We start from the raw sequence: 69,748 nt of genomic DNA on the forward strand, positions 1-69,748 counted from the left end.
TGAAGTTAAACACTCAATGAAATAAAACAATGATTTATTCAGCAAATGCCAAAATTGTCTGAGGTTGTCAATAGCTAAAGGAGAAAAAAACAGAACATCATCGTGTTGGGGAAAACAAAACAAAACAAAAACCCAAAAAACAGTGTGAGCAAAGAAAATCAATTTAAAAGGCATATTGTAAATTCTCTTCTTACCTGTCAAAGCATACCTTGAATATTTTATGAGTATTCAAGAGCAGGGTTTCCATGAATTTCTTCTCTATAACTGTTTATATCTGTTTATTGTTCATGGTTGAAATCACATTTATGGATTACTTTCTTCTTACAGACTCAGAATATTTACAAACAAAGTCATGGAGAATATAACCATGCTTACAGGAGAGTTAATAAGCAATTTGTGTGGAAGTAAGTGAGTCAAAACTATGAAGTACCAGTGCACATCTGTAAATTATTAGAACTTGGAAAAAGAAGGGAAGACTGAGTATATTATTGCTGCTTCCCTGGGGGCAGGGCTGCTAGTAGAGCCTCCAGAGAATAATTTATTTTAAAAATTCCAATTAAGATAAATGTTAAAATATCCTATATTATAAAAGTTAAACACAACTCTAAATAAACCAAACTTCCATAAAAAATACATCAAGCCAAAAAAAAAAAACTCCCAAAACAGAAAAATCATTAGTGTTACTTTGATCAAAAATCAATCACTTGAAAAAAGCAATATATTAATTGTGTATAATGTCATTTATAGGCATCCAGTCTTGAGAAAGGCTTTGATTTTTATCGACAGCAGCAGTAGGATAATAACCACCTACATTTACTGAATATTTACAATGTACTTAGTACCCTTTTAAAAACTGCTCAGATATCATTTTAATCTTAGAAAAACTGTAAGAGATAGACTGTATTATTACATTGACTTTTAACTATTTCACATAATTAATACATAAAGCATGGAGGTCAGACAACCATAAAATATAAAATTATATATATAATATACCTAATACATATATAATTATGTGTGTATATATATATATGTATATGTATAATTTGTGCTTGTATATATAACTTTTATAATATGGGATATTTTAAAATTTATTTTAATTGGAATTTTTTAAATAAATTATTCTCTGGAGGCTCTACTAGAAGCCCTGCCTCCGGTAAGCAGCAATAATATACATGCATATACATCTATACATATATACACACAGACCAGAAAGTAATCGCATGACAGATTCAAAGTGATTAAAGATAAAACTGTCAGCCAAGAAAACACTTCCCATAAAGTCTCTTATTCAGATAAGAATGAGAAATCTAAAAATTTACAGAAAACCAAAGCTAAAGTAATTCAGAAGCACTAAACCAGCTCTATAACTCAAATACTAATGGAACTTCTCCAGGTTTAAATAAAAAGCAAAAAAAAAAAAAACAAACAAAAAAAAACAAAAAGCATTCCACAATTAGAAACAATATGATTACAAATGGGAAAGCTCACCAGTTAAATGCAAATATAAAATAAAAGTAGGAAATCATCCACAGACAAATCTGATATCAAAACCAGTAATTATGAGAAGAGAGAACAAAATTAGAATTGAAAATGCTTTTGAAATTAAGAGACTAGCAACCTAAAATAATTTTTTATATACATAAATGCTACATCAAAATATCATGGGAACCCCAAAATAAAAAACTACAGTAGACTCAGAAAAAGCAGTCTCTTCTCCTGCATCATCCTAAACATATTTTACCACTCCCTTCTGGCTTGTAGGGTTTCTGCTGAAAAGTCAGCTGATATCTTTATTATTTTTTTTTGGATGTTATTTGTTGGTTTCCCCTCATGGCTTTTAATGTTTTTTTTTTTGCATTTATTTTTTGTCACTGTGATTACTATACATTTTGGTGTGTTTCTCCTTGGGTTTATCATGTGCATAATTCTCTGTGCTTCCTCAACTTGAGTGTGTGCTTTCTTTCCCATATTATAGAGTTTGGGGCTATAATCTCTTCAAATATTTTCTGACCATTTCCCTCTCTCTTCTCTTTCTGGGACCCCCATAATGGGAATTTTTGTAGGTTTAATATTGTCCCAGAAGCCTCAGAGATGGTACTCAAGTCTTTTCATTCTTTTATGTTTCTTTTCCATTGCAGTGATTTATACCACTCTGCATTTCACCTCACTGGTTCATTTTTTTTTGCCTCAGTTACCCTGCTATTGATTCCTTCTAAGTGAATTTTTCACTTCAGATGTTATGTCATTCATCTTTGTTTTCTTGCTATTTAAATGTTCCAGCTATCTTTTAAACATTCCTTGTAACTTCTTGATCTGTACATCCATTCTTTTTTTGAAATCTTGGATCATCCTTACTATTATTAATCTGAATTATTTTTCATGTAGATTGCCTATCTCCTCTTAATTCAGCTGTTTTTGTGGGGTTTTGTCTTCTTCCTTTGTCTGAAACATATTTCTCTGTTGTCTAGTATTGTCTTCCTTTTATATTTGTGGTCCTCTTGAGAGCAGACATGACTGGTGCCTTGGTCCTGGTGTTCTCAGGGATGGTAGCAGCTCACATGCACCCATAGCACATGACTACAGCAACAATAATAACTCACTATCTATCCTCTTACAGGTGGATGCTAGGGATGAGATCCATGATGCAGGTAGCAGCAGTTATGGGACAACTCCTGAAGCAGGGGGATGGCAGTGACTCACATGACCCCTCCATTTGCCAGGTGACTTGCACAACCATTCCCTATAGTTATGGTGGTGGCTATTGCCAGGCAGCAGGTGCTCATACTAGGGCTCCTGAACCTGGTGTAGAGGTTGTTCTGCCACTTGAGAGTGTTCACAGGGAAATAGTCTGCATTGGTTGATCCCACCTTTTCCATCCAGAAATAGTAAGAATATTCCAGGAAGAGGGAATTTTAAATAAATCAACTCTAATTTGAAAAATAGCGTAGCCATAAAGAGTAAAATCCAATAAAGCTGCCATGTGGAAAATAAGTAAAAGAAGACAGGGAATGTGGCATAATACAGGGGGAAAAGACAGAAAAGATAAAATTCAGTAAAAAGATTATGGGGGTCTAAGTCCATAACCTTAGACCCACAAGGTTACCTCACTTCCATCTCAGATGCCAATCACGAGTAGTGTAAATTCTTAGATTACCCACACTTCTGTTTTACTTGGGTAAATTTAGGGATAATTTTTACCGCCTCTTTAGGTAGGCTTGATAATTTGTTAGAATGGTTCACAGTACTCAGGAAAGCACTTTACTTACTATTATTCATATTACAAATAATATTTTAAAGGATACAAATACAGATGAAGAGATACATAAGATGAGGTCTAGAAGTGTCCTGAGTACAGTGGCTTCTGTCCCCAGAGTTTGGGATGTGCCACTCTCTCAGCACATGGATATATTCATATTCATCAACCTAGAAATTTTCCAGACTGCTTTAAGGATTTATTTATGGAGACTTCATTAGGTGGGCATGAAATACTTAATCATTGGCCATTGATTATTAATTCAGCCTTGAGCCCTCCTCCATAGGAAGGTTTGAGTGTGGCCTAAAATTTCCAACTTTTTCGTCATAAGGATGATTCCCCCAGCAACTAGGACCTATCCTGTTGTTATCTAGGAGCCTTCCACAAATTACTCCATTAACAAAAACTCACATATAGTTGAAAGGGAATTGTTAAGAAAAACGAAATGTATTCTTTCACTTTCACAGATCTTATCACTTAGGAAGTTCCAAGTATTTTAGGAGCTTTGTTTCAGAGACTGGTATAAAAAATACATGTCTTAATATAAATCACAATATCACAAATGTTGAAGAGGATATAATTATAAATCCCACCCTAAATACAACACTAAAGAGAAATAGAGATAATTAGTAGTGCTATTTATGCTAATATCAATGAGAAATTTTAAAGATTCACAATCAATCATGGAGTTGGATAAGGTTTTTTTTTGGAGGGGTATCTATTGAATCATATTTAAAAAATCAATTTATCTTTTCAGTTTGCTATAAATCTATATCATCTTAAACATAAAAATATTAAATATTTGTATTAATCTTTGGTAATTTTCATTTATTTCCTTTTCTTCTTAATTTCAGAAGTTATCATGAGTTAATTCTAGTTTTAAAAGTACTAGAGATTTCTAGTTTCTGGTTCTGAATGTAAGGCATTTGGGAGTTGCTGTTCCCAAGTAAAAAGCTAAACAGACTGAGTTTTTTTTTTTTTTTTTTAATTATCCGTGTTCTATAAAAGAGGGGAGAATGCAGGACAAGATTTGAGTTATACACAACTGAATAGAAGAAGTTACAATAAGAACAAAGTAGAAGATTCTCACTTCCTGATTCCAATATATAAAGCTACGGAATTAAAAGGGAATGGAAAGTGGCATAATGGTAGGCATTACACACCTATGGAATAGGATAAAGATCCCAGAAATAAACCCTCATGTATATGGTCACATTATATTCAACAATGGTGCTAAGACCACTCAATGGAGTCTCTTCAATGGGTTATATTGGTAAAATTGAAAAGCCAAACACAAAAGAAATTAGAAAACTTTTCTATGCACACACGCATGCACACACACACACACACACACACACACACACCACAAAATGAACTAAAGACCTAAACTGAAGATAGAAGACGATAAAACTCCTAGAAGAAAACATAGGGGAAAAGCTTTATGACATTGTATTCATCATGGATTTCTTGGAGATCACATAAAAAAAAAAAAAACAGAACAAAAGCAAAAATAAACAAGTCAGACCCCATCAAACTAAAATTTATCTTTACAGTAAAGAAATGTTTGTCTTCATGTAAGGAAAATACCTAGGGTGCACTATCAAAAGGTAAAAAATAATGTTTGAAAAGCATATATCTGATAAGGAGATAATATAAACAATATATAAAAGACATATAAATTAACAACTAAAAATATTTACTTGAATAAAAAAACTGACAGCAACAAATTTTGAGCACTAACACTACTCAACTTCAAGACATACTTTAAAGCTACCTTATCCAAACAGTCTTGTATTGGTTAAAAAAAAAATCAATGGATGAGAATAGAGAGTCCAGAAATAAGTCCAAAAGCTTTTTTTACAAAGGAACAAAGACAATACCATGGAGAAAATACATTTCTTCAACAAATGGTTATGTAACAACTGAAAATCCACAGGTCCAAAACAAAACAAACAAAAAACATAGATTTTACACACTTCACAAAAATTAGCTTAAATTTGGCCATAGACCTAAATTTGACCTGAATATATTTTAGTCTTAATTTTCTCACTTTTAATCCTGGCATTCATCACCATACTCTGCATATCTAAATGAAGCATAACATTGAGGCCCCTGAGCCAATGTCTCTTCTGAATTCTAGTATCAGACCTAATAGAACACCCTTTCATTATCATCATACATCTAGCATCTATTTTATATTTTCTTCTTATCCTAGGTCTAATGCCAGTAGTTAGCATCATTGAAAATAGTTTTTTGAAACAAAGACACTTTGTAGTATACTAAATACTTTGGTCTTGTAAATGAAGAAAGAACAAATATCTCTCTAAGACTCAAGGAAGGAGCCTAACACCACCATCAGCACCCAGAGCTGAAATTCTAATTAAACTATTTCCTGGCTATAAATGCAACAAATCCTATTAATATTACATCAAAAACACCACTCATTATAAACACCTTGTATTATAGTTTAACCAAAACACCAAGGGCTTTCCCACAATCTCCACAGCTAAATAAAAACTCTCATCCACACAACATACAAACCACTCGCATAAAACTCAAAGCACGTCAACATATTTGGAAACAAAATGGACACCCAGCTTGCTTTAATATTGTATTAATCCTAATGACATGCAATATAGGCTACCTGTAATTATACACTAATTGTTCATCCCCATGCTGATAAGCATGTACATACTATCCTTGATATTACATAGTACATATAGTTATTTATTGTTCATAGTATATTTATGTCAAATCATTTCCAGACAACACGTTTATCACTGCCAATAGATCAAGAGCTTAATCACCGTGTCATATGAAATCATCAAACTGCTCAGCAGGTATCTCTCTTCTTGCCCCATGCTCATTGATTTTGAGGCCTTTTATTCATGAATTTTATCAGACATCTGGTTTGTACTTCATGGCCATCTCATTCTTTTAAATAAGGCATCTCAATGTACTAATGACTAACCAGCCAATTAAACCTCCTAGAAAACATCATCAGGCGAAAATCAAGACGAACTTGAGTATGACAACGACATTTTAAATATTTCAAAGTCATGATCTGTGAAATAAATAAGATGCTGGACTTCATTAAAATTTCCTTAATTTTCTACACACTTCTTTCTTCACTTGGATAATTTTTGGCCAAACAATATATATTATTTTCAAATATGTTCTCTGTTTCTTTCTCTCCTCTTTTAATTTTTAGATTCCCATAATTTATACATTGATCTATTTGGTAGTGTCCCATACATCATTTATGCTCTCATGATTCTTCTTTTTTTTTCTTCTTTTTCTTTTTCTGACTCAATTATTTCAAATAACCTGTCTTCATGGGAATTATTCAGTTTAGTTTTTATATTTTCAACTTCAGAATTAATTTGATTCTTTTTTATGGTTTCTTTTTGTTCATATTCTCGTTTTGCTCAGGTAATGTTTTCCTGTTGTGTTTAGTTGCTTGGGCTTTCTTTTAGCTCATCAAATCTCTTTATGACAGTTATTTTAAATACATAGTCAGACAGCTTTTAGATAGATGTGCTTTTCCATAGAATTAGTGTCTGTAGTTTTATTTTGCTCCTTTGAGTGTGACTTTTCCCCCGTTCCTTTTACGTTTTGTGATTTTTTTATGAAATTTGAGCATTTGAGAAAAAAGTACTACTTCCATATTTTTCATTGCACAATGGCTTTATGCAATTGAAGACCTTTACCATTCATACCAGTGAGAAGTTATAAAACCTCAGAAACTTTTCTGATCTCTCTTCTGCCTTGGTACCTGATTCCAGAACTGCTGTTAGCTGTAAAGTGTCATGGTACTGACCTCTGTTTTCAGTTGATTCCAAACTCTACCACAGGTAAAACATTAGGTTTAAGGGAAATGCAAATTAAAAACAGTGAAATACCTTTGCTGATCAAGTAGAGTGGCAAAAATAAGAAAGTGAAATACCAAGTATAGTGTAAATGCATAGAAAACTGGACTCACAAATATTTCTTAATGCAATGTAAAATATTTCATCCTCCCCAACTGTTTCTTAAACTGATGAAGCAATTTCACTACTTGCTGTTTATCCCAAAGGGAAAAAAAATATTCACACAAAAACCTATACATAAATGTTTAAAGATGCTTCATTTGTAACAATCCAATTACTGAAAGAAAACCAATTCTGTTTCAACAAATTAAATGTTAAACAAATGTGTTAGTATATAATATGTAATACTATTAAGCAACAAAAATAAATAAAATATTGATACAAATAATAATTTGAGTCTTATGGAGATTTTGATGACTGAAAAAATTCATTCCCAAATGGTTACACACTGTATGAATCCATAAATGAATAAGAATTTCTAAATGACATTTTAGAAATGGGAATTAAATTAGTGATTGGTAGGACTTAGTGATTATGTCAGGATGGTGTTATATAGGTGTGATTATAAAAGAGAAATGCAAAAGATTCTTCTGTGGGTAACACTGTTCAGTGCAGTGTCTTGTCTATGGTAAGACTACATATGTGAAAAAAATTATATAGAACTTAACATATGTAAAAACTGTTTAAATTTGAGTGATATTGGTGCATTTAATTAATGTCAATATTCTGATTGTGTTATTATACTGAGGTATTTCAAAAGGAAAACTAGGGGATACTGGACAATGTGTACAAGGGATCACTAGGCATTTTTTCTTTAAAAATTATCTCAATAACTTATTATTAGAAGTATTGGTATTAGTATTACTTCAGTTTAAAATTGGGTACTACTATAAAAACTACTCTATAATGTTAAAAATCTAGATAGATGTTACTTTTGGAGAGTAGGTAAAGTTTTACATAAGGATACAAAATGAGGGCTGTTCTTTATTTGGAAGGATTCGTTAGAAAAACTTACTAAATTATATGGTTGCGTGAGCATGGATGTGTGTATGTGTGTGTTTGTATACATGCACACATGTGACTTCAACAAAATGCTATTTAAAAAAAATCTCAGGAACCTTATAATTGGAGTTGAATTTCTCAGATTTTCCAGTAAGAGTGGCATAGGAAACTTCAAATATGAAAAGTATCTACAGGTAACTTCTACAAATATTTTTAAAGAGTTCATTTTGGGGTATAGACCGAGAAACCTCCAGAAAGTGCTATGCTCCATATTCTTTAGCCTTAGGGCCTAGTGGAGAAAAGTATCTCTTTATCATTTCCAAAAGTTACTTCTATTTAATGGCAAAAGCTTTATATGTCCAACAAAACAGATTCTCACATGCACCTTCTTCCTTTAACCTCCTTTAATTTGAATCAATTAGAAATGATGTAAGATTCTTTTCCCAATATTCTACTGCCCATATTAGCCAGGTCTCCATAGAAGAGCAGATGAAAGGCCAAGCAATAAAATCTGAGGTATCATTCATTCACTGCTGAAAAAAAATTAAACTTGCCAAATATGATATAAGTTTATTAGAGAGGAGACACACCCAAGCATCCCATTTTGAAATGAGAAAAATACTTGTTGTTTAATTTATACTTTTTCAACAGTCTTCTAAAAAGAACTGTTTGCTATGTTTATTAGGAAAGATTTTTGTATATAAAAAACTAAATTAAAATGCTATTTTAAGCTCCAAGTATTAACTGAGAATCTTACTTCTGGTTTTCAGTTCTGCATATGTGAGGAGCATTGAAAGTCATCCTTATTTCCTACAACAAGTAAAACAGACTGAAAAGTCAAGAAAAGTCTTGGCTCCATAAAAGAGGTGAAAGCATAGGGCAAAACACTGCCCATAAAGAATGGAGAGACAAAGAGACAAATACATCAAATCCTGGACTATCAGAGCAGAAATTCAAAGATGGAGACTACCATGGGAACCAGTGTTAGGTAGGAAATCCTGAACTCTAATTGGCTAAATTCTGCAGATACTTCAGATTTTCAGAGTAACATAGTATTTTAGTGATCCTTAAAATACTATGTCCTTTTAATTACAGGACCATATAATTCTTCCCCTTCTCCCACATCTCACCATATCTTTATTGAAGACATATTTACAGCAATTTATTTTATCCAGCATATGATGTTTGCCCACCAAGAAATGTTTAAAGTTATCAAAATGGCAAAAACATGATTCAAAGAGACCAAAAAAAATAAATAAATAAAGAACAGACATATAAAAGGTGTCAAAATTATCAGACTAGGGATTTAAAAGAAATATGAATAATATTCTCAAGTCTCTAGCAGATAATTTAGACAATATTCAATAACAAATGATCAATATGAACAGAGAGGAATTGAAATTATTTCACTGACTTCCGAGAAAGACCCAAAAACATATACTGTAATTAAAAAAAAGGGAATGATGTCAACATCATTGTAGCACTTGTCATCCCTTTATTCTTTCCCCTTGACTTACAAATAAATTGAACATCCATAAACCATCAAAAGTTACTCTGCACATCACACCAGTACACCGAATAAATCTGTTCATCATGTGCATTTGAAAATAGGTTGATTTGGGAGTTCCTGTCATGGCTCAGTGGAAATTAATCTAACTAGTATCCATGAGGATACTGGTTCAAGCATTTTCCTGCTCAGTGGGTTAAGGCTCTGGCACTGCATTGAGCTGTGGTGCAGGTCACAGATGTGGCTTAGATCCTGAATTGATGTGGCTATGGCATAGACTGGCAGCTATAGATCTGATTCCACCCCTAGCCTGGCAACTTCCATATATGCCATGGTGTGGCCCTAAAAAGCATATATATGTGTATATATATATATATATATATATATATATATATATATATGTGTGTGTATATATATATATATATATATTGCACCTCAATGAAAGCTATGGAATCTAGGGAGTGGTGATGGCAGAAGGGTGGTGGTGGTGGTGGCAGTGACAGCAGCACCAGAGGTAGTGGCACAACTGGTGGAGGCAGCAGTGGATGATGAGACAGTTGCAACTACCAGGGAACCACTCTAGCAAAGTAGGAGAGTAAAAAGTATGAGAGAAAATTGGCCTGGTGGCATGGGCTGCACCTGGAAGCTCCTTTTCTTCAGCAACACCCATATTTCTGAAGAGAGAGAGTGTGGCAAGGGAGAGGGAAAGGAAAGGGAAGAAATAAGGGAAGAGAGCTGAAAGAATACATTTGCTGCTACTGCCCTGGGATTTCAAGAAGATGTCAATGGACCTTTGGGAATTTCCCACTTGAGGATCCCTCCATCAGGCCACTGACATACCCAAAGAAAACTCCCAAGTGCTAAGCACATACTTCCTTCCACTCTGCCACTACCTTTCTTTTTTTTTTTAACATTAGTTTTTTTTTCTTTTTTTGTATGTGTACATTCCCAACTTTAACAGCTAATTATCTCAGTAAGAGAAAAAACAAACAAACAAACAACAACAAACACTTATGCTTTATCTCCAGCTTCTGGAAAAATAGACTTTTAATTGCCAATATATTGAATTTTTAGACTCAGGTAAATAAAGTTTGATCTAAATATGAAAGTTTCATTCTACTTCTAATGAAGCATCAGAGGCATATTTCATCAAGCAATATGAAAATATGCACAGTGATATTACAGTCATATGATATCAAAAAAGAAAAAAATACACTTTTCTAGCAACTGAACTCAAAGACATGGAATATTATGTTATGATAAATAATTCATAATAGCTGTTATATAGAAATTAAATGACCTACAAGAAAATTCATAAATGTAATTCAGTGAACTCAAGAATAAAATTAAGGAACAGAAGAAGTACTTTATTGAAGATACTGAAATTCTAAAAAGGAACCAAACAGAAAATCTGAGCTGAAGAACTCAATAAATTAGGCAAAAAATGCATTAAAAAACAATGGATATAAAGTAGATAAGATGGAAAAGATAATAAGCAATATAGAAAGCAGGAAGATAAAAATGATTTAATTAGAAGAGACAACTAAGACATTTGAAAAAATGAAGAAATACTGCAAGAATAATCAACCCCCCTTAGAAGAGCCAACATAAGAATATAAGTATCCAGAAAGAAGAAGAGAGAGAGAAGGGGGCATTTATTTAAAGAAATTGTATCTGATAACTTCTCACATTGGGGGAAAACTGGAATGAAGTTGGTCCATGAAGCTAGTAGAACACCTCATTAACTCAAAGAAAAAAGCCCTTCTCCAAGACACATTATAATAAAATATTCAAAAGTCAATGATAAATAAATAATTTTAAATAGAATCAAGGAAAAAAGAAAGTAACATACAAAGGAGCCACCATTGGACTACCAGCAGATTTCCCAACATAAACTCTGTAGGCCTGGAGAAAAAGGAATGACATATTCAAAGTACCGAAAGGCAAAACTTTCCCACCAAGAATACCATATCTGGAAAAGTTTTTGATCTGATATTAAGATGAAATAAAGGCTTTCTTAGATGAATAAAAACTGAAGTGGTTTACCAGCACTAGATTAGCTGTAAAAAATATGTTGAAAGGAGCACTTGAAGCTGAGATGGAAAGACAAAAGGATGCAAGCTTAGATTAATATCTAAATAGTAAGAATTGGAAAACTGTATTTTATAATGTTATGTTAAACACTTCATAATATAAAAGTTAAAGGAAAACAGCATTCAAATAAATATTTCTTACAATTTGGTAAGAAAATGTCAACATAACAAGAAGTAATGTGTGACATCAAAATATATGAGAAAGATAAAAAATATGAAATTTTTATAAGTGAATGATAATAAGGTGCTAACAGCAGAAAAAAATGGCTATTTATACATGAGTTGTTTTGTGTGGATCTCATGGTAAACACAAAGTAAAAATACAGAGGTGGGACATGAAACACAAAAAGAAGGGGGAACTGAACAAATCAACATAAAACAAAACAAAACAGGGAGTTCCCATCTTGGTGCAGCAGAAACCACAAGGTTGTGGGTTTGATCCCTGGCCTCGCTCAGTGGGTTAAGGATCTGGCATTGCCGTGAGCTATGGTGTAGGTCGCGGATGTGGCTTGGATCTGGTGTTGCTGTGCCTCTGGCCTAAGCTGGCAGCAATAGCTCTGATTAGACCCTTAGCCTGGGAACCTCCACATGCCACAGGTGCAGCACTAAAAAGACCAAGCAAACAAATAAAAAACAGAAGGAAAAAGAAGTATTGGCAATGAAAAGTAGCCAGAAGGTAAAATATACAATGGCAGTAGTAAGTTATTAAATATCAATAATTACCTTAAATATAAGTGAATTTAACTCACCAATAAAAAGGCACTGATTGGCTAGATGGATCTTATCTATGTGATGTCTACTCAAGATTCGTTTCAGCGCTAAAGAATTAACATAAGCTTAAAGTGAAAAGATAGAGGATATTTCAAGGAAGTGGAAACCAAAAGAAAGCAGATGGAACCTTACACCAGTTAAAAAAATCTTCAAGCCAAAACATGGTAACAGGGAATAAAAGGTCATTTTTTTTTATTTTAAAGAGGTCAATACAACAATAACATTTATTTATACTATCACACCTGAATACTAAAGTGTATTAAGCAAATACTGACACATTTTAAGGAAGAAATGGGCAATAATACAATAATATGGAAAATCAATCCTGCACTATTAGAAATTGGGAGGTCATTCAGAGAGAAATTCAATAAGAAAATGTTGGAATTAAACCAGGAGTTCCTGTCATGGCTCAGTGGTAACAAATACAACTAGTATCCATGAGGTTCAATCCCTGGCCTTGCTCAGTTGGCTAAGGATCCAGTGTTGCCATGAGCTGTGTTGTAGGTTGAAGATGTGCCTCAGATCAAGCATTGCTGTGTCTATAGCCAGCATCTACAGCTCTGATTAGACCCCTAGCCTGGGAACCTCCATATGCTGCTGGTGGGACCCTAAAAAGACAAAAAAAAAAGGAAATAAACTATATGTAAGAATATAGACTTAGACATATATAGCACACTCCATCTAACAACAACAGAATACACATTCTTCTCTAATGCACATAGAACATTTCCCAAAGTGGATCATATGGCAGGAAATAAAGCAAAACTTAGCAAATGTAAAAATACCGAAAAAATACCAATTATAATTTCTGATCACATGTTAGGGAATTAGAGATGATCAACAGAAGGAGAGTGGGAAATTCTAGAAATATGTGGAAAATAAGAATACATTCAAACAACAAATGGGTCAAAGAATTCAAAGGGAAATAAAAAAAATCATGTCAAAGAGAATGAAAGTGGAAATACAATTTATCATTTTTTGTGGCATGTGACAAAAATAGTTTGATAAAAAATAGTTTATATCAATAAAGGCATATAGTAAGAAATTAGAAAGATATCAATTAACCTCAATTTAAACACAAGGAGCTAGAAAAAAATAAGTAAAAATAAAGCCCCAAGTTAGTGGAAAGCAGAGAATAATACAGGTCAGAGTAGAGATAAACAAAATAGGGAATGATAAAAACAATAGAGAGAATCAAAAAAATTAAAGCTGGTCATTCGAAGAAAAACAAGCAAATTTTATAAACCTTTATATATACAAAGAAAAAAAGGCAAGAAGACTCAAATAAATATAGTTAGAAATAAAAGAGGATAAATTACCAAAAATACTATACAAATATGTACTATAATAAGAAAACAAAACTTATAATTTTATGCCAACAAATTAAACAAACTATTGAATTTTTGTTGAAGGGATATTAAATATATCTATATATCTATATATATATCTATATTATATATAGATATATATATCTTGAGACAAGTGATAATGAAAACACAACTATTCAAAATATATGGGTTGACATGAAAGCAATGCTTAGAGAGGAATTCATAGTGATAGAAAAGTACAAACCAAATCTAGAGTCAGCAGAAGGAAGGAAATCATAAAGATCAGAGAGAAAATCAATAAAATAGAGATTTAAAAACAATAGAACAAAATCAATAAAACGGAGTGGGTTTTTGAAAGAGCAAAAAAAGTTGACAAACTTGTGGTGAGACTCACCAAGAATAAGAGAAAAATAACTCAAATAAACAAAATAAGAAATGAAAAAGGAGAAATCTCAACAGATACAGCAGAAATACAAAAAAAAAAAAAAAGAGAATACTATGAAAAAATATATCCCAACTAAATTGACAACCTAGAAGAAATAGAAAACTTTCTGGAGAAACATAGCCTGGAAAAATGGAATCAAGAAGAAATACATCAATTGAACAGACTGATCACTATAAATGAAGTTGAATATGTAAGAAAAACACTCCTTAAAAACAAAAGCCCATGACGAGATGGCTTCATAAGCAAATTCTATGAAACATACAAAGAAGAACTAATACTTGCCCTTCTTAAACTTTTACAAAATTTGAAGAAGGAATACTCCCAAAGATATTCTATGAAGCCACCAAAACCCTAATACTAGAACCAGAAAAAGCTACCACAAAAATAGTAAACTATAGGCCAATATATTTGACGAACACAGACACAAAAATTCTCAACAAAAATTTAGCCAACTAAATACAAAAACATATAAAAAAAAAATCATACAACATGACCAAATAGGATTCATCCCAAGTTCAAAAGGATGGTTCAAAATATGCAAATCAATCAATGTCATACACCACGTTAACAAAAGAAAAGTCAAAAACCACACGATCATCTCAATAGATGCAGAAAAATCATTTTGATAAAATCCAACATCCATTCATGATAAAAACTCTTAACAAAGTGGGCATGGAGGGAACATAACATAATAAAAAGCCGTTTATGACAAACCCATAGCCAATGTAATATTCAATAGAGAAAAGCTGAAATCCTTCCCACTAAAATCTGGAACAAGATAAGGATGCCCAATCTCACCACTTTTATTCAACATAGTACACAAACGAAAGAAATAAAACATTCCTAATTGAAGATAAGAGGTAAAATTGTCACTCTACGCAGATGACATGATACTATAAATAGAAAACCCTAATGATTCCATACAAAAACTACTCGAACGGATCAATGAATTGAGCAAAGTAGCAGGATTAAAGATTAACATTCAGAAATTGATTGCATTTCTGTATATTAACAATGAAATATTAGAAAAAGAAAAAATACAGTACATTTTAAAAATCACAACCCCCAAAATTAAATAACTAGGGATAAATATGATCAAGGAGGTGAAATATGTATACGTTGAGAATTATAAAACATTAATCAAAGAAATTTAATAAGATTAAAAGAAATTGAAAGATATTCCATGATCCTGGATTGGAATAATTAATATCATTAAAATGGACATACTACCCAAAACACTCTGAAGATTCAATGTGATCCCTATGAAAGTACCTGTGACATTTTTCATAGAACTATAACAAGCAACTGAAAATTTTATATGGAAACATAAAAGACCCAGAATTGCCAAAACAATCCTGAAGGGGGAAAAAAGTCAAGAGGCATAAGACTCCCACACTTCATAAAATTTTACAAAGCTACAGTAATCTTGACACTGTAGTACAAATGTGTACCAATGGAACAGAATAGAGAACCCAGAAATAAACCCAGAAGCCTATGGCCAATTAAGCTTCATCAAAGGAGGCAAGAATATAAAATGGGAAAAAGACATTCTCTTAGCAAATGGTTGTGGCAAAACTGGACAACTGCATGTAAATCAGTGAAACTAAAACACACCCTCACACACATGCACAAAAATAAACTTGAAGTGGCCTAAAGACTTAAACATAAGACAAGACACCATAAAACTCCTAGAAGAAAATATAGGCAAAACATGACATCACCAAACAAATGTTTTCTCAGGTCAGTCTCCCTGGGCAACAGAAATAAAAGCAAAAATAAACCAATGGGACCTAATCAAACTTAAAAGCTTTTGCACAGCAGAGGAAACTAGAAAAAAAATTGAAAAAGATAACATACTGAATGTGAGAAACTAGTTTCAAATGATGCAAACAACAAGGGCTTAAAATCCAAATATACAAATAATTTATACAACTTAAGAGAAAAAAAAATTCAATTGAAAAATGGGCAGAAAACTTGAATAGACATTTCTCCAAAGAAGACAAATTGATGGCTAACAGGCACATGAAAAAATATTCAACATCACTAATTATTAGAGATACGTCAATCAAAAATACAATGAGATACCACCTCAAACCTGTCAGAATGGCCATCATAAGTAAGTATACAAAAAACAACTGCTGGAGAGGGTGTGGAGAAAAGGGAACCATCCTACATGGTTGGTGAGAATGTAACGTGGTACAATCACTATGAAAAACAGTATGGTGTTACCTCAGAAAACTAAACCTAGAACTACCATATGATCCAGCAATCCCATTATAGGGCGTGTATCTGGACAAACCTTTGATTGAAAAAAACACATGCACCCCTATGTTCATTGCAACACTATTCACAATAGCCAAGACATGGAAACAAGTGTCCAATGACAGATGATGAATGAAGAAAATGTGGTACATATACACAATGGTACATATACACATATACACTACTCAGCCATAACAAATAACTAAATAATGCCATTTGCAGCAACATGGATGGAACTAGAGGCTCTCATACGAAGTGAAGTATGTCAAAAAGAGAAAGACACATACCGTATGGTATCACTTATATCTGTAATCTACTATATTGCACCAATGAACCTTTCTAGAGAAAAGGAATGAACTCATGGACTTGGATTTGGACTTGTGGTTACTATGAAGGAGGGGGAAGGAGTGGAATGGACAGGGATTTGGGGGTTAGTAGATGAAAACTATTGCATTTGAAATGGATAAGTAAAGAGATCTTGCTGTATAGCACAGAGAACTATATCTAATCACTTTTGATGGAACATGATGGAGGATAATGTGAAAAAAGGAATGTATATAAATGTACAGCTGGGTCAATTTGCTGTACAATAAAAATTGACAGAATATTATAAATTATAATAAAATAATTTTAAAAATTCACAACCTAGAATAAATGATTACTTTTTTAGAAACACAATCAACCCAGACTTAATCAGAAAGATAATTAAAATTTGAGCAAACATTATTAAAAGATTAAATTAATAATTGAAAACATCCTAACAAAGAAAACTCAAGGATCACACAGCATCACTAACAAATTTTACCAAATATTTGAAAAAAAAAGTGAATTCTCCCCAAATTATTCCAAAATACTTAGGAACATAAAACACTTCCAAATCCATTCTATAAATAGAGCATTTCCTTGATACCAAAACTAGATAAGAATAATATGAGAAATCCATCATAGAATATATTTGATAAAGATGCACACATTCTCAAAAAAACTAATGAACCAAAATAAAGAAAACAGCACAATGATTTATACCCTAAGTAAGTTATCTCTGAAGCACAAGACTGTTTAACATGTACAAATTAGTAAATTGTAAATTTTATATCAATAAAAAGAATGTGACTAATATATGATCATCTCAATAAATATAGAAAAGGGATTTGACAGAATACAACACCCTTTCATGATTAAAACTCTTAATGAATTAGGTATAGAGGGAACAAACCTCAACATAATAAATATACAAGCCTACAGATAACATTATACTAACTGGAGAAAAATTTAAATTGTGTCGTATAAGACCAGAAACAAGACAAGTATGCCTGCTTTCACAGTTCCTATTTAATATAGTACTGGAATTTCTAGCTACAGCAATCAAGCAAAGCAAAGAAAATTCATCTAACTCAGAAAGGAAGAAGTAAAACTGTTACTATTTGCTTATTACCTATATAACTCCAAAGAGTAAGTCAGAAAGCTTGGAAATAATTACTGATTTCCATACTATTAAAGAATAGTAAATAAAAATAAACTGAGAAATCAATTACATTCCTTTGCAGTAATCTCAAACTAAATAAAAAAAAATTAAAAACATATCATCCTGAGTTCTCATCTTGGCACAGTGGAAAGGAATCCTACTAGGAACCATAAGGTTGTGGGTTTGATCCCTGGCCTCACTCAGTGGGTTAAGGATCCAGCATTTCCATAAGCTGTGGTGTAAGTTGTAGACACGCTTCAGATCCTGCATTGCTGTGGCTCTGGTGCAGGGCAGTGGCTACAGCTCTGTTTAGACCCCTAGTCAGGGGACCTCCATATGCTGCAGGAAAAGTCATATCATCCACAACAGCATCAGAAAAAAAATACTTAGAAAAATTTTTATCCAGAAATGTGAATGATCTGTACAATCAAAATAATACAACTTTGTTGAAAGTGATCAAGACACAAACAATGGAAAGAAAACCCACTGTCATGGATTGGAAGAATTAATACTGTTAAGACAGCCATACTATACAAAACCATCTTCTGATTCAACAAAATTTGCATCCAAAAGCCAAAGGAATTCATAAAAATAGAAGAAAAAATTCTTAAAATGTATGGGACCACAAAAGACCCCCAAATTGCCAAACCAATCCTGATAAAAATGAACAAATCTGTAGGTATCACATTTCCTGACTTCAACCCATATAAAACAAAGCCCTAAGAATAAAAACTGCATGATACTGGCACAAAAACAGATACAGATGAATGATATAGACTAGAAAGCCCAGATTTGATCCCTGGTATATAGAGCCAACTACTAATCAACAGGAAGGCCAAGAATACCCATCATGGAACAAATAGTCTCTTCAACAATTGGTGCTGAGAAAACTGGAAGAATGTATCCAGAACAACAAAATTAAACTTTTATTTTACACCACTTACAAAAATTAGCTTTACATGGATCAAAGACTAAAACAGAAGACTTAATATCATAAAAATCCTAGAATAAAATGTAGGCAAGTATCTCCTCAATATTGGTGTGGGAAATACATTTTTTTGTACATGACACCAGAAAGAAAACTCACAAAAAAAACCCCTATAGTTAACATAATTCTTAACTGTGAGAAACTCAAAACTTTCCCACAAAAATCAGGTACAAGGCCAAATGCTCCATCTCATTTTTCCTCTTCATCTTGTTATTGGAAATTCCAGTTAATACAATAAATCAAGTAAAGGAAATAGAGATGAACAGATTGGGAACAACGAAATAAACCCATCTTTTTCACAGATGACATTATCATCTGTATAGAAAGCAAACAATTAAAAAATCAACAACAACAACAAAAATCCTCCTGGAATTATTAGGCTATTATAGCAATGTTGCAGGATACATAGAAAACATACAAACGTCAATTGCTTTTCTCCCTACCTACATTCATAGCAGTGAACAAATGAAATTTGAAATTAAAAACACAATCCTATTTGGAAGAGTACACACTCAACATAAAATGCTAAATATAAATATAAAAAACATTCATAATATCTATATTAGAAAAACTATAAAACTCAGATGAAATCAAAGAAGATCTAAGTAAATGAGGAGATAGTCCAGGTTTATAGATAGGGGGACTCAACATCATCAAGATGTTATTAGCCTAGACCCATAGAGTATACAACAATTCAGTGACCTATAGAGTAAACTCTACTTTGGATGATTATAACATGTTAATGCAGGGTCATAAGTATAACAAATGTACCACTCGGTGGAGCATATTGATAACAGTGAAGGCTGTACTTTTATGGTGGCACTGGGCATATGGGAGGATCTGTAACTTTCCCTCAAATTTGTTATGAACCTAAATTTTCTCTAAAGAAACAGTCTTACTAAATCTTTTCAAATGGTACAGAAAGTGTAAATCCCCTATATTACTTAATTTTATGGAGGAATATTTTGTAAAATGATATCCAGTAAAATAATTGTATAAATGTTCCAATTTTATCAAATGCATGATTTTAAAAATATAGTGAAACAGAATTCAATTTTACTTATGTATGGATGATTTTGTATTAACCTTTGTATATGTTAGTATTTTCCCAATCAACAATGAAGAAAAATGTATAACTCCCTCTGGGAAAAAGAAGTTTGAAAATGTGATGCTTTTTTCCACACATTTTATTTAAACCAATATAAGTATTCCTTCTCAGGGGAAATCATAGATTCAATCACAAGTCAAACACTTCATGGGGTTTCTGCTGTTATTCCTTTCTGTATACTCTAACATCCTTGCTGGTGTCTCTCCTCATTTGATTTTATTTTCCTTGCACAGATGCACTGGGAAGTTTCCCTTGAGCACGGTGGAAGAATGAGGGTACTATAAGGAAGTGTGGAAAGTCCTTAGAAAAGAAATTTGTTTAAAATAGTTTGGTCCAGTTTCACAGGACTCTTGTAAGCCATTGCTTTTTCATCCATACTGGACCACTTCCTCTGTGATTGGTATCCACCAAGAGTAAAGAAATTAATGTCCTCTCAGAAAGGAATGACACTTTACAGTCATTTCCATGAATAAAGCAATAAACCAAAGTTCATCAACTCATCATATAATCATAGAAATGAAAGAGAAGTCCTTCAAAGATAAGACATTTATAAATTTATTACACCAGTAGAAATCTTGGAGCAAAAAATACAGTCAATTATTGTTGAACCAAGTACTTGGTAAACCCCACACCTTATTTTATATATGAAAAAACTCAAGTCTAGAGGTATTCATAGACCAATGTGTCATCATGGTAACAGAGATGATATGTCTCTTTTTTTGTCACTATGTCCATCTAAGGAAATGACAGTCTTGACTTGAAACACAATGCTGAAAATACACAACTGCTAATTAGGGTAGTATTATTTCCGTGACCTAATTTTACCTTCCCTCAATATATGGCAGCAGTTTTTCAAACCCTCTTCCTCTTCACCAAAATAAACCTATTGTTTATTAAGGACACCTCCAAAATCGCAACTACCTACTGAACAACCATCAACGAAATAGACTGGAAATTACCAAAAAAGATATCCTACTCACAAAGGCAAAGAAGTCATTGGGATGGTAGGAGGGGTGCTTTCATGTCAAGTGGGTGATACACAGACTGGACAATAACTATATTGCAGATGCTTTCCCACAGGAGTGTAATTATGGATCCCCCCATCAGGTTCCCCATCCTGGGAATCTGGCATTAGGAGGACTAGCTCCAGATCACTTGGAATTGAAAGCCAGCAGGGCTTGTGTCCTCCACAGGGATGGGGGCAACAGAAACTCTACTCTTGGAGGGAACATACAGAATTTTTGTGTAGTGGATCCCAGGGTAATTCAGGAATGCCATAAAAAATTGGGTGAGTGCTAACTGTGGGTCTTGGGGGATGTCCTGGGAAATCAAAGAGTGCCTATGACTCACTGTGGGGGAAAAGCATTGGACACAGATGTCCCTGGAATATTCATTGGTGTGAGTTCACCTAGAAGTTGCCATTTTGGAAAAATCTGGCCCCACCAATCAGGGCTGAGAAGCCTCGGGACAAGTAAAAAACAGGGTGTGAAAACTGTCCTACCCAGCAGCAAATAGGCTGCCTAAAGTCCTCCTAGGCATACAGCCATCTTTAATCACACAGCCATACAAAGCCCAAGACTCCAGCTCCACCTATCAGTGGGCAGGCACCCAGTCTCTCCCATCAGGAAACCTTAATCAAGCCCCTGTATTCAACTTCCCCCACAAGGGGGCAGACACCAGAAGCAAGAAAGGCTATAACCCCGTAGTCTGCAAAAATGAGCCTGCACAAAAAGCTATACAAACTGAAAAGGCAGGGAAATATGAGTCAAAATAAGGAACAAGGGAAAACAAAAACAAAAAACAAAAACACACCCCAAAAAAACAGAAAAACAGCTATGTAAACTGAAAGGTAGAAACCTCCATGAAAAAGACTTAGGAGTAATGACAGTAAAGATGATCCAGGATCTTGGAAAAAATCTGGAGGCAAAGTTTGATAAATTACAAGAAGTGTTGAACAAAGAAATAGAAGATGTAAATATTAAACAAGCAGAGATGCAAAATACAATAGCCAAAATTAAAATTTTACTATAAGGAACAACAGATTACAGGAGGCAGGAGAATGATTGAGGTAGAAGACAGAGTGGTACAAATCACTCATGTGGAACAGAATAAAGAAGCAAAAAATATAAAGAAATGAGAGTCTAAGAGAATTCTGAGACAACTTTCAATGCACTAACATTTGCATTATAGGCATGCCAGAAGGATAAGAGAGAGAAAAATGCCTGGAGGAAATATTTAAAGATATAATTGTCCAAAACTCCATAACATGTGAAATCAATCACTCACTCAAGTCCAGGAAGCACAGTGAACATTACATAAAATAAACCCAAGGAGGAACAGCCCAAGACATACATTAATCAAACTAACCAAAATTAAAGACAAAATAAAATGTATAAAGCAGCTGGAGGAAAGCAACAAATAACATTCAGGGGAACCTTAATAAGGTAATCAGCTACTTTTTCAGCAGAAAAAGCTTAAAAGAAAAACCTCCAAGCAAGGCTCTCCCTAGATTTGAAGGAGCAATCAAAAGACTTACAGGCAAGTAAAAGCTAAGATATTTCAGCTCCACTAAACCAGTTTATAGTTCTTGATCACATTTAATGATATTGTAAATACTGAGTTTGTAACATTTTATGGAAAATTCCTTACAATCTTGTTCTTTCAAATTACCATGTTCTTTAATGGTCTGGTTCTGATTTGTAGGCTGTATTTCTTTTCTCTGTGCTGAACTTTCCTAGCTTTTGATTGTCTGTAAAGCATTTGATTTCACCTTCAAATCAAAATACTAGTCTAGCTGGTTAGAAGACTCTTGTTTGGAGATTTTTTTCTTTCATCACTTTAAGTGCATCACTCTTAAGTATATCAGTCCCTGCTGGCCTGCAGATTTTCATCTAATGCACCTTGAACAAGTAGAAGATATTGAACCAGTGCATAGGAAATATAAATAACCCAGTCAGAGAAGAAAAATATGGAAAGCAGCAGAAAAGCTTACAGATCTATGGGCCAGGAATGAATGCAAAAAATGGAATCACTGGAATTTCAGAAGGAGAAGAGAAAGAGAAGGGAAGAAAAAGTTTACTTAAGGAAATAGTAGATGATATATAAAAAATTATATATATTTGTAATATATATGTAGCACATTGCCATACATCAGAAATTAACACAATATTTTAAGTAAACTACACTTCAATTAAAAAAAGGAAAGAGTAGCTGAATACTTACTTGGGGAGAGAATTTTACATCTGGATTCACAAAACTAAAATGTCACTCTATTATCTCAATTAAAAACAATATATTTTCAGAGTTCCTCTTACGGTTCAAGGGATTAAGAAACTGACATGGTGACCACAAGGATGCTGTGGTCCAGAGTTCCTCTTGTGGTTCAAGGGATTAAGAAACTGACATAGGGACCACAAGGATGTTGATTCAATCCTTGGCCTTGCTCAATGTGTTTAGGATATGACATTGCTGCAGGTGGCATTGTAGGTCACAGAGGAAGCTTGGATCTGATGTTGCTGTTCCTATGGTACAGGCCAGCAACTGCATCTTCAATTTGATCCCTGGCTGGGGAATTCCCAGGGGAAGCCATAAAAAGAAAAAAATAATAATAAACAAAAAATCAACACTTTCCAAAACATAGTATCATGAAACTCTTAAATGTAAAATATAGAGATAATCCTAAATCAATTAGAAAAAAAAATTGTAACCTACAAAGTTATAACCCCATGAGGCTATCACTTTGTTTCTCAGCAAAAACTCCAAAGTCCAGGAGAGAGTTGAATGGCATGTTCAAAATGTTGAAAGAAATAATTTCCATTCAAAAATATTCCATCTGGAAGAGTTATTCTTCACATATGAAGGAAAAATAAAGACTTACCAAGATAAACAAAAACTGAAGGAATTCATCACCAATAGACCTGTGTTGCTAAAAATGCTGAAGAATATCTTCAAAATGAAATGAAAAGATTCTTATCAGTAATATGAAAACATATGAAAATATGGAACATAGGTAAAGGAAAATGTGCGGTAATTTAAAAAAAATACTGATTATGGAATGGAGGTGTTTTGTCACTTTATAGCATAAAGGTTAAAGGCAAAGAGCTTTGAAATAAATATAAGTATTATAATTCGCTAACAAATACACAATATAAGAAGAGATAAACTATATTATCAAAAAAAAGAGGAGTTTTTGTATGCAAAGTTACTATCTGCTTAACATGATCTGTTTTATCTATAAGGTCTCTCAGGTAAGCATCATGACAAATGAAAAGCATTAACCTAGAGTACATTCCCTAAAGATAATGAAAGGGGAAGAATATACAACAATAGAAAGTCATCAGAACAAAAATTACCTTTCAAAAAGGTAAGCCAGGAAGTTCCTATTGTTGCTCAGTGGTTTCTTAGCTCAATGTAATGTCTGCGAGGATGGGGGTTCAATCCATGGCCTCAGTCAATGGGTTAAGTAACTGACATTGCCCCAAACTACTACATGGTTCATAGATGCAGCTTGAATCCAGCACTTCCGTGCTGTGGTATAGTTTGGCAGCCACAGCTCTGATTCAACACCTAGCCTGGGAATTCTCATATGCCACAGATGGAGCCATAAAAAGATTTTTAAAAAGTAAGCAGAACTAGAAGAAAAAAAGAAATGATGAGATTAAAAACAACCAGAAATCAGTTAATAAAATGTCATTAGTAATCCTTATATATAAAAAATTACCCTAAAAGTATATAAATGAACTTTAACCACATGGAAGGCACAGAGAACCTGGATGAATTAAAAAAAAAATAACTTAACTATATGCTGCCTATAAGAGATTCACTTCATGTTTAAGTACATACTCAAAAAGAAAAGATGAAAAAAAATCTCCATTGAAAACAAAAGAAAATGGGGATAGCCACACATATCAGACAAAACAGACTTCAAGCTAAAAACAATAATGAGACAGATCACATTATTTAATGATAAAAGGGACAAATTACTGAGAATATATATCAATAATAATATAAACATGCACACAAAAAATGTACATATATTAATAAATGCTAACTAATATGGGAGCAAGAAATTGTCATTACAACAATAGTAGTGGTAATAGTAGGGGTCTTCAATATACCAAATTTAACAATGGATATTCCATTCAAACAGAAAACCAGCAAGGAAATGTTGAGCGTAAACTATGCCTCTCTCCAAGAGAATTTAAACAGACATATAAATAACATTCCATAAGCAGATTATACATTCTTCTTAAATGCACATGTAAAATTTGCTAAGATAAATCATTTGAAAGGTCAAAAAGCAATTCTTAGCAAATGTAGGAAGATTAAATTGCACCTAGTAATTTTCAACACACAATGTTATAAAATTAGAAATCAGTAACAGGAAGAAGTCTGGGAAATTCACAAGTATGTAGAGATTAAACATACTAATGAACAACCAATTGATCAAATGAGAGCTGAAAAATGATATCATAAAACATCTCAAAACAAAGAAAAATGGAAACACATATATCAAAACATATTGGATAATACAAAAGAAATTTTAAGAGGAAAGTTTATAGTGATAAATACTATATTAAGAAACTATAAACATCTAAAATAAACAACCACACTTTACATCTCAAGGAAGTAGAAGAAGAAGAGAAAATTAAGCCTAAAGTTCACTGAAGGAAGAGAATAAAGAGACAAGAACTGAATTAAATGAATTATAGAAAAGAAAAATAATTTAAAAAATCAATGAAATAAAGGGTTGGTTCTTTGAAAATAAATGAAATTTACCAAAACTTCATCTAGACCAATTCTGGAAAAAAGAGAGAAGACTCTGAATCAAAATGAAAGAAGAAACATTAAATATGATATCACAGAAATGCAAAGGATTATGAGAGACTACTATGACCAATTATATGCCAAGAAATGGGGTAACCTAAAAAAGGTGGATGAATTTCCAGAAACAGCAGAGTAAAAAGATAATTTATTATGATCAAGTGGGATTTTTCCCTGGGATGCTAAGAGTGGGTCAACATATTCAAATTAATAAATGTAATGCACCACAGTAATAAAGTGAAAGATAAAAATCATATGCTCATCTCAATAAATACAGAAAAAACATTTGGCAAAATACAGTATATTTTCATGATAAAAGTGTTCAACAAAATATCTATAAAATAAATGTCCCTCAGCATAATAAAAGACATATAAAACAAGCCCACAACTACCCTCCCACTCAATAGTGAAAAGTTAAAATCAATTTCTCTAAATATGGAACAACACAGAAATGTTCATTATTGACATTTCTACTCTGCATAGTACTGGATATCATAGCCAAAGTAATTAAACAATGGAAAATAGAGAAAGAAAGAAAGAAAGAAAGAAAGAAAGAAAAAAGATAGATAGAAAGAAAGAAAGAAAGAAAGAAAGAAAGAAAGAAAGAAAGAAAGAAAGAAAGCAGAAAGAAATGAAAAGAAAGAAAGAAAGAAGAAAGAAAGGAAGAAAGAGAAAGAAAGAAAGAAAGAGGGAGGGAGGGAGGGAAGGAAGGAAGGAGGGAAGGAAGAGAGGGATAAAAGGAAGAAATGCACATCAGGAAGGAAGAAGTAAAATTATGTATTGATGGTGATATGTTTTACATATAGAAAACCCAAAGACCCCACTAAAAACTGTAGAACTAATAAATTCAGTAAAATTTTAGGATTCAAAACCAACATATATGAATCAGTTGCATTTTTAGACATTAACGTGTTATCTAAAATCTAAAAGAGAATTTAAGAAAGTTATCACATTTACAATAATATCAAAAAAATAAAATCCTTGGGAATAAATTTATCCAAAGAAAAGGAAGACCTATACACCAAAAACTCTAAGACAGTGGTGAAAGTTACTGAAGACACAAATAAATAAGAAAATATCCTCTGTTCTTGGATTGGAAGAATTATTATTGTGAACATGTCCATATCATTCTAAGCAATTTACAGATTCAAAACAGGTGTTCCCATTGTGGTTCAGCAGAAATGAATCCGACTAGCAACCATGAGGTTGTGGGTTCGATCCTTGGCCTTGCTCACTGGGTTAACAATCCAGCATTGCCATGAGCTGTGGTGTAGGCCGCAGATGCAACTCAGATCTGGCATTGCTGTGGCTCTGGAGTAGGCAGGCAGCTATAGCTCTGATTGGATCTCCAGTCTGGGAACCTCCATGTGCCACGCACATGTATAGCCCCAAAAAAGACAAAAAGAAAAAAAAAGAAAAAGTAATCTCAATAAAATTCTAGATATAAAGAAACCTTTTCTCAAGAGAAAATACCAAATGTGTAATTACCTTGTTTAGTGTTATTTTTGAACCAATCACTAAATCTTCTTGACATGCTTCTTTTATCCAGAAGTAGATGAGATTAATCCATACCAATATGTATAGCTGCCAGTGTTGTGTAATATCCCACTGCATATCTATATAATTTATTATTCAGTTGATAAACACTGGAGTTATTTCCTGAGCTTTGCTCCAAAATTCTCATGGTTATCTCCTGGAACACATATGTGAATTTCCTCCAAGTATTGACCTACATGTGGAATTGCTAAGTCTAGATGATATCCCTTCACATTATGATTACCAAGAAAGGGTGCTGCATTCCTCCTCTCCCTTCCATGAATATTCTTGTGCAGAGAAGTCCTGTTCTTAGTCTATTGACCTAGCCTAACATATATATCCAGGGACCTTCAGAGGGAAGAGGAGGAAGGAGAGGTGGTAGCCCTTTCCAATTCACAGAATGTTACTTTCAGCCACAGCCTGGGGAGCCAAAGGCAGACAGTTGTTAGTTAAGGCAAGGAGAAGCACTCCTGTAGGCTCCTTTGAGCTAACATATGAGATGTGGCTGTGCTAGAAAAGAGACTGGGGTCTCACGTTGAAGCTCAGGTGATGTCACAGAATCTTCTGCGGTCATTACTGTACTTTGAAACATGCAAATTGAAAAAGACAACAGCATTTATTTGTGAAAAGGAAAGTCTTATTTATTCAAGGTGAAGGGAAGCTATCTGGAAAGAGTTTGCTCCCCAGGACCTGGTGCCTCTTATGTTGGGCTTCAAAGGTCTTTACCTCCTGTTCAGTTATCACAGTATCAGTGACTTCCAGACCCTCACCACATTCTGTGGGCTGCATGATGACTTCCAAATTGCTTTCCAAACTGTCTCTACCTTTCCTAAAGAAGGCTTTATTTTTTCTTAATAAAGAGTCTATCCTGCTGGATCATTCACTTTCAGAAACTTGTTTCACCATCTCTGCAGTAAAAAGGGCTTTAAAGGTCAAGAAACAGTCAATTTTTTTCTGGGGCTTTTATTTGAAGATCCTGGAGAAGAGTCATGATGACAAACAATGAAAGTGCCACTGGAAAAATGAAGAATATATTCTTATTTTGACCTTCACTTAAATCACTCATGGATTCTGATTCAAAAGCTTACTACTACTGATCATATCCTTCCTCAAATTAAAAAAAAAAAACACAGTCATGTGCAAATTTTTAAGCACAGCACTTGAGGCATGTAGCAATCTAGGCTCACCCATTTTAACCGTCTTGTCTTCAACTGCTTCTTCATGGGGACACTATACTTCAGCCATACTTGAATAACTTGTCATTTAAACATAGGTTCTCTTCTCCTCTGCCATTGGTTCTGTGAAGGTATTGCTCAAATTTTGCTTCATTTTGTGGTTTTAGATCCTTAAAGCAGTTTATCTACCTACAGAGACTGTGTGCATACTCACCAAAATGCACATCTCATTCTGCCCTGTGTGGAGCAGAGAATCAGGCACAGAGTCAATGTCTACTGAAAAAATACTGAATTACCAGATTTTATCCTGGTAAACTGGAACATCTTTGAATACAAAGTTCATGTTGGATCTGTTCAAATTGAGTTCATTAGGGCTCATCCTCTTGTTCTTTCCTACATGTATGAATAGCACTGCCATCCACCTAGACCACCAAGCAGGAAATCTGGAAGTCATTTCATATTCTCTTCTATCCCTTATTCCCTTCTTTAATCACTTACAATGTTCTACTGAGTATATGTCAATGACCCATCTACAAGTCCATCGTTTAGGTCTTTTATCATCTCTTTCTTCATGCCCAGGGTACTAACTGGCTTCTCTGATTCTGGTCTTTCTGTATCACCTAGGTGATCATTCTAAGTATAGGTATGGTCAAGTCACTCCTTTGCCTCAAACACTTTCCTAGGCCCCTTTCACTACCTAGGACCACATCTGTCCTACTGCCTCTCTTGCTGCTGCAAATACACAGAGCTCTGAGTTTCCCAAATATGCTCCTGTCTTCATGTGTTTAAACCTCTGCATAAGTGGTACCTCATATCAGAGCATTCACTTCCCACTCTGCCCCATATATTGTTATATATAAACCAATTTTTGGCAAAGAGAAAGGGATATAGCCAGCATTTAATTGTTTAAAGAAATGAATGAATTGATCCACTTCAGGTGTTAGGTTTCTTTATCTTTGAAATAGACGGGTGGATTGTGATGATATTTGAGATCCATTTTAGTCGATAAAATCAAATTCCATGAATAGCTAAACTGTGCTCTCTCCTAAACAAGGAAGAGCCACAGAAGAACGAATGGAAGGAACAAGGAAACCAATCTCTGAATTATGGTACCCCACCTGACCTAGTTTTAGATTGGCTTCGCTTCAAATTGTGAGATAACCTGAAAAACAAAACAGAACAAGTCTAGTCAAAACAACTACAACCAGGAGTTCCTGCTGTGGATTAAGAACTCCACTATAGTAGCTTGCGTCACTGCAGGGGTGAATGTTTGACTCCTAGCCTGGGGAAGTGGGTTAAATGATCTGGTATTGCTGTGGCTGCAGAGCAGTTTACAGCTACAGTTCAAATTCAATCCCTGACCCAGGAAATTCCATATGCCACAGGTGCGGCTATTAATCCTGCTGTGTAGCACTGGGAACTATGTCCAGTCACATATGATGGAGCATAATAATGTGAGAAAATAGGATGTGTACATGTATGTGTAACTGGGTCACCATGATGTACAGTAGAAAAAAAAAATTGTATTGGGGAAATAACTGTTAAAAAATAATAATTACAAAAAATTTTAAAAAAATAAAAATCCTTAAAAAGAAAACCCTATGACTACTGCCAAGATTATATATATAAGTACCACTTTCCAATTAAAAATTCAGAAATGCTCTACTGAAGAGATGGTATAGGGAAAATATGTGTTTGGAATATCTTGCAGTACTAAAATGTGCTAAAAAATAGATAAGGCTTATTGAAGGAATACAGGAGACAGACTGGAGGAGTTTCTAACAGAATAATTTAAGCAAATCAAATGAAGAAAAATAATAAAATAGCATAACCCAACAGAATAAACCATCCATACCACAAATAAAATATAAATCAGAGAGGAAGGACAATTCTTCCTAACAACGGAATTTCAAATAATACACATAGAGGGAACCAGGGGAACATAAAATCTTCACTAGGGAAATACCACAGGAATAACGTACACAGATCAAAATCACTGATGATTGCTAAAGCAGTGGACAAACACTTGGGAAAAACAGATTTTTGCAAAGAAATAACAACAAAGGCAATGTTGAATCCTGGAACCTAAAATGTTCCAGGAAATTAAAATGTTCAGCTGAGTTAATATTATTATACTAATGGTAATCTCCTGGTTCTGATCATTTTACTATGGTTATATAAAGTATTAATATGTAAGGAAGCTGGGAGAGGGATATAGAAAAAAGGAGTATAAAAAAGAGAAAAAGGATATAGAAAGGAGAAAAGTTTGCATATCCTTCTACTGGACTGCAAACTACCTGAAGACAGGGTTAGTATTTCATTTATCCTAATTCACAACACACACCTGAGTAAAAAGCATTTGAAAATGAAATAAATTGAAGTCAACAGAAATAAGAAAGGGATCCAGCTACCCACTTAGACTCTTTTTGAGTGGAGCTGAGGCTGGGGTATCCTTTGGAGGAGGACCCTTGTCCCTGGCCATCCTGGCTCTTCTCCATATTATCCCCCTGGGTGGCTCCATGGGATTTTAGGATTGACTTGTCCTCCTCTGAACTACCAATTAGTGGATGCCTTTTAGTAGGAGTTCTCTCCTGTTTCTTTTTGTTCCCAAGAGCATCAGCCTGGATTTGGGAGACTTTCTGGCCTCCACCGTGTTCACTCATGTTGCCTTTACTCTGAAAGGCTGAGATGAAGCGTTCTGCTCCTGGACTTTCATCTGCCTCTGTAACGGGTCTGTTGATCATCTTTTCTCCTGCAGCCACACTCATGCAGCAGTTAGGCATAACTGCTGCTGGCCCTGATGTTGCCACTTCGTCAGGCCCTGTAGATGCCATAATTAGGACAGAGAGCTTGTTCCTAAGCAAACAGTGTGTGTGGGAAGAGTGATGTTGGATTCCTTCCCCACCAGCATAAGCAAGAGAAGTGGATCCTGACACATCAGCAAATGTGGGAAGGCTCCTTATGCTGACCTGATCTTGGTCTCCTTCTCCATGGAGCTCCATTGCCTGCACCAAGAGAAAAAAAAAAAAGGAGGTGAATAAGAAAATAAGTGAGACTAGAAAGAACTGGCACCTGTCTTATGGAGGCATCAAATCATCTCCCAGTGGATGCAGGAATACCATCCATAGAACCCCTGCAATGGTCACCCTAGTTTTGCTTGGACAATTCCAGTGCCAGGGAGATCACTATTTAAATTCACCAGTAAGCATCCTCACACTTTAATTTTATACATTTGTCTTAGCATATTTGCAAAATAGGGTCCTAAAAGTAATAATGATGGTAAAGAGCTATGCTCATTTTGCATTCTGATACACACCAACAAATTGTATATATGTGCATAAAGCATGCTACATTGACACTGATGTATATAAAAATCAGTGCATGGCTAAAATAGAGGAAGGATTTTTCTGTAGTTAAAAATGTCTCATAGTTTAAAAAGATAAGACTGTCTGGATTATTGCAGCAAGTGTTCCAGAATACACTGGCAATTAAAATGTTGTTGAGGGCACATTACTACATTGGACATGAGATTATAGAAGCTGACATTTAAGGGACTTTGGATACTCAGAGGCACTAGGAACCTCTCCAATGTGGAAGGCCTATACATGATGGTTCATTGGCCTAAACTCTTCCAAATGAATGTGTTTCCATGGTAAGCTTGGGAGAGCGGACTGGGAGACTTAGCTGTTCTCCCAAAGCACTCTGGCCCCTTCTCCAAGGATTTCTGCAAAGTCTTACTGCTGGGCTCTTCTTATCCTCTGCCTCCAACACAGGTATGTCCATCATGTCACCAACTGGTTCAGCCTGTGTACCACTGTAAGCCTCCACTGGAGGTCTCAGGAGGTACACCAGGTCTTCCCAGTAGGAAAAGAGATCTTCTTTAGAATCTGAAAGGGTACACAGTTGTAGGTAAAAAGAGCGACCAGTGGTAAGTTTCAAGTGGAGCTGTTTTTTCTCATGATTATAGATGGATAACTTTACAAACTTCAAAGGAAGCAGCCTGTTGGGAGCAAAGGGGTGGGAGGTTAGGAGGAGATAAACAGAAAGGTGGGATCCCTGATACTCCTGGCCCAGCCAGAGTTCATACCTTCTGTTAAAGAATTTACCAAATCCTGTCCACCTGACTTCAGCTCTCACATCTACCTCCTTATCACTGACTGGTGCATCACTAATTTTCAGTACATCACTTATCTCATCACACCTCAGTTCAACACCTTTATGGTTCTTTACCACCTATAAAAAATGGTACATGTTATAAACCCTTAACTGCTCTGCCATACAAGACCTTCCCACTATACGCCCCCAGCTACCTTTCTGACCTTACTCCCATAATTCTTCTTACAAAATCAATAGCAATTTCCACCACAAAGCCTTAGTGAATCCCTATGGCTGTGTCTGACCTCTCCTCTGATTCCATACCTCAGATGCTAGTCATGCTGCTGAGGCCCCTCTCACTTTGGGTACTATGCTATGATGAATTATATGACCCATGCTCTTGTCCCTTCAGCATCCTTCTTATAGGGAGGGACTAAAACTCCTGGACTCACCTGGTCAGCTCCAAGCTCTTTATTGACTTGAGGCCCCTTCCCTGTGTATCCTTGTCATGTCTGGCATTGGCTGCACAGCTCAGAGCTGGTCGTGCCAGCAGCATGATGTCTGGTATTGCGAGGTTTGGGTCAGTGTATGCAATGCCCACAGTCACCATTTGCACACTGTTGTGCACATCAAGCACTTCTCCTCTTTTGCTGATCTGTTATTGGAAGAAAGAGGAAAGCCCAGCAGCATCCTATAGTTTACTCTATTTTTCCTCCTCTGCTCTACTCCTACGTAAAGTGTCAAGCACAGTTCCTGGTGGGCAAGAAAAACTCAAAGTGATGTTATTTTCCCCACACACATTATTCAAGCGCTATACCACAGTATTAGTTCTGACACATCTCCCTTTCCAATCTGACCACTTATAGGAGTCAGACTCTTCTTCAGCACGTGTATTCCCAAAGTCTGAAGTGCCTATGATCACTATCAAAATAATAAATGTATGTACAGCCTAAGAACCTGTAATTCCACCAGTGAAAATATACTGTAATTTACCTGTAAATACAAAGAAATCATGTACAAAGTTGTTCATTAAAATGATTTTTGCAAAGAGATTAGATGCAACATAAGTACCTTTCCGTAGTGGTTTCAGTAAACAAATTTTAGAAATTTCACAAACTATACATTTTATTAAAAATAAATATAGTTTTTCACCTCAAAAATGACAACGCAAAAGACAGTGAAATGTAAAGGGATTATCCCAGATTAAAGGAGTAAAGAGGTATGACAATTAAATGCTTAATACATGATTTTGGATTGGAAAAAAAAAAACTCTATTAAGAACATAAAAATAGGACTATTATAGTTTGAGCAAACATTTTACCAATGAACACATATGAACGGCAAGTAAACACATGAAAAGAAGCCAAGTATCATTATTCATCAAGAAAAGAGAAGCAAAACAAAATGTGAATTCACTACACAACAACTGCAGCATCTGAAATTTAAGACCACTAACAACAGAAAGTGGTGCAGGGGACCTCAAGCAACTGGAACTCTCATGTTTTGCTGGTAGGAATGCAAAATGTCACAACAATGTTAGAAAACAATTTTTTAAAGAAATTGAACATTTAAGAATAAAAACATTATTGAGGTAATTGAGAAAATTTGAACATATATTGATAGTATTCTATCAATATCAAATTTTCTGAAATTGTGCCATGGTTACCCAGGTAAACATTCAAATTCTTATACAACACATGAAGAATTCAAGGAATAAATATCATAACACCAGCCACTGCCACCCAACTCTCAAATGGTTCAGCAAGAATAATAATCTGTTTTTTATCCTCTGTCTATGTGTTTACTGATTCTCAATCCTGCCTACACATTACAATAAACTGAAAGCTCTGAAAGAGTCTGCTGCCCGGATTGTCCCAAATCACAACACAAAGGTCTTCAGAGGTGGGTCCCAGGCATCACTGATTTCCAAACTTTCCAGGTAATTCCAAGGAAGAGCCAAGGTTGAGAATCAGTGATATATATAAAGTCATGGAGTTCCGTGGTTGACTCTCACTATGCTCTCTCACTTACAAGGTGTGTATTGTTCACATCCAAAGTCTTGTTCATACTTCTATCCTCCAGGAAGCACTTTAGAGTATAAATTCCATGAACTGGAAATCAGAAAGCCTGAGCATTGTCCCCTTTTTTGGTGTAAGAAATCAATTTCACTCTCTGAAACTCAGTCTGCTCCCAAGTAGAATGACAGTATCTGTTATGCCTATATAACTAGGTTGCTGTGAGGCTCACAGGAAAAGAACCCCAACATTCTCTGGATGTTGAAGATCACTATATAACTATAAGGGATTGAGAGCCTCAAGATCCTACAAAACATAACAAGTGAGAAAAAGGAAGCTACAAATGGCACACCCAACAGAATATCATGCCGAATGTCCACACATATAAGACAAGACTACACTGCGTCTCCCAAAGTCATAAAACATTTTATATATATGGACAAAATATGCATTAGAATAATAATGACCACATTTGGGACAGTGGTAACTGTGGGGGAGGTGAAGGTAAGTGCATTCAGGGAAGAGGTTCCAGAGAAATTAATCCATTTTCATGTTTATTCTTTAAAAAATATTAAATCTGAAGCAATTATGTCGAGTAGTCACCTGATAAAATTGGGTGTAAAAATCAGTAAACGAGAAAACATTTATTTTATCCTACTTAAATGTCACTGAAGATATTATCTTTGCATACTCACCACACAGATTTGTGGAAGGAAAAGAATGAAAGGTGGGAAAGATGGGGGAACTACAATTAAGAACCACAGAGATGAAGAAGAGGTATGGGATCATTCACCTGGATAAAGTCGCTCTCAAACATTGGTATGTGCTTGAATATATCATACTCCCCCTTGTCTAGTTGCCGCTGCAGTTTTCCCAGGGAGTTGTTAAACATGTGCAACATATGCCGGCTTTGAGTATTGCAATGTGATAACGTTGTGTTGCTGCCCATGGACATGTTTTATTAAGACAGCTGAAAAGAGTAGACATGTTATCTCTTGCCACTGTTACTTAGAAGTTGTTTCTTTAAACTACAACACAGCCCTGGAATATAGAGTTAATCCACATTTATTAACTCTATTATGCCATGTTGATTCAGACAAAGGGGTGCTCTGGACAGATAACAACCCCTGGCCCACAGTTTGCTAGCAGACAATATTCTTGTGGGAATTAGAGGAAAGTATCCATTCCTCTTGGCTGAGGTGGTTCAGGACCAGGATGACTGCACAGCTTGATGAACAGGAGTGCAGGACAGATTGCAAAAACTTTACCCTCACCTCTGAGCCAGCTGCTTTTGTGCAGTGAACAACTTTCACAATCTTATGGGGTAGATCTCCTGGCCCTTGACTATCACATAGACTTCAAACTTTCATTTTCCCACCCTTCCCTGGTCCAGGACTCCACCTTTCTCTACTTTCAAGTGTAGGTTCATAGCACACAGAAAGAGTGGTCATTACTTCTATCCAAGCAAAGACAAGTCACTCTACCTCAGAGTTTTTCACTCATTATGTCCTTTGAGTGACTTTTCCATTTAGATGGGTGTCTACTTCCTCCCTGGACATGGTTAGGGTCACATCCACCCCCTCCCACCTCTTGGTTAAGGTCCCTCCTTAGGATCCCTCTCTATTAGGTTCTCTTCCACCCACTCCCCTCCTGTGCTAGCCTCATCAGAGTTCTCCCACCAGGTTAGAGACAAGATCTGCCATTATTCCAGTCTTGATCAGGATCCTCCCCAGACTCCAAGGTCCAGGACTGCCCCCCGCCCCCTTTCCTGCTATTCCCTTCTTGTGACTCCCATGCGGCACAGATCCAGGTTTCCTTACTCTGGTCCAAATTAAGTCCTGACTCCTAGACACCCACCTTGCCAAAACATGCAAGGCGCCCTCCCCGCTTTGCCCCACAGCCCCGCAGAGGGTACTGAGGACTGATGGACCACTTGGCCTTTGGGCAGGCAAGTCAATCCTGGACCAAGACCCTCCCTCTAAGAGCAGAGGTGGAAAGGCAGCCCCAAGCTACCCCGCAGCCCTCTGTAAGCAAGACCGCACCTGTACGTCGCTTTTGAAACCTCCGCCTCGGTAGGAATCCCCACCCCCACCCCAACGCAGGCCACCTTTAAACTTTTCCTGTCCATTGTGACCTTAACCCGTCACACACCACTATGTCCTCATCCCAACTAGGAGCCCCCCCACCCCAACCCACCCCGCCCAAGGGCTGGGATGGTATGAGGAGCACGTGCAAACTTTCTGCTCCCACAGGCAAAAGATTCCTCTTGGCAGACCCAGTGGGGAGAGCGCATTCCCAGACACGACCCTGGTCAGCGGGTCAAATGAGCATACACTTCCAACTGAGGGCCTGTACTCATCTCTGCAGGTAGCTGGGCTGGGCTGCCTACCCAAACCCTAGACTCCTCAAGAAATGGCTCCCCTTTAGGGGGCCAGAGGCAGTGGTCATGTATTGTCACTCTTTGAAGCTTCAATGAATGGAGGGAACAAGTATAATGGTGGAGTGGTGCTCCTGTTTGTCTTCTGCCACCTTCCATGTGATAAGGTCTCATCTACCCAAACAAGGTCTGGTCTATAGGACAACAACTCCAAAGTGGAGTTTGAGCACAAACCGTCCTTATGGAAAAGTGGTGATTCACAGGGAAACATGCAAAGTAAATCCAAGGAGGCATGGCTTTTCCCCTGGGGAAGGAACTGTGAATGTAAAAGTGAAACTAGCTGAGGCTCAGGATATGTCTGTTGAAGATCCAAAGCCTTTTAAACACACTACCTCAGGTTTTTTAGGGCTCAGGCTGCTCGTTGGTGAGGAAGGAGGATGTCCCTGCCCACTGGGTCAGCCTCAGAAGCACACATAACCTCTATTACTTTACATAAAATATTTGCCACTCTTTCACTTGAACCTATGTACATACTAAATCTAAAGTGAGTGTCTTACATTATCCTCCATCATCTTCAATCACAGTGATTGTATTGGAGGATAATGTGAGAAAAAGAATATATATACATATACATAGATAAGAATGTATATATGTGTGCATATATAAATATATATAAAATGGGGGTCACTTTTATACAGCAGAAATTGACAGAACATTGAAAATCAACTATAATAAAAAATAATAAAGAGAGTGTCTTATAGACAAGTAGGATCATGGTTTTGTTATATCTGTTATGGTTTAAATCTAATCTGCTAAATTATAGGTTTTGCTTGAGTAGTTTAACCCTATATCTTAAAATGCCCTTGGAGTTCTCGTTGCTACTCAGTGGTAACAAACCCGACTGGTATCCATGAGGTCACAGGTTAGATCCCTGGCCCCATTCAGTGGGTTAAGTATCCACAGTTTCCATGAGCTGCAGGTCTTTGACATGGCTCAGACCTGGCATTGCTGTGGCTGTGGCATAGGCTGTCAGCTGAAGCTCTGATTTGACTTCTAGCCTAGGAACTTCCACATGCTATGGGATGTTGCCTTAAAAAGAAAAAAAATAGTCTAAAATTCTCTCAGGGTCCATCCATGTCCCCCAAAAGGTAGGATTTTGCAAATTTTGTTTCTTTTTAGAAAAAAGAAGACTAAAAATGAGCCACTTTGAAGTCATTGCAGTATTCCATATAGGAGAGAAGATTGTCTTGATTTCAGGTTTTGTTACATACCTCTCCAATCAGTGGAGCCCAACTACATCCTTTCTTTGCCTGGTGCCACTCATGCCAATTACAGAAGCCAAGGTCCCACAAACACGGCAGAAAATTTATGCATTTTTATATTTTGGCCACACCCATGACATATGGAAGTTTCTGGGCCAGCAATTTAATCTGAGCCATGGCTGTGACCTACACAATCTATATCCTTAACCCACAGATATAGTGGAACTCTGAAACTTTATGCATTTATCAAAGAGTGGGGAAGGAAGAGCTCCTGCTCTAAAGACCCTTTATCCCCAGGCGAGGGAGACAGGAAATTTTGAAGGGGAAGAGGTGGGTACCTCCTTCAAAAGACAGTTATTTCTAGAAACAAGCAAAGCCTGTGTAGTCTATTGGGCTTCATAGCACTGAGTTTGCCTAGTAAAGTGCAAGTATCTCTTTTGGATGGAAGTCTTAGCGTGGTAATAAGGCAAAGGAAACTTTCAGAAACTTTGAGTCTCATCTGTGCAAATACTGCCCTCCTCATCAAGTTGGAACCCATTCAGGAAAATTTACTATTGCCACCTTGGCCCTTTCTGGCTCCCACTAATTCTGTGGTTTTCTTTATGTGTTGGTCTGCATTACATCTGTTAGGAAAGCATGGATTGCTGTGTGGAAAAAGGAAGTCAGTCAGTCTCTATATAAGCGTGGGTTTCTTCCCAGTGACAGTTTGATGATGAATCCATCATAACAAAAGCCTCACAATAAGGAATATATCTTTGGTCTTATTCCCTCATTCCTATATAGTGGCAACAATTTGTGTTCTTTTTACAGAGATTCGTAACTACTCCTGAGCTTCAAGTGCATGTAATTTCCTCATATAATTTATTCTCAACACATGCTCTTTTCTTTTCCTTAGTCATTTTCTTCCAACCTTCAGTTTTCCTTTGGTGCTGGGACTTGACCTGTGAGGACTGTTGTTAGCCTTTTCATATCCATCTAGTTCAATATTGGATAGAAAAAAAAAAGTGATATGTTGGAATCTGAGACAAGATGAAAAGTAAGGAAGAAAGAATGTTTGGTCTGGGCTTGAAGGATTAATTTTTAAGATTTTAATATCTTACCTTGTGAAATTTAATCACTAATATATTGGTTATGCCTTATATTCAACAAGGCTTAAATTATATTACTAAATATTCTTCCTCAAGTGGAAACTTTGAAAGTGCTTGGCTATGCAGAACAAAAGTTTATTGTTCTAGATATGAGGGACTTCACAAAATGATGTGAAATAAATATTTGTATGTATGGATCTGGATCTTGGAGTCATGGCCTTGTCTAGAGTTAAAATCTTATAAGTTTTCAATGTATAGATGATATTTTAAAATGTGAGAATAAATAAAATGTCTCGAAGACTGTAGCCCCTCAAATGACAATAATACCATACTAAAGGAAAGGGAAGAGAGGAATTTAAAAATGTAAATTGTAAGTGATAGAAGAAGAACCCCACCTCCCAAAAATGGAATAAGAAAGACAACCATATAGGTGGGAAGGCATTCATGAATTTGTTATACAGACTCTTCCAAGGGATTAGAATGTTCTCAGAAGGATAAGACAGCGAACATGGAACATGGGTGTTGATATTTTTCATCATATTTCTCAACACAGGGGTTATATTGTTCCCATGAGGGCAGTGTCTTTTACTTGTGGAGGGTGCAGTAGCACTGGTGACAGTGAAGAGGTGATGGCTTATAAAGAAATGAAAGCAATTGTTTATGTTTACAGTTATCCTGAGAAATGCATCTGTGAAGAAGTGAGAAAATGTGCTTAGAGATCTTTGTGTGTTTTTGATAAAAGCAAGTTTTCATCATCTAGTTTGCACACTTGTCAGAAGGGCCCAGTAGTGAGCAAAAAGCTGGATATAATATATGAAGTGATAATTAATACCCTGGAATTGAATGAAAAAGTAATCTAGGTCAAATGTAGAGATGTCAATATTCAATAGGAAAAAATATGTTATTTACTTTAGGAGGAAAAGGGATGATCATTGTAATCTGACAAGTGTTTAAAGAAATGGAGAGAAGATAATGTTAAAGATCTAACAGGGTACTTTATGTGGATTATGTCTCATCTTTAAATTCAGAGATAATAGTATCAGCTCTTTTTTAGCAAAGAAATGTAAGTTTGAGGTTGGAAGAAAATGGCAAAGGCATGTCGTACTACCTTTATAAAAAAGATATCAATAACTGACAAAAAATAATGATGGCTTTGGAAATAAAATTAAGTATTTTGCTGAAATAGAACATCATCATTTTATTGTGATACTGTCCTACCTGTTTGTGTACTTTGATTTAAGATTACTCAGCTGTTTGAATTTAGATACATATGTTGACAAGCAGGGTTCATTTTGAATTGAGGCTTAGATTTGTCATTATAGTTGGAAATGGGGGAAAGAAGTGATAAATGTTAGAATCTCCTATTTTAAAGAGCAAACATTGAGACAGAAGTCAAAAAATCAAACAAATGCAGTTGTAATAATTTAGCTGCAAAGATCGATAGGATGTTATACTTATAGGTTTAGTTGCTAAAATTAGTAATTTAAGACATGGCTCTCTTATGGGTGACATTAAGCACCAAATATGGCTTAGAACAAAGTGAGATAAAGGGAACATTCTAAGAAAGATTTAAAGACCTGAGAACAAGATTCATAGATAGGTTGGCCAAATTGCTGAAGGCAAGCTATTTGTTATTGTTATTAAATTTCAATTGAAGTATTGTTGATGTATAATATTATATAAATTACAGGAGTATTATATGGTGATTCACAATTTCAAAGGTTATACACCACTTGTAGTTACTATAAAATATATTCTCTATTCCGCCTGTTGTACATTTTGTACCTAATAGTTAGTGCCTAACTCTATCTTTATATATATAATAGACTACATATAAATTTTATTGGAGTGTAGTTGACTTACAATGTTGTATTAGTTGTTAGTTTCAGGTGTCCAGCAAAGTGATTCAGTTAAGCATATACATACATCCGTTCTTTTTCAGATTCTTTCCACATATAGGTCATTAAAGAATATTGAGTAGAGTTCACTGAGTTATATAGTAGGTTTTTGATGGTTATCTAATTTACATATCAAAGTATGTATATGTTAATACCAAACTCCTAATTTACTCATCCCCCTGATCTTTCCCCTTCAGTAACCATAAGTTTGTTTTGGAAATCTCTGAATCTATTTCTGTTTTGTAAATAAATATTATTTTTATTAAATTCCACATATAAGTGATATCATATGATATATGTCTTTCTCTGTCTGACTTACTTCAGACAGAACAATTAGAACAATAATCTCTAGGTCCATCCATGTTGCTGCAAATGATATTATTTCATTCTGTTTTATGGACGAATAATATTCCATTGTATATAAGTAACACAACCTCTTTATACATTCCTGTGTCAATGGACAGTTCAGTTGCTTCCATCTCAAGATTTAAATTCTGAAGAATTTATTTCTTTGATGTGTTTATAGTGAGAGAGGGTGGCCAGTAATAAACACTCCCAATGAGGAGTGATGAGTGGGTTTTGAATTTTCTTAACATAATACTTAGGTTGTGTTTTTTTAAAAAAGTGAGGAAATGATATTTTGGGCAGCATTAAACATCAAGGAGTTAAACATATGTTCACAAATTGATATTGAAGTTCAATGGGAGAGGAACGTTAAGCAGTTCCCTTTGAGTTTGTCTCATACTTGATTGGGCAAGGAGCTAGGAATCTGTGTTCTAATTATAGCTAGATTTTTCTGATAGCAAAATTGCAGGCACAGAGCCAGGCCACCATATTCACAACCACTACTGGCTGAAGTTGTTTCCAGAGATTTAGAAAAACAGAATCTGATTTTGTTCTCTTCATACTTTCCTTTTTAATTTTGTTTTTATTTTATGTTTTTATTTTCCTTTTTTCTTTTTTTTTAATTTTATGGGAGGCTATTTAAAGATTAAGTCATCAAACCCTACCAGAAGTATGGTGCAATTTTAAAAGTCATTGTGCATAGCAAGAGAAAGACATAGACTCATTAAAAAAAAAAAACCTAAGTAGACCTGAAGCTTATACCTCAGGTTGATTCTAAGCACAAAGAACATCAATAAAAAAACAAATAAACAAACAAATAAACAAAACCAAAAAGCAACCTGGAAAATGGGGGGGAGATTCTGATTTTCAAAATTATATGAGATTCAAATATTCAAAGTGTAAAAGCAAAATTCTGTACAAATAAACATAATATTGTCCATTCTAAAGAAACACATAAGTTTACAAAAATTGTCACTGGAGAAGTCCAGATGATAAACTTATTAGGAAGACTTTTAAAAAAGTGCAAAGACTAAAACAATACGTTAAAAGTACTCTAGAGGTTAAAAGAAGTAGACAAATTCAGGAAGTGCTGGGTGAACAAACTAAATATCAATAAAAATATAGAAACAATTTTATTTTTACTTATTTCACTTATTTGTAACTAAACTATATTGATTTATAATGTTTCTTCAATTCCTCTTGTACAGCAAAGTGACCCAATCACATACAGTTCCCTGTGCTGTACAGTGGGGCCCCACTGACCATCCATTTCAAATATAATAGTTTGCATCCAAAAACACCAAACAATTTTTAAAACTTGATTTCTAGATTTAAAAAGTACAATAAATAAAAATTTGAAAATTCACCAGAGGAATTGGAGCAGATTTTAATATGTGGAAGAATTAAACTTGAAGAAGTACAATTGAATTTATTGTGTCTGAACAACAGAAAGAAAAAAAACAGAGATGAAGTGAAAATTAATAAAGCCTAAGAGAGCTATGTGACTCTACCAAGCAAACAAACACCATATGGCAGTAAGAAATGGAGAAGAGAGAGACAAGAATAGAAAGATTATTTGAAGAAATAATGGCTAAAAGCTTCCCATATTTGATGCAATCTGTAAATCCAAGAAGCTCAATGATATTCAAATAAAAAAAAAAACCTCAAAAGATATACACAGTGACTCATTATAATCAAACTCTTAAATGTCGAAGAGAAAAAGAATCTTGAAGACAACAATATAGAAGTGATTCGTCACATACAGGGTATCCTCAATAAGAATGTCAGCAGGTATCTCATCCAAAATCATGGGGCCCAGAATGTTATGGATTGATATATTTGTAGAGATGAGGAAAAGAGTCAATTGAGAATGCTGTATCAGCAAAACTATTTATAAAATGAGGATGGTTTTAAGATAACCCTAGATTAACAAGATTTGACATTGTCGGTGGCTGTTAATTCCTTTCAAAATACTAATTAATGTACTTTAGATTGAAACTAAAAGATACAGAAAGTAACTCAAAGTGATATGAAACAATTATCTCTAGTAAATATAAATCCGTGAGTAATTGAAAGACCTGATATAAATTGTACTTTTAGCTTGTAACCCCAGTTTTTATTTTTTACAGATTTAAAAAACAAGTGTATTAAAAAAAGTTTTTTGTCTATGTTTGGGGACACGCAGTTTATAAAGATGTAATTCATGACATTAAAAACTGAAAATGGGTAAGGAGAGACTATATGGGAGCAGAGTTTTTATAATCTATTGAAAGTAAGTTGGCTCAAATACAATAGAATGTTTTCATTTTTAGTGTCAAATTCAATGCTCATAGTAAATTTTATAGACTGAATTTCAACCCCAACAAATTTTTTTTAAATATTAAAACTCTAATCATCAATGTGATCATATTTGGAGTTAAAGCCTTTGACGTGGTAAATAGGTTAAATAAGATGAAAAAGGCAGGTTCTTTATCAAATACAATTTGTATCCTTATAAGAAGAGGACAAGATATCAGGGATGTGTACACATAGAGTAGAAATACCACGAAAGGACATGGAAGGTAGTAAACTGATAGTCAAGGATAGAGGCCTCAGAAGAACCATGCTTACCAAAACCTTGGTCTTAGATTTCTAATCCTGTGGAAGTGTGAGACTATAAATAATTTTTTCACTGTTTAGGTTTCCTATCTCTGGTACTTTTGTTATGGCAATCCCATAAAACTAATACAGCAACAACAAAGAAAATAATTGTAGAATAACACAAAAAGAACTTGAAGGGAATTATTTTTGTCACTGCAGAAAATCAACTAAACAGGAAAAAATTAATGGAGGAAAAAAGGAGTAAAAAGACCTAAGACATATAAAACGCTAAAATGACATAGTAAATCCCATCTTATCAGTAACAACTTTGAATGTAAATAGATACACTTTCTAATCAAAAGGCAAAGATAGATGGAATGGATCTTTTTAAACCGATACAGCTATATACTGTATTCAGTATGAATTTTAATTCCAAAGGCAAAAATAGGTTGCATAATGAAAGAAGACATTTCATAAAAATTTCACCCATCAGATTGCCATAATAGCTAATGCTAATATCAGACAAGTTAAATTTTAAATCTAAGAAGATTTTGAGCCAAAGACATTAATATAACATATGTTTTACATGATATCAAAATATAAAACATAATATATTTAAATATATATAAATATTATTATATATGCCTTCTAATATTAACAAAATTTTTCAAAGGATTTATTTGAATCTCCTTAAATATTATCGGTCTTCCCATAACTTCAATTTCTTCATCATTTTTTCTAATTATTTTTAATTTTTTAAATGCTATTTCCCCAATACAATTTTTTTTCTACTGTACATCATGGTGAGCCAGTTACACATACCTGTACACATTCTATTTTATATTATCATGATGCATATAAATGACTAGATATAGTTCCTAGTGCTACACAGCAGGATTTCATTGCTAATCCATTCCAAAGGCAATAGTTTGACTCTATTAAGCATGAAATCACAATCCACCCTATTCCCACATCTTCCCTCTTGGCAACCACAAGTCTGTTCTCCAAGCCCATCATTTTCCTTTCTGTAGAAAGCTTCATTGTGCCATATATTAGATTCCAGATATAAGTGATATCATATGGTATTTGTCTTTCTCTTTCTGACTTACTTCACTCAGGATGAGAGTCTCTAGTTGCATCCATGTTGCTACAAATGGCATGATTTCATTCTTTTTATGGCTGAGGAGTATTCCATTGTGTATATATACTACATTTTCCTAATCCAATCCTCTGTCAATGGACATTTGGGTTCTTTCCATGTCTTGGCTATTGTGAATAGTGCTGCAGTGAACATCCAGGTGCATGTGTCTTCTTTAAGGAGAGTTTTTTCTGGATATATGCCCAAGAGCAGGATTGCTGGGTCATATAGTAGTTCCATGAATAGTTTTATAAGGTACATCCATACTGTTCTCCATAGTGGTTGTACCAGCTTACATTCCCATCAACAGTGCAGGAGGCTTCCCTTTTCTCCACAGCCCCTCCAGCACTTGTTATTTGTGGACTTATTAATGATGGCCATTCTGACAGCTGTGAGGTGGTATCTTATGGTGGTTTTGATTTGCATTTCTCTAATAATCAGTGATGTTGAACATTGCTTAATGTGCTTATTGGCCATCTGTAAATTTTCCCTGGAGAAATGTCTAGTCAGGTCCTTTGCTCATTTTTCAGTTGGGTTGTTGGCTTTTTTGCTGTTGAGTTGTATAAGTTGCTTATATATTCTAGATATTAAGCCCTTGTCAGTTGCATCCTTTGAAACTATTTTCTCCCATTCTGTAAGTTGTCTTTTTGTTTTCTTTTTGGGTCCCTTTGCTGTGCAAAATTTGATTAGGTCCCATGGGTTTCTTCTTTCTCTTGCTTTGGGAGACTGACCTGAGAAAACATGTGTAAGGTTGATGTCAGAGAATGTTTTGCCTATGTTCTCTTCCAGGAGTTTGATGGTGTCTTGTCTTACACTTAAGTCTTTAAGCCATTTTGAGTTTATTTTGGTGCATGGTGTGAGGGTGGGTTCTAGTTTCATTGATTTGCATGCAACTGTCCAGGTTTCCCAGCAATACTTGCTGCAAAGACTCTCTTTTTCCCATTTTATGTTCTTGCCTCCTTTGTCAAAGATTAATGGGCCATAGGTGTCTGGGTTTATTTCTGGGTTCTCCATTCTGTTCCATTTGTCTGTATGTCTGTTTTGGTACCAGTACCACACTGTCTTGATGACTGTGGCTTTGTAATATTGCCTGAAGTCTAGCAGAAGTATGCCTCCTGCTTGGTTTTTGTTCCTCAGTAATGCTTTGGCAATTCTGGGTCTTTTGTTGTTCCATATACATTTTTGGATTGTTTGTTCTAGTTCTGTGAAAAATATCATGGGTAATTTGATAGGGATTGCATTGAATCTGTAGATTGCTTTAGGTAGTATAGTCATTTTCTCACAGTGAACATTTTATCTCATTTCATTTATGTACTATCAAAAGAACTTCCTACATTTATAGAGCTTCATTTTTTTCCTTCAAAAGTTTACTTCCAGTTATAGTGTATCTTGCATTGCAATGTAGAGTCAATAAGCATTACTAGTCATGACATATAAACATATTTCTCTTTGTTTTTATTTATATATCCCTGGCTCAGTGTCCATGCAGGACACAACATGCTCAAATATTATGGTTGATCTTACCACTTCACTCCAATGAATTTCTGTTTGTAAAATAATCCTTCACATCCATTAGTTTTACCCAATGAAAATGAACACTGATGAATTTATGTCACCCCCAAAACTTGAGAACCTCTAGCTGCAGCTCTGATACTGCTTGATCACAGATTATACCTAAAACACAGATCTTTCTAATTGTATATACATACATATATACACCGATATAAATACATTTTCTTTGTGTGTGTACAGGCCAGAAACTGAATTGTTCACATAATTTGAATTTTGTCTTCTCATTTTAAACAGCCTTTTGGGAAAAAATGTTCATACACTTATTAGGGCCTCCATGGAATAGTTCTTAACAAGTTTACAAAGCAAAGTTTTCAGAATGAAAAGAAAATAGACTAATATTTCGCACCCTGTAAAGTTCCCCCTGTGGGAGCTTCAGCTGACTTTAAAGTCTTTTATTCTTAGTTAGACCTTCTTCTAGGTGAGTGCTGTGGAATTGTCTTCTGTTAATTTGGTAATAGCCCAACCTCAGAAAGGAACCAGAGCTCAGCAGTTTCTTTGGAAACCCTGTCCTCTCAGCTCTGGAGCCTGATTCCAAAGGAGAAAAGAAAAGGGGGGGGGTTAAAATTTGGGACATTTTCTACCTTTTCTTAACCTAACAAAATTTTACTGGTAGGGGAAACTTCAAGGAAGTTTAGTTAACTGGTAAAAATTTGAATGATCTAGAAAAGGAGACTGAAAGCCTATTTGTAGCATTTACTGAGTTATAGAAAAAGTGTATTCTTGAAGAAAATGGGCTTTGACTGAGAGATATCTAAGAGTTTAAGAGCCAGATGTTAGAAAATGTTAGTCTTGCAAGTATAGTATGTTTGTTTAGTTTAAGTAATCCATAAAGAAATTATAATGGTAATCAAATAACATAAAATTTTACCACTTTTTTAATGACATTAGCCCAGTGCTTAGTTTTTGTAATAGTTACTCTACCTTACTTATTTTCTTAAACCCATTCAAAAGTCTTAATTAAAAAAAAATACATATCTTTCTTGAATCAAGCAATAAAACTTCTCTCTCTCCCTGCTCTTTTTTTTTCTTTTTTTCTCTACTCCATTTCCTCAATCCTGGTGCATTGTCAATAACAATGACTAATTTGGGACTGTTGCACTAACACCAAAAGGAATATTTCAGACTCTGGTGTCTCTATCTTTTTTCTTACATATTTTGGATATTACCCCATTTATGGTTTACAAGTATTTTTCCCCAAGAATGTTCTCTTCATTTTAACTTTTTTTTATGCTATCTCTATGGTCATGTTTTCCAAAGAGATTTTTGCAGGAAGTTGATGAATGGCAGGATATTATACTGGAAACTCATCTTATGTAAGTTGAATTTTTTCTTCTTTCAATTTCCAAAACAAATAGAATAAAATAATCATAAATGTGGCTTCATGTAGATTTGAATGCTTGTCCTAATTTGATGTAGTTTAATACATATTATCATATCTAGTATAATTTATAATGGTATTAGTTTTTCTACATGCTTTCACTTATTTTATTTTGATGAAATTCAAAACTAAAAGTCGTGCTAGTAATTGATTGGCATTTCAGTATCTATACCAACATATTTTTAAAAATCAAAATTTTACAATATTGATCATAAATTAAGGAATAGTGTCCTTATTTCTATTATTCAATAATGTATACACACTCATGCCTTTGTATATATAGTACCATAATTTAATTATAAATGCTGACCTCTAATAATATTAAAATAATCTTAACAATATTTGGTTTCTGCCATATTAGATCATTAAATATGAAAACAATGTCAATTTATTTTATTACTTCATTATGTCCTAGTATGTGCCTAAATTTCCAACTTTTACTTTGAAAATGCTGATACAATATCACTTGTTTCATTATGTATGGTTATTTATATTTTAAATTAAAAGTTATTATTTGTCCTATAATATCATCACTTTCCTTGTGTTTTATTCTGAAATTTTTTTTTCCTTTTTCTATTAAATTCTGTTTGCTATTTGTATTGTGACATCGGCTTTCCTAGGTATTTTCAAATTTTGCTTTGCTCTACCAATATATTTAATTTTTTTCACTCATTATATTTTGTGTGTTTCTTCAAAAAAATACAATCATATTTTCTTTTTAATTTAGTTTGATATTTGTACTAGGTGAGCTTAATCCATTCAAGTTTTGATAAAATTGACATACTGGTTTTCCATGATGTTCTTTATTATTTTTTAAATATTTCTGTGTTCCTTCTTATTTTACTTTATTTCCAGAAATTTACTCCTTGACTTCCATATTATTTTTGGTTTGAGGACTTCCTTTGATATTTTTGTACTACTAAAATCATATATGGTGTTAATTTGTTTCCTTTAAGTGGCAAAGTGTTTAATTATGGTTAAGTTTGAATTTGTAGTTTTCTCTCTACCCTCAGTATGCCAAATTATTCTAATTATGTAAAGTGAAAACAGTTCTGGAAAGAACTTCTATGTTGTGAAGTCTGCTTTCAGAAATTTCAGGTTTTGATTAATAATGCAACCACAGACATTTGTGAAGCCATTCCAAAAACATAAATCATTTTTTGTTATTAAAAATTATTCAGAAAATGATTTTACAGTTTAGTATTCTATTTGTTTTGGTTCCCTTAGCTATTTGCTTTTTGTAAAATATTTCTTCATAGAATATCTACTACCTACAATAAAATATGAAGACAATATTAGCATACTTTTGATCTATGGATTTGACCACATTAAGAATCTCTGTTAACCTGATAATGTCTCAAGTATGTAGTGCAAACAGGACTTATGATTTTTTTCCAACAAGATTTTTTCAATAATATTGCTTATTCTTGCTGAAAAAAATATGCTCAGATTAATATATCTTATACTATTGTGTTTTAATTAGTGATACATGTTGTTACTTTTTCTTTTTTGACAAAGTTAAAGGAGGAGATTCTTCACTCAGCATGGACAGGGAGAACTGGACCATGGTGACTGAGATTACTCTTACAGGAATACCATCCACTGGAGCTCTTGGGAGCTTCTTCGTTTTGATTTTTTTATTGGCCTACTTGGTGACAGTCCTTGGAAACACCCTCATCATTATCCTGATTCTTGTAGATTATAAGCTTCACTCACCCATGTATTTCTTCCTCAGCAATCTCTCTTTCAGTGAAATATTAACCACGACCTGTGTGGTTCCCACAATGCTGAGAGGCTTCCTGCTGGAGAGGAAAAGCATCTCATTTAATGGATGCTTCACTCAGTCCTTTTTCTACTTCCTTTCTGGATGCACTGAGTTTATCCTTTTTGCTGTCATGTCCTATGACCGCTATGTGTCCATTTGCAACCCCCTTCAGTACCCTATGATTATGACTAGCTCTCTCTGTGTTCATCTTGTCATTCTTTCCTGGGTGGGTGGCTTTCTCCTGATCCTCCCATCCACTGTCCTTAAGGCAGGACTGCCATACTGTGGCCCCAATGTGATTGATCACTTTTTCTGTGACAGTGCCCCTCTCCTCCACTTGGCCTGTGCTGACATCCGTTTCATAGAGCTGTTGGACTTCCTAAGCTCCCTGGTCCTGCTCATCAGCTCCCTCTCCCTCACAGTGGTCTCCTATGTTTACATCATCTCCACCATTCTGAAGATACCCTCAGGCCAAGGTCAACGCAAAGCCTTTGCTACCTGTGCCTCTCACTTCACTGTGGTCTCTATGGGCTATGGAATCTCCATCTTTGTCTATGTCCGCCCCTCACAGAAGAGCAGCCTGCACCTCAACAAGATCCTCTTCATCCTCTCCAGTGTCATCACACCACTCCTGAATCCCTTCATCTTCAGTTTACGAAATGAAACCATGAAAGCTGCTCTGAAGGACACCTTGACCAAAGGTCAGAACTTTCTTAAGGAAATAAGATTCCAGTGATAGCATTATGAGACTCAGTCCAAACCTGAGTATTTTTATGTACTGCCATTATTAATTCAGAAATTATTACTAGAAAAGGAAGAAGTTATTGTTATTTATGCTTTTTTATTATTTGTAATCATAATGACATAGGGAAGCCAGATACATGTACATATTATTTTTAAGATGATTAATAAATATTAAAAAAAGTAATTTGGTAGTGGAAGTAATGTACCTTGTAATTAATACTTTATGTAGTACTTTATAAGTGTACCGATGGCAGTAATGTTGCTTAAGGATGGTTAAAGTAATAGTAGTATAGCAATGATGGCCTACATGTGTGTATATTCTTTGAGTTTATATTTTACTAATAAAAAAGAAACTGTCAACAATATAGGAAACACTGACACACTCACACACACACAATGGATAAAAATCATCAAATACTAAATGCTAGGGGATTTAAACTTCTATGTAACCTAGTACTGACAAATATTTAGAAAAATATTTCTATTAATCATTTTAGTTTTATTTATATATCACTCTTTTCCATAGATTTATAATTTCCATTTTTATTTATATCAGTTCAAGCATTTTCTTCTATATGAAATTCATGTTTTTCCCAATGAGAAAGATTTCTTTCCCCAATGAACTTAATATGTATTTCAACTAGAAAAGGATGATTACTTCAGAGAGGTGAGATAATGAACAACACATATATTACATAAATATATCTATCATTGTTTTTTTGAATTTTATTGTACTATAAGGGTAGTAATTCATTTATTGTAATCTTTCCCAAACAAATGATTATCCATGTCAGGAAAACATTGACTTTCTTATAAAAGACTAACATCAGCACTAGACAATAATTCATGTGAAAACAACTGGTGTCTAGATTTTTTTTAAATTTGCATTTTTCATCTTTTTTGGCATGAGAATTTCTTCAGAACTCTTTTAACTTTTTCCACATGTTTGCAACACAGTCAAATCCACTTCCTGAATTTTATGTTTACAGAAATCAGTGAAAAGAGATTGATTCACTTCAAATTTGAGATATCCTAGGGATATAATTTATTTTCTGGCTTTAGCTGTGTGATCTTTGCAGGATCAGTCAAATGTAGCCAGTATTTTCGTGTTATGACAAGTATCTGTGTCCTCTTGAGAGACTTTAAGTTCCAGCATAAGAGTTTTACTCAGAGTGAGTAAAATAGATGGACATGAAAGATTGCCTCTTATTAGCCTTCATATCCTGATTTTTGGTATTATCACATAAACAGCCATATATGTTATCTAACATTTGCACAATAGATAGGTTAGTGTTTAATTTATACCAAAATTTGGTCCATTTTAAGAATGAAATGGAGTGCCATAGATCCTGGGAATGGAGAGTTATAAAGTAGACTTTACTATTCATATCTGGTCTTTGTCACATGTCAATGAGATAATGCAAAGCTGATAGGAATAAAGTGGGAAGATTGAATGGTTAATTGAAAAATCCCATTAGGTTAGTAAATACAGAAAGGAATTTTTGAAGGAGTTTGGGAGGCTGTTGTAAGTTAATGATCACTCAAGAAAATAATACAGTAGCCTAGCAACAATCTATATAATACCTTGAAGGAAGACAAATTTCATCTAAGCTCCAGATACAGTCAAGCCACAAAACCTGATAGTTAAAACACAAAAAAAATAGACATGGGTTCTGAATCATGTTACATTAAATCAGGGAATTAATAGTCTTTGGCAAGTAATATTTCTACATGTATTCAAGACACAGATATAGGTGAAAAGGGAAAAAAAATCTATGTAAAAGGGAACATTATACCAAAACCTAAGACAAATTATAATATTTTATTTTATTTTTTAATTTAATTTAATTTTTATTTTATTTTATTTTATTTTATTTTATTTTATTTATTTTTGTCTTTTTGCCATTTCTTGGGCCGCTCCCATGGGATATGGAGGTTCCCAGGCTGGGGGTCTAATCGGAGCTGTAGCTGTCAGCCTACACCACAGCCAAAGCAATGCAGGATCCAAACTGCATCTGCATCCTACACCACAGCTTATGGCAATGCTGGATCCTTAACCCACTGAGCAAGGGCAGGGATCAAACCCGCAACCTCATTGTTCCTAGTCGCATTCATTAATCACTGAGCCACGACGGGAACTCTGACAATATTTTAGTATATGTCACCTCTTTTTTGTTAATATATGTGATTTAAATAATGCCATGACTGTCCTGGTTAAACCATACTAGGTCAAAGGAGGAATTAATGTTTTAAGCCTCGACATTTACCCCAAAAAGAGGAAGAAGGTGGTCTTCTTCTCTTCGCACTTCTTCATTGATTATAAATATGTAGCCCTTCCATGGTATGTTCTTGCCTCCTTTGTCATATATTAATTGACCATAGGCGCTTGGGTTTATTTAGGGTCTTTCTATCTTGTTCCAGTGATCTATATTTCTATTTTTGTGTTTCTCAGCCATCTGGATGTCTTCTTTGGAGAATTGTCTGTTTAGATCTTCTGCCCATTTTTTCATGTTTTTTTTTTTTGTTTTTTTGGTATTGAGCGGTAGGAGGTGTTTATAAATTTTGGAGATGAATCCCTTGTCAGTTGATTCACTTGCAAATATTTTCTCCCATTCTGTGGGTTGTCTTTTTGTTTTGTTTAGGGTTTCCTTTGCTGTGCAGAAACTTTTAAGTTTGATTAGGTTCCATTTGTTTTTGTTTGTTTGTTTGTTTGTTTTTACTGTCAATTCTCTAAGGGGTGAATGTGAGAAGATGTTGCTGTCATTTATATCAGAGAGTGTTTGTTCTATGTTTTCCTCTAAGTGTTTTATAGTGTCTGGTCTTATATCTAGGTCTTTAATCCATGTTGAGCTTATTTTTGTGTATGGTGTTAGGGAGTGTTTTAATTTCATTCCTTTCCATGTGGCTGTCTAGTTTTCCCAGTACCACTTATTGAACAAGCTGTCCTTTCTCCATTGTATATTCTTGCCTCTTTTGTCATAGATTAGTTGGCTCTACTAACAATCTGCATCCAACAATACATTATATGTATTGTACATCATGATCAAGTGGGATTTATCCCAGGGATGCAAGGGTTCCTCAATATCCGCAAATCCATCAGTGTGATACACCACATTAGCAAACTGAAGAATAAAAACTATACAATCCTCTCAATAGACACGGAAAAAGCCTTTGACAAAATCCAACACCATTTCTGATAAAAACCCTTTAGAAAGTTGGCATAGTGGGAAGCTACCACAACATAATAAAGGCCATGTATGACAAACCCATAGCAAACATCATTCTCAATGGTGAAAAGCTGAAAGAATTCCCGCAGAGATCAGGAACAAGACAAGGATGTTGGCTTTCGCCACTACTCTTCAACAAAGTTTTGGAAGTTCTAGGCATGGCAATCAGAAGTAACAGAAATAAAAAGAGTCCAATTTGAAAGAAAGAAGTAAAACTATCACTATTTGCAGATGACATGATACTACACCTAGAGAATCCTAAAGACTCTACCAGAAAACTGTTAGAGCTCATCCATGAATTTGGCAAAGTTGCAGGATACAAAATTAATACACAGAAATTGACAGCATTTCTATACAGTAACAATGAAAGAGCAAAAAGAGATATTAGGGTAGCAATACCATTTACCATCACATCCAAAAGAATAAAATACTTAGGAGGAAACCTACCTAAAGAGACAAAAGACCTGTACACTAAAAACTATAAGACACTGATGAAATAAATCAAAGATGACATGAACAGATAGAAAGATATACCATGCTCATGGATTGGAAGAGTTAATATTATCAAAAATGAGTATACTACCTAAGGCAATCTACAGACTTGATGCCATCCCTATCAAATTACCAAGGACACTTTTCACAGAACTCGAACAAAATATTTTAAAGTTTGTTTGGAAGCACAAAAACACAGAATAGCCAATGAAATCCTGAAAAAGAAAAAATGGAGCTGGAGGAACCATGCTCCCAGACTTCAGATTATACTACAAAGCAACAATCATCAAAGCCATATGGTACTGGCACAAAGACAGAAATATAGATCAGTGGAACAGGATAGAAAGGCCAGAATTAAATCCCCTTCTATTTTAAATTATATTCTTGCTGGATAGAGTATTCTAGGTTGCAAATTTTTTCCTTTAAGCACTTTAAATATATCTTGCCACTCCATTCTGGCTTTCAGTGTTTCTGTATAAAAGTCAGCTGATAGCCTTATGGGGGTGGGGGTTCCCTTATAATAAATGTTTTTCTTTTCTCTTGATGCCTTTAGAATCCTCTCTTTATCTGTAACTCCTGCCATTTTTATTATGTCTTGGTGTGGGCCTGTTTGGGTTCAACTTGTTTGGGGCTCTCTGTGCTTCCTGTATCTTGATATCAGTATCATTTAGATTTGCAAAGTTTTCAGCCATAATTTCTTCAAATATATTTTCAATCCCCTTTTCTTTTTCTTCTCCTTCTGGAATTCCAATTATGTGAAGCTTGTCCTGCTTTATATTATCCCATGGGTCTCTTATATTGCTTTCTTACTTTTTCATTTGGTTTTCTGTCTGCCATCCTAATTGGGTGATTTCCATTATTCCATCTTCCACATCACTAATTCATTCCTCTTTATTATTCATTCTGGTCTTTATTGTCGTTAGCTCAGTTTGTATCTCTGCAAATGGATTTTCTAGTTTTTCTTGGCTCCTCCTTATATTTTCTAGTTCCTTTCTAGAGGAATCTGCATTACAGTTCATATCCTCTCTTAATTCCTTTGGTATTTTCACTATTTCCCTTTTGAACTCAACATCTGTCATACCACAGAGGTCTGTTTCATTGTTGACTGCTTTAGGTGAATTCTCCTGTTCCTTGAAGTAGGGATGGTTTCTGTGCTTCTTTATGTTGCTTGTGTTTTTCTTTTTCTGTGAGTTTGGGGAAACCAAACTGTAGTCTTGTAAGGCTACTTCTATACAAGAATAACCCTTTGTATTTCTTGGGGTGTTATCACTTATTTTGGTGCGGGAGTTTGAATATTTGTTGTCTCTTTCTTTGATGTGAGCAGGCTGATATTCCTAGGATGCTCAGTGTGTTTTCAGGGAGAAAGAGACAATGGGTAGGTCCAGCAGCCAGTGCCTGATTGTTGGGCTCTCAACAGCAGCAGGGACCTGCGGGAAGGTGGTACAGGTTATTCCTAGTTTCAGGGCCCTGGGACGTGGTAATGAGCTCTATGCAGATCTGCAAGGTGACCAGAGCATTTGGCAATAGCAACAGTAGGGTGCATGAGTTCCCAAGGGACTGAGAGCAACAAAAGCTTGTATTTAATTGCAATGCCCTCCTCTGAGGTGATTGGAACTGCAGGTGGTGCCTGTTCTGGGACCCATAGTGGGAGCGGGCCATGACCAGCTCTAGAGTCAGTGATAACTGTGGTGGTTTGCCCCTCCACCTGTAGACCTTGCTTGAAGCAACTTGTATCACTTAGACCACCTAGGAGGTGCTGTACAGGCTGCTCTTAGTTGCAGGATCCTGGGACGTGACAGAGATCTGGCATGTGGGTACCACTCAGAGTGTTTGGCAGTGGCAGAAGCAGGGCAGGTGTGTTCCTGGGGGTGTGAGAGCACCAACATTTGTTGTTGATCAAGATGCCCTCCTCTATAGTGCCTTTGAGGTGACTTGGGCTGCAAGTGCTGTCTGTGCACAGACCCCTAGTGGTGGTGAGCCACTCCCACCTCTGGAGCCAGAGATAATTGTGGTCATTTTCCCTCGCCTACTGTAGACCATGCCAGAAGCACCTCTTCCTGCATACCCCCCACAGGATATGCTGCACAAGCTGTTCCTTGTTGCAGGTTGCTGGGAAGGGTCAGTGATCAAGGGTCTGGTCACTGCCCAGAGTGTTTAGCAGTGGCAGTAGCAGGGCAGGTGTGCTCCCAGGGAAGTGAGAGCAACAACAGGTGGTGTTATGTCATAATTTCCTTATCTGTGGTGCCCTCTGAGGTGGTTGGAGCTGCAAGTGATATTTATTCAGGTATCCCCAGTAACAGTGGGCCACACCTACATCTGGAATCATTGATAACTGCAGTGGTTTTCCCCCTTTACCTGCAGACCACGCAAGAAGCATTCTGTCCCACTTAGCCCATGCAGGAGGTGCTCCACCAGCTGCTCCTAGTTGTAAGGTCTTGGGAAGGGATAGTATCCAACTGTCTGAACACCACCCAGAGTGTTTTGCAGTGGCAGCTGCAGGGCAGGTGTGTTCCCAGGGGAGTGAGAGCAAAAGTGTATAGTGCTTGGTTACAGTGCCCTCTTTTTTTCTTTTTTGCCATCCCCTGAGGTGACTAGGGTCAGAGTTGGGGCCCACTCACAGACCCCCATTGGTGGAAAGCCATGCCTTCCTCTGGCCTCAGAGACAACCGCTGTAGTCTGTCCCTGCCAACTGTAGATCATGCAAGAAATACCATGTCGCACTTAGTCCCCTGATGCCCTTAGTCCACAGAAGAGGTGCCTGGCCACCAGTAGCCTGTACAAGAAGTGCCCAGGAGTCTTCTCGCTGCTTGTAGCCTGCACCAGAGCCTCCCTTCCCTCTGAGATCCCACAGGCATGTGCACACTCTGATGCAAGGAGTTTCCTATGGTGATCTGCCCCTCCTCCTCTCACCCTCCCCAGTGATGTCACCTTGCTTCTCCTGTGGGTCTGGACCTTCTCCCAGGTTCCCTCTGCCATGGCATTCCCCTCCTTAGCCTGTGGTGTACTGTTCCCCTGCCTGTTGTGCCCTGCTCCTTTGCTCCTTAGGCTGTCCCTGCACAGCCGGCCCCAATACTCTCCCAGGGACTCACCTCCAGAGCCTGAGTTTCAGCAATCAGCCCCCACCTGAGCATCTCAGGCCGTGGACTCCAGGATGGAGGTTCAGATGATCTGTGCGGCTCTCACTCTGCTTTGCTATTCTTAGTCCACCTGCTGCACTTTTCTCAGTGATTTTTGAGGTCCCTCCAACTCAGCTGATCTTTCCATCAGTTGGGTGGCTTCCAGGATGTGGGTCCTTTTCTCCTTCACAGCTCCCTCTCAGGAATGCTAGTCCAGTCCTGATTCCTTTTCTCTCGCTCTCTCTCTTTTTTTTTTCTTTTGTTCTACCCAGTTATGTCAAGAGTTACTTGCCCTTTTTGGAGGATTTTCTTCTTCCAGCATTCAGTTGATGTTCTGTGTGAGTCATTTTACATGTAGATGTGTTTTTTTGATGTGTTTTTGGGAGAAGGTGTGTGTGACATCTTACTCCTCAGCCATCTTGCTCCATTGTTGCTTATCTTAATTTTGTCAAAAATTTTTATGCATCTGTTAATATGATCGAAACATTTTTTATTTTTCAGTTTGTTGATGTGATGTGTCACACTGATTGATTTGCAGATATTGAAGAATCCTTGCATCCTGGGATAAATCGATCTTCATCATGGTGTATGATACTTTTAATGCTCAGATGGATATGGTTTCTAGTATTTTGTTAAGGATTTTTCCATCTGTTCTTCAGTGATATTGGTCTCTAATTTTCTTTTTTTGTGGTGTCTTTGTCTGGTTTAAATATCAGGTAGATGGTGGCCTCGTGGAATGGGTTTTGGAGTGTTTCATCCTCTGCAATTTTTTGGAAGAGTTTCAGTAGAGTAGATGTTAACTCGTCCCTCAAAGTTTGATAGAATTTGCCAGTGAAGCCATCAAGTCATGACCTTTTCTTTTTTGGAAGTTTTTAATCATATTTTGAATTTCAGTTCTTGTGCTTAGTCTAATCACTTTTTTTACTTTCTTCTTCATTCAGTCTTGGTAGGTTATAAGTCTGTAAGAATCTATCCATTTCTTCTAGATTTTCCATTTTATAGGTACATAGTTACTTATAGCATTCTCTTATGATCCTTCATATTTCTGTGGTGTCATTTATAACTTTTGCTTTTCATTTTTAATTTTGAACCCTCTCCCTCTTTTTTTTTTTTGATGAATCTGACTAAAGGTTTATCAAGTCTATTGCTCTTTTTCAAGAACCAAGTTTTGATTTCCTTGATCATCTCTATTGTTTTGTCTCCTTGTCATTAATTTATTCCATAATTTTTATGATTTATTTCCCTCACCAAATTTTGGCTTTGTCTGTTCTTCTGTTTCTAGATGTTTAGATGTAAGGTTAGGTTGTTTATTTGAGCTTTTCCTTGTTTCCTGAAATAAGATCGTATGGCATAATCTTCCGAATCAGAAGAGCCTTGGCTTTGTCCCATAGGTTTTGGATTGTTGTATCTCCATTATCATTTGTCCCTAAGTATATTTTCATTGCCTCTTTGATTTTTTCAATAATCCATTGGTTGTTTAGAAGCATATTCTTTAGCTACCAGCAGTTTGTGGGTTTTTCTGTTTTTTTCTTATAGTTAATTTCTTGTCTCATAGAATTGTAGTCTTTGAAAATTCTTGAAATAATTTCATTTTTTTTAATTCATCAAAGTTTCTTCTGTGGCCCAAGATGTGGTCTATCCTGGAGAATGTGCCATTGCACTTGAGAAGAATGTATATTCTTCTGCTTTTTGATGGAATATTGTATGATATAAGTCTATCTGGTCTACGATGTCACTTAAGGCTTGTTTCCTTGTCGATTTTCTGCTGGGTTGATCATCCATTGATGTAAGTCCACCACAATTACCGTTTTGCTATCAATTTCTCCTAGTATGACTGTTAGAAGATTCCTTATAATATTGTGGTGTTTATATGTTGGGTGTATATATATTTAAAATTGTTATTTCTTCTTTGATTGATCCTTTGATCATTATATCATGTCTTTTTTTTTGTCATTTCTAGGGCCACACCCATGGCATGTGGAGGTTCCCAGGCTAGGGGTCTAATTGGAGCTGTAGCTGCCAGCCTACACCAGGGCCACAGCAATGCGGGATCCGAGCCACATCTGGAACCTACACCACAGCTCACGGCAACACCAGATCCTTAACCCATTGAGTAAGGCCAGGGGTCGAACCCGCAACCTCATGGTTCCTAGTTGGATTCATTAACCACTGAGCCACGATGGGAATTCCTCATTATATCATGTCTTTCTTTGTCTCTTTTGACCTTCTTTACTTTAACATCTATTTTTTTCTGATATGAGTATTGCTACTCTGGCTTTCATTTGCATGTAATACCTCTTCCATCCCCTCACTTTAAGTCTGTATGTGTCTTTAGATCTCAAGTGGTTCTTTTGTAAACAGCCTATAAATGGATCTTGTTTTTGCAACCACTCAGCCAGTCCATGTCCTTTAGTTGGAGCATCTAATCTATTACATTCAATGTAATTATGGTATGTATGTACTTATTGTCATTTTCATTATTACTTTGGATTGTTACTTGGTTCTTTGTTCTTTCTTTCCTCTTTTGTTGTCTTCTCTTGTGATTTTCTATCTTTACTTTTGTGCTTGGATTGTTTTTTCTATGTTGTGTCTATTATAATTTTTTGGTTTGTGGTTCTTGTTTAATTTTGATATAATCATCTGTATGTGTACATAATTGGTTTTTGTTGCTGGTCTCTTAATTTCAAATACATTTATTTTTTTTTTCTTTTTAGTGCCACACCTGTGGAATGGAATTTCCTTGGCTCAGAGTCAAATCAGAGCTGCAGCTTGCAGCCTAAAGCACAGCAATGCCAGATTCAAGCCATTTCTGCAACCTACACTGTGGTTCATGGCAACACCTCATCTTGAACACTCTGACTAGAGCCAGAGTTTGAACTTGCATCCTCATGGATACTAGTCAGGTGCCAAGACCAGATCAGCAGGATGGGGCTGAAGAACGGGTGCTGTGAAACTTAAGGAAAAATAAGTTAACATAAAACAAGACACACAAACCTTTATCTTAAGTAAAGATGGGAACCGGGGGACTCAAGGTCTGAGGGACCAAGAGCGCTGCCTCAAGAAACCACACTGTTTTTATCGTGTTCTTTAGGATTACCTCAAGTGAGGAGGGGGCTATAGGTGGAGGATATAGGATTTTTTATTATTTTATGTTATTTTATTATTTTAAAAGTCACATAGCTGGTAGATCGTGAAGCTTTTACTCTGACCTTTAGGAATTTAACAATCATTAGCATTTGAGGAATCTTGGCAATAGCTATCTATGCATAGCATTTCAGAGAATCCTCACTGTGCTTCTGCAAAGGGCATGACTATCTGTGGCAACCCAGTTTGCCTAGGTTTGCACCTTGGTTCTCTTTGCTAATGCATATTCTGCTAATGACCACTCATAAACCACTTGGGGCCATGAAGTTCCTTTCTTTTATTCTTTAGAGGACATATCATGCTTGTGCAAATGGCATGCCAATATGCACGGGTCCGGTGTGCCTAGACCAACACATTATGTCCTCATTCAGCTGACCCTATGAATAACTTATGATTTAGGTCTTTGTTCTTAAGCTTAAGTCATTTACCATCACTGTTACTGTTTTTCAAGCAGGAAGATGGGGTAAAGTAAAGCAGGTCAAGATGGAGTTTTCAGAAAAGAGGCTAAGAAAATATTATAGAAACATGTCTCATGACAGTCAGGTTCGTTACCACTGAGACACAATGATAACTCCCTCAAATGAATTTTCAACCTTCTGCATTTTTCCTATCCTATTCTCATGCTTGCCAGTATTGATGTATTTGTTGATGTGTGATTTTCTACCTTTATATTATCATTGACTTTACTAGTGAGTTTTCTTATTGGAAATTTTGTTCTTTCTGATTCTAGCTTTCTCTTTTGTGCTTAGATGACTCCTTTATACTTGTCATAGAGCTGATTTGGAGGTGCTGAATTAGCTTAGTTTTTGCTTGTCTGAAAATCTTTGTATACCTCTATCAAATCTGAATAAGAGCTTGCTGGGTAGAATATTCTTGGTTCTAGGTTCCTCCTCTCTATCTCTTTAAATATATGTTGCAAATCCCTTATGCCTTGCAGAATTTCTGCTGAAAAATCTGCTGATATCCTTATGGGGTTCTATTTTATGTTATCTGTTGCTTTCCCCTTGTAGCATTCAATATTTTTTCTTTGTATTGAAATCTTGTCTGTTTAATTAGTATGTCTCTAGCTGTGTTTCTCCTTGGGTTTATCTTGTATGGTATTTTCTGTGTTTCTTCAACTTTAATGAGTGTTTCCTTTCCTATGTTATGGAAGTTTTCAGCCATAATCTCTTCAAATATTTTCTCTGGCCCTTTCTCTTTCTTCTCCTTCTAGAACCCCTATGATGCATATGCTGGTACATTTAATATTGTCCCAGAAGTCTCCTAGACACTCCTAAGATTTTTACTCTTTTTTCTTTATTATCTTCTGTGACACTGATTTCCACAACGCTGTTTTTACATCACTTATTTGTTCTTCTTCTTCCATTCTCCCCCTATTGAATCTTTCTAGTATGTTTTTCATTTAAGATATTGTTCTATTCCTCCTAGTTTTCTTGCTCTTCAAGTCCTCTAACTCTTTGGTAAATATTTCTTGTAAATTCTTGATCTGCATCTCCATTCTTTTTTCGAATATCTTGGATCATCTCTAGTGTCATCATTCTCAATTCTTTTTCAGGCATATTACCTACCTCCTCATTATTTAGTTGTTTTTGTGTGTTTTTGTAGTGATCCTTTGTGTGAAAGCCATTACTTTGCCCTCTCATATTGTCTACCTATATGTTTATCATTCATTTGACAGCAGGTAAGTATATGCAGGAGCAAGTGCCCAGTCCTAGAGTTCTCAGTGATGGTAATGGCTCACATGTACCCAGAGAAAGTGATGGGAGTAGCAGTATTTTGCTACCTCTGCTGCAGCTGAGTGGCTTCTAGGCATGGATTTGGTGAGGGATGTGGCAGAGATTCACTGGACACATGATAGTTTTAGTAGTATGCAGGGGCATTAGTGGCTCCTGTGACACCTCCTGCTACCAAGTAGCTCTAAGGACTCTTTCCTATATCTAGACAATATCAGCAACTGTTGCCATATTTTGGCTACTGTGAATAGTGCTGCAATGAACATGTGGGTGCATGTGTCATTTTTTAAGAAAAGTTTTGTCCGGATATAAGTCCAATAGTGGTATTGCTGGATCATATAGTAGTTCTATGTATAGATTTCTAAGGTACCTCCATACTGTTCTCCATAGTGGTTGTACCAGCTTACATTCCCACCAGCAGTGCAGGAGGGTTCCCTTTTCTCCACACCCTCTCCAGCATTTGTTATTTGTGGACTTATTAATGAGGGCCATTCTGACTGGTGTGAGGTGGTATCTCATGGTAGTTTTGATTTTCATTTCTCTTATAATCAGGGATGTTGCGCATTGTTTCATGTGCTTGTTGGCCATCAGTACATCTTCTTCGGAAAAATGTCTATTCAGGTCTTTTCCCATTTTTTTTCAGTTGGGTTGTTGGCTTTTTTTGCTGTTGAGTCATACAAGTTGCTCATGGGTTCTAGAGATTAAGCCCTTGTCAGTTGCATCATTTGAAACTATTTTCTCTCATTCTATAGTTGTCTTTTTGTTTTCTTTTTGGTTTCCTTTTCTGTCAAAAGCTTGTCAGTTTGATTAGGTCTGATTGGTTTATTTTTGCTTTTATTTCTGTTGCTTTGGGAGACTGACCTGAGAAAATATGTGTAAGGTTGATATCAGAGAATGCTTTGCCTATGTTCTCTTCCAGGATTTTGATGGTATCTTGCCTTATATTTACATCTTTATGTCATTTTCAGTTTATTTTCATGCATGGTGTGAGGGTTTTTGAAAGGACATCAACACTGTGTGTGTACATAGATGGTCTTAACTAAAGCCAAAATACATAAACATTTGTAATTCTATTTGGTTTGGAATGGAAGAGTAGACTGCCTTTATTTCTTTATAAATTAAGGTTTCTATTTTTTCTTCCTTTTTTTAGGAAGTGCTCTACCATGCATCATTTATTTTTTTTAATTTTATTATAGTCAATTTACAACATTCTATCAATTTCTGTTTAACAGCAAAATGGCCCAGTTTTACATGTACATACTTTCTTTTTCTCCTATTATTTTCCATCATATTCCATCACAAGTGATTGGATATATTTCCCTATTGCATACACCAGGACCTCATTGCTTCTATAAATGCAATAGTTTGCATCTACTAACCCCAAACTCCCAGTCCATGCCACTCTCTCCCTGCCCCCCTTGGCAACCACAAGTCTGCTATCCACAACCATGAGTTTGTTTCTTTTCTGTAGATATGTTCATTTGTGCCAGATATTAGATTCCAGATATAAGTAATATCATTTAGTATTTGTCTTTCTCTTTCTGATTTACTTCACTTAGTAATTAGTATGAGACTCTCAGTTCCATCCATGTTGCTTCAAATGGCATTATCTTGTTATTTTTTACAGCTGAATAGTATTCTTTTGTGTATATCTTCTTAATCCATTCATCTGTTTGGAATGGTTGTTTCCTATTCCTGGCTATTTTGAATAGTTCTGCAATGAACATACAAGTGCATGTGTCTTTTTCAAGGAAGGTTTTGTCTAGATATATGTCCATATGATTGATAGATCATATTGTAATTATATATTTAGTTTTTTAGGTACATCCATGCTGTTTTCCATACTTGTACAAACTGACATTCCCACCAACAGTGTAGGAATTTTCTCATTTCTCTACACCCTCTCCAGCATATGGAGTTATTGTTGATAATATATGTATATGAGTATTTAAATATTTGGCAACATCTGATATTAGAAACAATATGCACAAATATAAATTGCCAAAGAATTGCATATATAGGAAAATGGTGAGGACCAAATTCAGTTTCCCTAAGGACTAACTATGAAACATTTTATGCTAAATAATCATGATCTAAGCCTTCCAGTCATCTTAATGAGATCACAGTGGGGGATAAATTTCTTGGGGTTAATTCAACATACTCTCACATGCACAAATGATGACTACATTTTCAATAGTTGAAATATGAACCTGAAGCATTAATCAGAATTTGTTTAGCTGTTGGTATTAAATGATTGGATAAATACATTAAATAATTCATATAATCCCAAAGGTTACAAAAAAGGTAAGTTTGTGATGTGTGTGTGTGTGTGTATGTGTTAGAGATATAAGTTTACCTTTTTATTATGGTTATTTTTGGGTGGGTTTCAAATTACTTTATTTGAACAAATGGCCCTAAAGAAAGAACTTGTGTAGATATGTTGGTACAACTTGTAGCAAAATGTAAATATAGTCCAAACATGTGGGTTCTAGTCAAGTACAATTTTTTTCACAACTTTGAATTATATATCACATTATGGTTGCCTATAACTACTATGCAATATGTTAGATCTCCATATCTCTGTAATTTTCTAGTTGCAAAAGTCATATCCTTTAATAACATTACCAATTCCCCTACCACTGAGTCTCTAGTTACCTCTGTGGGAAAAGAGGAAATAAGAGAAGGGGCATACAGGTCTAGGTGAAAGAACTCAACAGTAAGAATCAAAGATTATATAGCAGATAATTCCAAAAACTGTTTGAGAAAAAAAATTACTTGCTTATTTCTTTATGTTCATCCATATATTCTTCAGCAGAAAACTTGCATTCCAGAGGCAGTGTGATACTCCAATTACTGAAAGAAAAACACTATCAACTCAAAATTCTACAGCAAAACTGTGCTTCAATATTACGGGAGAGGGAAATATATCAGAAAGATGGTGTAATAGGAAGCAACAGGTCTTATATCCAGAGAGACAATGCGTTAATTGTGATATACAGACCATGATATCTCTGGCAGTGTTCTAGAGATCAATTGAGAAGTTAACAGCATCTGTATCATTATAAAACAAAAAGGGAATTCCCACAAAAGGGGTAATAATTCATGGCAATTGATGCACCATTTGTAATTTTACAACTTCATGTAAATATTCCAGGTGTAATATTTTGCCTTTACCAACTCTAAACTCCCTATCCATACAATTCCTCGCTCCCCACCCCAAGCAAACACATGTCTTCACTACCTGTCTGTGATCTGTTTCTGTATTATAGATAGGATCATCTGTGCCATATTTTAGATTCTACATATAGGTGACATGTGGTATTTGTATTTATTTTTTCTGATTTATTTCACTTAATATGAGTCTTATTGCATCCACGTTGCTTCAAATGATATTATTTTGTAATTTTTTATGCTCAAGTTGTATTACATTGTATTTATCTCTTAATCCACCTCTTAATCCATTCATCTGTCAATATACATTTAGATTGTTTCTGTGTCTTGGCTATTGTGAATAGCACTGCAATGAAAATAGGATTGGATATGTTTTTTGAATGAAAGTATTGCCCAGATATATGCCCAGGAGTGGGATTTCTGGATCATATGGTAGTTCTCTATTTATTTTTCTCAGGTATCACCATACTGTTTTCCATACTGGTTGTACCAATTTACATTCCCAACAATAGTGATGGAGGGTTCCCAAAATAAAACTCCACACTCTCTCCAGCATTTATTTGTTGACTTGTAAATGAGGCCCATCCTGACCAGTGAGAGATGGCACCTCATTTTAATTTCGATTTGTATTTCTCTAATAATTAATGATGTTGAACCTTTTATTCATGTGCTCATTGGCCATCCATATGTCTTCCTGGAGAAGTGTCTATTTAACTCCTCTGCCCATTTTTTGCTAGGGTTGCTTGTTTGTTGCTGTTGTTGAGTTGAATGAGTTGTTTACACACTTAGAGATTAGGCCCTTGTTGGTTGCATTGTTGGCAAAGATATTCTCTAATTATGTGTATTGTCTCCTCTTTTTTCAATGGTTTCCTTTGCTGTGCAAAAGCTTTTGAGTTTGAATTAGGTCAATTTTTTTTGTCTTTATTGATATTATTCCAGGAGGTGGGTCAAACAGGATGTTGCTGTGATTTATGTCAAAGGGCTTTCTGCCTATGTTTTCCTCTAGGAGTATCTGGCCTTACTTTTAGGTCTTCAATCCATTGTGAGCTTATTTTTGTATATAGGTTAGAACATATTCTAATTTCATTCTTTTACATGTAGCTGTTCAGTTTTCCCAGCATTATTTATTGAAAATATTATCTTTCTTCCACTGTATGTTCTTTCCTCCTTTGTCATAGATTAGTTGACCATAGGTTTATTTCTGGGATTTCTATCTTTAAAATATTTTTTCTAGTTCTCTGAATAATGTCCTTGGTAATTTGTTAGGTATTACATTGAATCTGTAGATCACCTTGGGTAGCATACTCATTTTGTCAATAGTGATTTTTCCAAACCAAAATGATAGTATTTCTTTCCATCTGTTTGTTTTATTTTTGGTTTCTTTCAGAAGCATCTTATAGTTTTCAGAGTACAGGTTTTTTTTTTTTTCTGTTTAGGTAGGTTTATTCATTCCTAGGTATTTTATTCTGTTTTATGTGATAGTAAATGGAATTGTTTCCCTGATTTTCCTTTCTGATCTGTCATTTTATATATAGAAATGCAATCAATTTCTGTGTACTAATTTTGTATTCTGAAAATTGACCAAATTAATTGATGAGCTCTAATAGTTTTGTGGTAGTCTTTTTAGAATTTTCTAGGGAACATGTGTCATGTTCCCTGAAAATAGTTGTGGTTTTACTTCATCTTATCCAATTTGGATTTCTTTTATTTCTTTTTCTTCTTTCATTGCCATAGCTACGGCTTCTGAACCTAGTTTGAATAACAGTATGGAAAGTGGATGTACTTGTGATATTCCTGAACTCAGTGGACATGCTTTATTTTTTTCACCATTTAGAATAATGTTAGCTGTGGATTTGTCATCTGTGGATTTTATTATGTTGAGGTAGTTTTCCTTTATGACCATTTTCTAAAGAGTTTATATGAGAAATGAGTGTTGGATTTTGTCTACTGAGATGATGATACTGTTTTATTTTTAAGTTTTTTGATGTGATGTCTCACACTGATTTATTTTTGGATATTAAAGAACTCTTGCATCCCTGGGATAAATACCACTTGATCATGGTGTATGATACTTTTATTGTATTACTGAATTTGCTAGTATTTCACTGAGGATTTTTGCATCTATAATGATTAGTGATATTAGCCTGTAATTTTTTTGTGATATCTTTGTCTGGTTTTGTTTTAGGGTGATATTGTCCTCATAGAATGAGCTTGGGAGTGTTCCACCCTCTGAAAATTTTTTTGGAAGAATTTCAGAAGAATAAATATTAACTTTTCTCTGAATATTTGATAGAATTCACTTGTATAGCCATTAGGTACTGGACTTTTGTACTTGGGAAGTTTTTAATCACATTTTCAATTTCAGTTCTTGCAATGGGTCTATTCATATTTTCTATTTTTTTCTGGTTCAGTCTTGATAGGTTGTACTTTTGTAAGAATATGAGCATGTCTTCTAGGCTGTCCATTTTATTGGCATATACTTGTTTATAGCAGTTTTTTTATAATCCTTTGAATTTCTGTGTTGTCAGTTATGATTTCTCCTTTTTCATTTCTAATTTTATTGATTTGAAACATCTTTTTTGCTTGATGAATCTGGCTAAAATTTTATCAATTCTGTTGCTCTTTTCAAAGAACCAACTTTTGATTTCATTGATTTATTTTTTCTTTCTCTTTAGTATTAATTTCTTCTCTAATCTTTATGACTTCTTTCCTTCTATAAATTTGGGGCATTGTCTGTCCTTCCCTCTATAGATGTTTTAGATGTTAATTATTTGAGGTTTTTCTTGTTTCCTGAGATAAGATTGTATTGATATAGACTTCCATCTCAGAACTGCTTTTGCTGTGTCCCACAGGTTTTGGATTGTCATGTCTTCATTGGCATATGTCTCCAAGTATTTTTCGAATTCTTCTTTGATTTTGTCAATGATCCATTGTTTTTTTAGTAGCATATTGTTTAGCTTCCTTGAGTATGTGTTTTTTGCTACATTTTTTCCGTGTATTTCTTTTGTTGTCTCATATAATTGTGGTCTTTTTTTTTGTCTTTGTGTCCTTTCAGGGCCGCATCCATGGCATATGGAGGTTCCCAGGCTAGGGATCCAATTGGAGCTGTAGCTGCTGGCCTACACCACAGCCACAGCAATGCCAGATCCTTAACCCACTGAGCAAGGCCAAGGATTGAACCTGCCACCTCATGGTTCCTAGTCAGATTCATTTCCACTGCCCCATGATGGGAACTCCTAACTGTGGTCTTTTAAAACTCTTTAAAATATTTCCATTTTTAAAAAATTTACCAACGCTTGATCTGTGGCCCCAGATGTGATCTATTCTTGAGAATGTTCCATGTGCCATTAAGAAGAATATATATTCTGCTACTTTTGATGAAATGTTGTATGAACTTCAGTCTATCTGGTCTAGAATGTCACTTAAGGACTGTGTTTCCTTGTTGATTTTCTGCCTGGATGATCAGTCCATTGATATATGTGGGTGTTAATGTCTCCCACTACAATTGTGTTATTATCAGCTTCCCACTTTATGGTTATTAGCAGTTGCTTTATATATTTTGGTTCTCCTTTAAGTTTGCCTTATATATTTGGTTCCAAATATATGTTGGATAAATATATATTTACAATTGTTATACCTTATTGGAATGATCCTTTGATCATTGGATTGTGTCCTTTTTGTAATTTTATTTTAAAGTCTATTTTATCTGATATGAGTATTGCTAATCATGCTTTCCTTTGATTTCAAATTGCATGGAATAATTTCCTCCATACCCTCACTTTCAGTCTGTATATATCCTTTGCTCTGAAGAGGGTCTCTTGGAAAAATCATGTGTATGAGTCTTGTTTTTTTATCTACTCAGCCTGTCCTTGACTTTTGGTTGAAGCATATTATCATTTTACATTCAATGTAATTATGGTTAAAAATGTACTTATTGCCATTTTCTTAATTACTTTGGGTTGCTATTTTGAGTTTTTTTC

The 69,748-nt window shown here is 35.2% G+C and overlaps 1 protein-coding gene across 1 annotated transcript; it reads left to right on the plus strand.

Annotated features, from left to right (window-relative positions):
• Nucleotides 1-49,920: 49,920 nt before the first annotated feature.
• LOC125124578 (olfactory receptor 6M1-like) lies at nucleotides 49,921-50,877 on the plus strand. The gene has a single exon (XM_047774646.1). The coding sequence runs from the start codon at nucleotides 49,921-49,923 to the stop codon at nucleotides 50,875-50,877; it is 957 nt and encodes a 318-aa protein (XP_047630602.1).
• Nucleotides 50,878-69,748: the final 18,871 nt, after the last annotated feature.

The sequence above is a fragment of the Phacochoerus africanus genome, chromosome 4 (genome assembly GCF_016906955.1).
Source record: "Phacochoerus africanus isolate WHEZ1 chromosome 4, ROS_Pafr_v1, whole genome shotgun sequence".
NCBI classification, from domain to species: domain Eukaryota; kingdom Metazoa; phylum Chordata; class Mammalia; order Artiodactyla; family Suidae; genus Phacochoerus; species Phacochoerus africanus.

Bases quoted from the DNA above. Each gene is read 5' to 3' on its own strand.
- LOC125124578 (XM_047774646.1), top strand. From the start codon at position 49,921: ATGGACAGGGAGAACTGGACCATGGTGACTGAGATTACTCTTACAGGA.